The following is a 71,845-nucleotide window of genomic DNA, read 5'->3' as shown; positions in this document are numbered from 1 at the left end:
TTATATATCCAGAAAAGTGAAGAATGAGTATCGAATTAATTAAATAAATGTAACGCGTTGTAATTACATCGTAGATGTGAATAATTCAAAAGAAAAATCAAACAACAGGCTTCCTTCCTCTTTCCGATCATTCTCTCTCATATAGTATAATACTTCCTCGTTAGTTGGCAGTCAGAGTGTCTAGATTAATTCAACTCATGCATTATCATATACGAACTCTCCCACTATATTTTAATCGTGCCAAGTTTGGACTTTTTCAATTTATTTGTCAACATATTCGAGGCTGAACTGAATAGGCCTCACGTTGACAAATTCGATCGTGAAATTTACAGCTCCCTTTCCCTTCCCTTCCCTTGCTTGAAAAGAATAAAATAAATATATCCATCCATTTCTCTGCACATCTCCATTTTGTTCCAATGGGGCTGTGCGTGAGCAAGGAGAAGCATGCAAAGCCCAACGGCAACCATCACCACCAAACTCCCATACAGTACACGATGTCGCCGGGGTACGCGGCGCAGCTAGTGGCCGCGCCGCCGCCCCCGCCGGCGCCGGCGAAGACGATCCTAGGGAAGGCGTACGAGGACGTGACGGTGCAATATAGGCTGGGGAAGGAGCTGGGGCGAGGGCAGTTCGGCGTGACGTATCTGTGCACGGAGATAGCGACGGGGCAGCAGTTGGCGTGCAAGTCGATATCGAAGAAGAAGCTGGTGACGAGGAGCGACAAAGAGGACATGAGGAGGGAGATTCAGATCATGCAGCATCTCAGCGGCCAGCCCAACATCGTGGAGTTCAAGGGCGCCTACGAGGATAAGCACTCCGTGCATCTCGTCATGGAGCTCTGCGCCGGCGGGGAGCTCTTCGACCGGATCATCGCCAACGGTCACTACACCGAGAGTGCCGCCGCCGCGATCTGCCGGAGCATCGTCGGCGTTGTTCAGATTTGCCATTTTATGGGCGTCATGCATCGCGATCTCAAGCCCGAGAACTTCTTGCTCTCGGATAAGGGCGACAATGCTCTCTTGAAAGCCACCGATTTCGGCCTCTCCGTATTCATTGAAGAAGGTATATATATTACTCTCTCCGACTCAAAAAAATAGGGACACGGAAATTAAGAAAACATAGATAAAGTAAATGAGCATAGAAATAGAGAGAGTAGTGAAAAAGTAAAAGAGAGATAAAGTAAATGAGGAGAGAGATATAGAGATAGTAGATAAAGTAAATTATTTTTCTTTGTTGGGTTGAGACATTACAAATGGGAAGCCAAAAAAAAAAATTGGGATATTATTATTGGGACAAAGGGAGTAGCATATAATAATACTCTTCTATTCGTCCACGAAAAATATGCCTATTTTGCCATTTCAGTCTGTACACCAAAAATATGCATAATTGATTTTTTTGCAATATACCCCATAATTATTTTTAACTTTTTCACTCGCAAATGATGTGAGACTCATATTCCACTCACAATCCATTCAACAAACACTCAACGATTCTTAAAATTTGTGCTGATGCCATTTAGCTAGGCATATTTTTGGTGAATGGAGAGAGTAATAGTCATAGTTTGGGGTGCAGGAAAGACATACAAGGATGTAGTGGGCAGCGCTTATTATGTGGCTCCAGAAGTGCTGCGTCGCAAATATGGAAAGGAAGTTGATATCTGGAGTGCCGGAGTCATGCTTTACATATTACTCAGCGGTGTACCTCCCTTCTGGGGCGGTAATTAATTCATCTATCTACCACACTCACACCTATATATAATAAAAGTATATGATCAATATATATGAGTATGTGGTTAATTTGCAGACAGTGAGCGCGCCATATTTGATGCCGTCTTGAGAGGAAATGTGGATTTCGAAACAAAACCATGGCCATCAATATCACAGAGTGCCAAGGATCTTGTCCGTAGAATGCTCACGCACGACCCAAAGAAGCGAATTACTGCTGCCCAAGTTCTTGGTATTCTAACTTCTTACCTTAATTAATTATCACATTCCAATTGATATCTTACTATTAATTAATATTTCTTTTTTCAGAGCATCCATGGATTAAAGAAGGCGGGGAAGCATCTGATAAACCAATAGACAGCGCGGTTCTCTCTAGGATGAAGCAATTCAGAGCAATGAACAAACTTAAAAAGCTAGCACTCAAGGTATATATATCTACACGTATCATTGAGTATTTTTATTTTTATATATGAATAGTAATAATAAATGGGAAATTGATGTGCAGGTAATAGCAGAGAATCTATCTGCAGAGGAAATACATGGGCTGAAAGCAATGTTCACAAATATGGACACTGACAAAAGCGGCACCATCACTTATGAAGAACTTAAAGCCGGTTTAGCTAGACTCGGCTCTAAACTCACCGAGACTGAAGTTAGGCAGCTCATGGATGCCGTGAGACTCCCATTAAATTAAATCACCTTTTTTTTTTTTTTTAATATAAAGCTTAGGCTTAAGAAGCTTCCACAACATTTATGCAGGCTGATGTGGATGGAAATGGGACGATAGACTACATTGAGTTCATAACAGCCACAATGCACAGACACAGATTGGAAAGAGAGGAAAATCTTTATAAAGCATTCCAATACTTTGACAAAGATAATAGTGGGTAAGCATGCACCTCTTTCTATTTTTATTTTTATTTTTATTTTTAAATTTGAATTTGCATGATGATGGTTGTTTTTGGTGTTGATATAGGTTCATCACAAGAGATGAACTGGAAACAGGTATGCAAGAACACGGGATGGGAGATCCAGCAACAATAAAGGAGATAATTGCTGAAGTGGACTCAGATAATGTCAGATCATAATTAATGTTGCTTAATTTTCTCTGTTGATTATTAATTATAAATTAAAGATAAGCAGGCAATTTAAGCGTTTGAACGGGCCTTTTTGCAGGATGGAAGAATTAATTATGAAGAGTTCTGTACTATGATGAGAAGTGGAAACCAGAATCAAGCCAAGCTCTAGTAGTTGATGATAATCCCTCCCTCTATCATCTGCTGCAACTTATGCCAAATGTATCATACCTCCTACATTATACAAATCCTTATTAATCCTGTTTCAGAATATACTATTTTTTTGTCTTCCACTTATACACAAATAAGAGTATATATGCAACAAACATCATATGCAACTTTCTTAGTCGTAGCTGAATTCTGACAGGAGGCCCTGCACGTCGTAAGCCTCTTCTTCCCATTCCTCTGCTGTATGCGGATGTGCGCATACTCCTTCAATTCGCCTCTCAGAGTGGATCACAAGCACTTAGGATAGGAAACTTGTCCAACAGTGATTTAAAATTGTAGGATGAATTAATTGTCACCGCCGAATCCATATTATCAAAACTTCAATCAACCTTAATGGCCGGAGTTTCCTAAATATTACTTCATCCGTCCCAGTATAAGGGGAAACATGTAATTGGGTTGAAAATTTTAAGGGTTAAAATTTTCCATAAACATTGATGGAAACGTGTCATTTATAGTGGGACAACCCAAAATGAAATACAGGTATATATGATGAGCATAGGATGGAGAGAGTATTTATTATCTTGGAGATTTAGAATTGAATGTAGGACTCATCTCCACTTTTTATAGGTAAGTGGTAAGTCCTACAATTAAATACTCCCTCCAGTCCCGGCCAAGACGCTACATTTGCTTTTCGACACGGGATTTAAGGAGTTGTAGATTAATGTTTAAAGTGTGTAATAAAAAAGAAGGTAATAAAGTGATAAAGTAAGAGAAAGAAAGTAATAAAGTGATAAAGTAAGAAAAAGAATGTAATAAAGTGATAAAGTAGGAGAGAGAAGGTAATAAAGAAATACTTAATTAGTGTTAATTAAGTGTTTAAAATTCTTTATTTTTGCCAAATATAGAAATGTAACATCTTCGTTGGTACGACCCGAAAAGGAATATGTAGCATCTTGGGCGGGACGGAAGGAGTATGTTCCTTAAAACATTTGAGTATTTATGTAAAAGATATAATTGCACCTAAATACACCAACTTTCAACAAATTTTGATTTTGCATATGAACTAAACATTCTACTTCAAATACAGGAAACTTTCAGTTATTCTAATTTGTCACATTGTATGTTAAAATAAAAGGAATAAAACTACTGTTTACCAGTTCTTAGTATCCATTCTTGTCAGCGTGAAATGCATTACCTACTGTAGGTGTTCGGGATGGTCTTTCATTGTAGCTGGGCTGGCACTCTTTCGATGTCTACCCTTTTGTTCTTGGGATCTTATGATTTTTATGTCCTATCCAAGGGATTATGAGGCTCTTTATGATACTCTTTTTCCGTTGACAAGTTTTATCCATGTTGACTGTTTTACCCACAAGATTTTAACGAAGCTTAATACTTAAAAAAAATCAGTTGCTTCAGCTTACAGTAATTGAACAATCAAATTCTAGTTCTAAGTCCAAACATGCCATTACTGATTCATTGCCTCACAAGGTTGCCACAAAAGAGTAAAAACCATCACAAAAATTAAAAAACCCAAACATTGTAGTATCATTATTTACAGAGGTGAATGTCACTCTTACAGCAAATAGGTCAAGTACATACACTACACACAATCGAGAAGAAAGTAGAAATAGTTAGGTGCTGGGGTGATCAGGCAACCGTTTCAAGTCCATTTCCACCTGGTGAATGGTCCATTGCATATTTTCCAATTTCTGCAAAGGGAATTTTCCTTGAAAATTAAAGGGATTCTGCAGTGCAGTCTAGCATCTAAGTAAGAATTGAATTTACTCCAGATTTTACCTTCACTATGTCATGGTATTGCCTGGCAATGGTATCAAAGTGAGGATCAACACCTTGATACTCACGAAGTCGCGTGACCTGGTAAAGAAATTGAAAAACAAATTGATCTTATTCAGTTTTCCTACTTCTGATTGCTTGCAATGATCTCTCTACTTCTATATCCTCACATAATAATAAGTGAACTCTACAATTACTAATCAGATTCACACGTGTGTGGAGATAAACATACACAAACATACACTTAATTTTGAGCACAATGCCTGCATGTAGAGATATCAAATTTCACAATTAATAGAATAGTCGAAGCAAGGGGAATGGCGCAGCACTTCAACTCGGCAGTGGCATTCTCACATTACAATAGAAAAGCAAAGTATTTCTTTTAAACTTGTAGAACTTCACAAAGATTTAATTTTATACTCCTTCCGTCCCCCAAATAACTTGCTATACTTCCTTTTTGGGACGTCCCCCAAATAACTTCCTATCCATTTTGGGACATTACCGCACTATTAACAATACTTTATTTATTCTTACTTTTCAACCTTTCACCATTCCCAATACTAATTATAACACATTTTCATCACTTTCAATACTAATTATAACACTTTTTCTCCACTACCAATACATTTAACAATTTTTCCTTAAAACCTGTGCCGTCCCCTACTAGGAAGTTATTTCGGGGACGGAGGGAGTAGTATATATGTAACACTAGAGACTACAATATGTACTAATTCATTTCAGTCAAAGGAAAACTAATTCACTGTACCCCCAAGTAATATCTAGAATTTAGATTATAAGTTTGCAACTTGATAACTCCAAAAATCAATACTTTAGCTTGGAAGAGTGATGTGCATAGCAGGTCAGCAATAACAATGCACTATAACTTGCTTAGCTATTTCATACTTAAAGGACCATTAAAATAACCAGCACATGAATTCTATGTGCAATGCACACAAGAACTTAATTTGAGCAGAACTCAAAAACACACTACAAGAATAAGGAAGCTCACCGCTTTATTGTATGCAAGTGAAGCTTCTTCTGTTGATTCAACCAAATATTTCCTGGTGAAAGCAAAGTAAGTAAGCACAGCTAGCTGAATAGTAAACCAAATAGTATTTATATATATATTGGATCACCTAATTTTGTGGAGTGCAGGTATGGTTTCCCTAGTATAAGTTTCAAGCAAGAGAATATGCTCTAGAACTCTTCAATAACAAATCAAAACAATTTGTTAGCAAAACAATCCTTAAATGAGCCGTTTCATAAACAACTTCAATATGTTGAAATCCAATTCCAAGAAATATGTCAGCAGCAGGAAAGACAGACCTTAATTTAGCACTCATTGTCTCACATCTCTTGCATAGCCAAGTCTTTTGTAGTTCGTCCTATAAAAGGCAGAACAATTAGCATATTGCTTCCTGTTCCAGGAGTCTCTCAGAAAGTTATATGAATAGCCCAAAAGAAAGGCCAAGGTATATTTTGAGACAACTGTGACACAGAAACTTACATATTTATGTTGATGCCGGAGTTTTACATCTTTTACGAGTTTCATAAGCACCCCAAGAATCTGCTCCAAAACCTTCGATTGAAAATGTATTTGAAAGTGCCATGCAAAACACGACACCAACATTAATGATAATATATAGTCAGGTAAGAGAAGTTTTTTGGCATTTAGGGATATCATCAAGAAAGTACAACAGCCCTGCTTACATTGTAGTATTCTGCGAATTTTCTGTCAGAAGAATAAAGATCCTCCCTCCATGCTAATTCTTCTCTTTCTATCTCTTCAATGATCAACTTCACCCTATGATATGTGAATTTAGACAGTAAAGCAGGATTAACCAGAGGATTGAAAAAATATGTAAAAAAGGTTAAATAAGTATTGATCTTTGATTGCTAGAATCTAGAAAGAACGGCATGCATGGTATGTTGCAGATACTTGCAGGACATGTGTGTGTGTGTGTGTGTGAGAGAGAGAGAGGAGAGAGACCTTTCTGGAAGTCGAGAAGTCATGCTCTGGTGACCAGTTCGTGAATCTAGGGAACCAATGTCAAAATGATAGTCCAATTACAAGATAGATCCTTACAATATAAACGAAAAATTGAATATGAACAAAAACATTAAACAGTTCTGATGGAAACCAATATCAAGAGCATGAATGGTACTGACTAAAACACATTTACAATGTAGAGAATGGAGTGAAAATGTAGACTAACCAATATCATCTATCACAATGGCATCAGCTAACTTGTCACACTTAGCATCTAACCTGCTGGCAATCTCACGGGCAAGCAACACCTGGTATTCTGTAATGTCCTACATTTGCAATAAAGTAGAACCACTTTTAATTTTTAAACAATAAATGATAATGCTAAACAATAAGAAAAGTTCAGAATATGTAAAGTTTTGCAATTCTTGAAATGAAGTCAAGTGAATAATAACTTTCAGGCTGTCACAAATTGCATGTACACAGATGCTTGGTCGTCATTGTGCATGGCCACATACCATTGATAGCAGTGCCTGCTGAAGTTGGGTTTGCCATAAATAGGCTGGAGTTATCCCAAGGAACCTATTAGGGACACCACCAACCTCAGGTTCAGATGTGTCAGTTGCTCCGAGTGAAAAGGGACTGTTTGCGGAAGTCCCCGCTCCAACGGTAGATAAATTCGTATAATTAGTTGAATTTGTACTTGAGCTGATTGTGACACTGGTACTTGTACTATCAAGTGAGCTCCTCGATACTATACTCCATTTTTCAATCTCTTCCTCAAGAATCTCACCATCTTTGGAGATGAGAGGAAGCCTCAATTTTTGAGCAGCTTCAGCAACAACCATCCGATGCTCAAGGATCTCATAAACCTGTAAATAACCCTTTTTCAGCCATCTCCTTGACAGCTCAGAAATTAATTATAATATCCAAAGCCACTTCATTTCTTGGATCTGTGCATCCAATTTGTCTATATCATTCTACCTCAACTCAGCAATACATTGGACTAAACTAAACAGAAATAGACACATAAACACAACATCTGAATCTATAATGCTCTATGTTAATACTTAAGTTCAGACCCTAACTGAACAATTCTCCATACTAGACAGATTAACATAAGACTAGGTGTTAGGTTTGACATATTTTTGTGCACATATTTGCAGCAAATAACCTATTTTCTCTTTCAGAGGTCTACCAAACCTAAATATTACTTGCAATTTAACGTTAGCTAAAAGTTTGGAACCTGAGGCAAGCTCTTTAAGCCCAGCTGCGGATAGAGGCCCTGAACATCGTGAATGCCGCCTAAATTAGCCACCGAAACCGCTTGCTGGTACTCCTCCACCATCGCAATTGCCTCTATGTAAATCGCCTGCAAAATTGCATCGGAAACTGATCCTAATTAAACAAAGAAACCCTCCAAATCCGCAATTGAAATTAGAGGACAATTGAATCGCATAAATAGTACCATGGCTTCCAAATAGCGCTGCCTCTCCTTACACATCTCTTCTCTTGCCTGCATTGCCAAATCAGTCAGAAATTACACAAATTAAATTGATCACGAGAGAGAAAGAGACATTTGAAGCGGGAAAAAATGGATAGTACGAGTTGGAGATCGTAGTATGTGGATTTGGAAATGAGAGAACCGTCGGGGGCCAAACAATGGCGCTCCAGCTGATCCATAACTTGGGTGACGTCAGACGGAAGATTTTGCGCAGCGAATATTTTCGCCATTGATTAAGCTCGCAACTTCACTTTGAGTTCAATTTACTCATCATCCAACAAGTTCACCGCTTTCTTTATATCTCGCCGGCCTCCAATTTCAAATGGGGGATTAAGAATTAAGATGACCTTCATTCAAAAAAATAAATTAAGATGGCCGCCTAACGACATCGTTTTGAGAAAGCGGCAGTTTAAACTTGCTTTCGAGCTTCTTATGTTACCCCATGAAGTTTTCAAATGTTTCATCGAGATAATCCTACTTATTTTTCTCAAAATATGTCCAATATCCAATTATTTGGTTTTGGTAAAAGAATTTCCCAGAATAAGGGAATGGGATTGTGCTTAATACCATACTTTAATCACTTATTCAACAAAATAAATTAATATTATTGAATTATAATTTTTACTAGTATTTTTCAAATGTTTAATTGAAATGATTGTAATTTTTTTGATCCTGTGTGATGCATGAGTGACATTTTTTTTAACAATAAATATTACTTCCTCCGTCCCTGAAAATTGTGACCTTATTACCATATCGTGATGTCTATGAAAATTGTGATATTTCCTTATTTAGAAATGACCCTACAAACTTTTTCTCTCACTATTTGCACAAAGGTGTGGGATCTAATTTTCACTCAAACACAACTACTATATTTTTTCTTAAAACTCGTGTCACCTCCATTGGGTCACAATTTTTAGGGACGGAGGAAGTATTTTAGAGTATTTTTTATATTTAAAATTTAAATATATGAATGTTAAAATTTTATGGTGTACAATTTGAGTAGGAATAATTATTGCTCATTCTTTCAAATAAAATTTATCGTGAATGTTGTTAGAGACTGATAAGTGTTTGGAATGATGTCTCTTATTGGAACTTCAGATGATTTAAAACAATATATAACCAAAGAGATTTATATAGATGTATAACTATCATTATCATCATCATTTGTTACATCTTTAACCTACACTTACTACATATTTTATTTACATTTATTGAACATGTTTACAAAAATATATTATTACATATTTCATTCAAAAAAAATATATATGTAATATAACTATTATGTATAAAATATTTTAAGAGACTAAAAATTACTTATGATTATGTCATAATTTATTTGTTCGGATTATGATCGATATACAATCACAAATGGTTGATTAATTTTAAATTTGAAAATTTTTACATAATTAATTAAATATTCAAGAAAAAATAAATAAATATCTTAAAGTCTATTTTAATCATAAATCTTATCAATATAAATTTTTTAATAATATTATAAATATTTATTGAACAATTTATTGATATTTTATCTGTGTGACTAACGAGTATAAAATATTCAAAAGATAAAAAATTAACTAATACTCTCTTCGTCCTCCAAATAGCTTCCTAGCTAGGAGGGAGGGGCATAGATTTAATGATAAAGTTGTTCAGTGTATTGAAAGTAGTTTAAAAAGTGTTATACTCCCTCCGTCCGCCAAGATTATGTAAAAATTACTATATTTGGCGTCCGCCAAGATTATGTCACTTTCCTTTTATGGCAATGGTCCCACCATCTTCTTTAATATTTTATCCTTACTAACACTCTTTATTTACAAAAAACCCACTCAAAACTCAATCTCAACCACACATCTCATAAAGTGGTGGGACCCTTTCTCCACTACATCAAAATCATCACCAATTTTATTAAATCCCGTGCCCAAGCAATTTTACATAATTTTGGCGGACGGGGGGGTAATTAGTATTGAAAGTGATTAAAATGTGAAAAATAAGAATAAATGGAGTTTTTTTTTTTTTGGAATATAAATAGAGTAATATTAGTGGTGGGGTAGTATCCCAAAATGGATAGGAAGTTATTTAGGGAACAAATGGAGTATTTTAATTGGGGCAATATGAAAATTACAACAAAAAAAATATTTATATAATCTGAAGTAGACGAAATTAAGAACAAACAAAAAAAATTAAAAATATTTCTAAAAGTAGTAAGGTGGTTATGACAGAAAAGCATAACTTACTATACTATGTAAGTGGATGTGCTTTTTATATATATAGATTCTTGCAAAATAAATGAATATTATTGAATTATAAGTTTTACTAGTATATCATTCCTTGTGATTCACAAGAATTTTTATATTATAATATTATACTCCCTCCGTCCATCAATTAAAGCCCCATTTGAGGGTGGGCACAGAGACTAAGAAAGCTGAAAAGGTATTGTGGGTGCAATATAAGGTGATGTGATCTCCGCCGGTAATCACAAGAACTTCGCCGGACTGAACAATGAACACGCGCGGAAGAACAGAAAACGAGAACTGAACAAAATAAAGAATGGAATTTATCCCAAAACCCCTGACCTAATCTACGAAGTTATTTAGAGAACGGATCCCTAAACCCCAACGTATGATTGATGCAGCAACTCGGGGACGCTGAATGACACACGATGAGGGATGATGAACTCGCCGATACGCCGATAAGATGAATTCGTCTTGGCACAATCAAGAGGAATTCGAAGAACTCAAGAGAGATTAACTCACAATTTCATATATCAATAATAGTTAAACTTATGTCCAACAATAAACAGACATATATAGGCAACATTAAACCCTAATATAAAGAAGGAAACAGCATGAAACAAAGGAAACAACGAAACTTGCTCAGCAAGCTAAAACAACACTAGCGAGAAAGCCATCTCCGGAAAACGCCAGCTCTAAAAACTCCAACTCTGGACACTTCAGTTCTGAAGACTCCAGCTCTGAAAACGTAGCTCTGCTCTGAACTAGAGTCAACTCTGAAGCTCAGCTCAGCTCAGCTCTGTTCTGACTAGAGTCAGCTCTGAAGCTTAGCTCTGCTCTGCAGGTCTGCTCTGCTCTGCAGGTCTGCTCTGCTCTGTAGGTCTGCTCTGTAAGTTACAAGGTTTACCACACTTGAACTCTGCTCTGTCAGCCTGTCTCCAATCGGCTTTCTCAGCTCTTGCTTCCAGATTTCTTCCACTAAAGTCATTAAGTTAGCCTTGAACGTCTTGGATCTAGCTCTCGTCACCGGACCAATGGGAACATAAACCAGATCTCTGCTCTGCACTACATGCGGAGCTTTACTCTGGGCGGTATCCGGAGCTCTGCTCTGGGCTGCATCAACCTTTGCTGCCAAAGTAGATGAGTAGATTCCGCACGCACTTCCTCACGTGAATCCTTAAATTCCAGCAACTTAAGATTAGACTCCTCATCTTTGATAGCAACAACCTCTCTATCAATTTCCACTTCAACATCTTTGATAGCAACAACCTCTCTATGAATTTCCACTTCAACCTTCATCTCCTTTTTCTCCACCGGCTGCTCCATAGACTTTACCTTATTCGCCGCCTTTTGCAGTTGCACGTGATCCTCATAAACTTGTATAGGGCTAAGGGGAGCAAGTGCCACCTTCTTTTGCTTATACTCAAAGGAGTACTTGTTGGTGAATCCCTCATGAGTAGCTCGTCTATCAAACCGCCACAGTATACCCAACAAAATGTGGGTCGCCTGCATGGGAATAACATCGCACAAAACCTCATCTTCATACTTTCCAATGCGAAAAGGCACTTTCACTTGCTTGGTAACCTCGACGATGCCGGTCTCATTCAGCCATTGCAAACGATACGGCGTGGGGTGTTTCACGTCGGTCAGCCCCAATTTCTCCACCATGTACTTACTTGCCACATTCGTGCAACTTCCGCCATCAATGATCACACTGCACACCTTGTCTTGGACAAGACATCTCGTGTGAAAGAGATTCTCCCACTGCTCGCTCTCATTGGATCCGAATCCTTGACACTTAAAACACTTCTTATCTCGATTGCAACCATCAAAATCTATCGGAGTGCCCCGATTTACTGAACTCACACCCTCTGTCCGAGACTTAAAGCACTGCTTCTTGGCATCACTTGGCGGCACCTCCTTTTTCCATGGATTCCCTATTGACGAGGAACCACGAGACACTGGTTGAGACTGCTTCCAATGGCCCTGATTCTGGCATTGATTGTTGTTGTTGTTGGTGTCATAAAAGTGTCCACGAGCATTCTCAAAGTCTTCCTCGTAAGATTTTTCTTCTTTCATAAGACCCTTTCAAACATTTTGAGCCGGTCTCTGTTGAGAGTGCTTAATTCGGTCCATTCTCTGGTCCATCCGCTCCATCAGTCTCTCGAATTTGGAATCCATAAGCTTTCCAATTTCTGATCGCAAAGCCTCCATTATGAAGTTCGTGTTTGGATCCATGGCAGATGGATTCTCCACATGCGACCCCTGTTCATCGTTCTTTGACATTGTGACACCCTAAATGTCGTTTTCTTTCTCACAGGAAGGTATATGGAAACACGAAAAAAAAAAGATAAGGACTGAAACCCTAGAAACGTCTACCCGGACAAAAGATACCAAATGATGTGATTCTCGCCTGGCACCTTGGCGGATTGATATGATCCTTGCCGGATAGTTCAAACAAACACTCTAACGGAAGACTTGATAAACAAAATTAAAGAAACGATAAAGGATGGAATATCCCAAAACCTCTGAATCTAACCCACGAAATGATCTAGGCGAACGAATCCCTAAACCCCAACGTGTGATTGACGCAGCAACTCGGGGACGATGAATGACACCCGACGAGGGTTGGTTGAACTCACCGTTACGTCGATAAATTGAATTTGCCTTTAGCAAAATCAAGAGGAATTCGAGATTCCAAGAGAGAATAAACTCACCAATTTTATATATCAAAAGTTATGTTCCTTTGTTCCCATACAACAGTCATATATATAGGCAAAACAAAACCCTAATCTAATGAATGAAACAACGTAAAAACAAGGAAACTTAAACAAGGAAACAAAAGATGTTGGAAATTGGTTGTGAGTAACCAATGTTTGATAATTTTTCGAATACCGAAAACTGTTTAATTTAGCAGAATTAAATGGGACAGGATCGATCTTCGTTCCGAGTAGATGATCGTAGTATATTTATTTACTCAAAACCGATTTTCGGTGAGTGAGAAATATTTATTTAAGTTGGGTACTTGAAACATGGAGTTGTGGGAAAAGATAAGCATTAAAGAAGATTTAATGCTTATCCCACATTGATTTGTGGATAACATTTATTACAGTATAAAAGCTATTACATCAGAGCATGTAATAAAACTGTGTGCACACGTGACGGGTTGCAAAACCCACACGCTCGTGCCACCACCGCCGCCCGCCCGGCCCTGGCCCCGGCACCTGGTCCCGGTCCCGACGCCCGACGCGTGGCCGTGGACTTGGACTTGGACTTGGATCTTGGCAATTGGTCTTTGGGCTGGCCTTCGGGCCTACCTTAGCCCCCATCGGTTCTTATCCTTTTGGACCAACGAAAGGACCCTTGGTCTCCCAGGAAGCTTCCCCAACGTAACTGCTGTTGGAGAAGTCATGGCAGATTCAAACAGCCCTGCTGTTACGGCTGTTACTTCTGTAACCCCTGACAACATTTGAATTCCATCAATGGAATTAAACAATGCAGGCTCCCCCTATTGATGTGGTCTGTGCCTATAAATAGGACAGCCTCCATGCATCCAACACACACAACAAGCAATCTAGCAATCACTGAAACTCTGCTGCACTCTGCATCCCTTGTTAACGTTCTGTTCTCGCTTCATTCCAGTTCGCCGGAGCTCGTTGGTCTGCAGTGCTGCTACCTACGAGACGAAGCCGTTTCATCTTTGGGGACGACACGCCAAACCGAGTGCACTACCGGGGCATATCTGGTCTTGCGGAAAGAGGATCATCCTCGACTCGGCTATTTTCCTGGTTTCGTTACTATTATAATTTCAATACAGTTTTGTTTTGTAATCTCATCTCCTACTTTCTGTTTCATTGTAACTACGCCCGCAAGCTTGTATCTAACAATCGCAAGACAAGATATAACTTGCAAAGTGGGAGTTTTCGACCTGTAATTGAACTTAAGAATTTCGTAACCTAAATACCTTTGCTGGAGATGTCGACCGGTCCTACGAACTCCACCGAGGCTGCCAACGCCGTCGCCGCTGCCAACGCTGCTGCCGCTGCCTCTGCCGCCGCGGCCGCGTCAACCGTGGCATCCGCCACCACTGCCGCTGCTACCTCTACCTTTAATGGTGGTCCAACACCACTTGCTTTCATGTTTGGTGCTAACCAAACAACTCTTGGAGGAGAAAGTTCCATGCAAGGAACGGTTGGCCAAACTTCGTTTGGGTCAACGTTTGGTTCCACTTCGAGTAGTTCCATGGGATCCATGTTTGGACAAATGGTTGGGGCCTTCGAGACCAACATGATGAGCTATGGCCACATGGCGGGGTCGGTGACAACGAACCCCCAAGGGCGAACGCAACCGCCGACAAGCCACCGAAGTTCTGTGGCTCCGACTACAAGAGTTGGCGTCAAAAGATGTTCTTCTACCTCACGACATTGGGGTATGTGGGATACTTGACGGACAACGAGCCGCCTACACCGGTGGAGAACGAGACGAGCTTCACCGTTCGTGCAGCCTATGATGCTCGGTATAATGACGATTTTATTTGTAAAAATTTTCTTCTAGGTGGCTCTAGGGGATAGTTTGTACAAAGTATATGTTGATGTAAAGACCTCCAAAGTGTTGTGGGAGGCACTAGATAAAAAGTACAAACTAAATGATGCTAGCACTAAGAATACTTGTGTAATCAGGTACATGGAGTACAAGATGGTGGACTCAAGGCCCGTCATCGACCAAGTGCAAGAATTCCAACTTATCTTGCACGATGTACTCGTTGAGGGACATGTGGTCTCCGACTCATTCACCGTGGTGGAGGTGATTGACAAGTTGCCCCCAAGTTGGAAGGACTTCAAGACTTACCTCAAGCACAAACGAAAGGGGATGATGTTCAAGGACTTGATTGTTAGGCTCCGCATCGAATGCGAGGAAAGGAGGCTCGATAGCAAGGGAAAGGGCCAAGTTGAGGCCAAAGCTAACTTGTTGGAGCGTGGTGGCCCGTCCAACTCCAACAAATGTGGGCGTCCCAACCCCAAGGACAAAGGCAAAGGCAAAGGCAAAGCTCCTGCTCGCAAATTCGAAGGGGATTGCTACAACTGTGGCAAACCGGGCCACTTAGCGAAAGACTGCCGCAAGCCCAAGAAGAAGAAGGCAAAGAAATATGCCAACGTCATCGAGAAGGACTTCGACGAATGGAACAAGGATGGCTTGGCTGCGGTTATCACCGAGGAGGTCAACCTTGCTGAAAACCAAGGTGCTTGGTTTATTGACACGGGCGCAACTGTGCACGTGTGCTCCGACAAGAGGCGCTTCTCTACTTACAAGGCTGTTGAAGGGAGGAAGCTAAGCATGGGTAACCAAGTGTCGTCGAAAGTTGCCGGGATTGGTGATGTGGTACTCAAGCTTTCATTCGGCACGGAGATAACCTTGAAGGATGTGCTGCATGTCCCGGACATCCGCAAGAATCTCATCTCGGGGTCCATACTAGTTAATAAGGGCTTTAGACTAGTGTTTGAATCCGAGAAAGTTGTTGTAACTATGTTTGGAAAGTACCTTGGTAGGGGTTTTCTCACCAATGGACTTTTCAAGCTTAATGTTCAGCCTGTCAAGCGTGTAATTAGCAAACCTATCAATGAAAATGTTACTACTTCCTCTTACTTGGTTGAGTGTTGTGATTTATGGCATTGTAGATTAGGACATGTTAATCTAAATGCTATAAAAAGATTAGTAAATATGGATTTACTAAAAATAAACGAATTTAACACTCAAAACAAATGTCAAGTTTATGTTGAAGCAAAAATGACAAAGTCTCCGTTTCATTCTGTTGAAAGGAGCACTAAACCTTTAGAACTAATCCACACCGACGTATGTGATCTAAAGTTTGTGCAAACTCGAGGTGGTAAAAAGTACTTTATCACTTTTATTGATGACTGTACAAGGTATTGCTATCTTTATCTTTTAAGGAGTAAAGATGAGGCTATTGAAGCTTTCAAAAACTTCAAAACAGAAGCCGAGAATCAACTTGGTAGTCAAATTAAGATGGTTCGAAGTGATAGAGGAGGACAATATGTTGCTCCGTTTGAGGAATTATGCAACGCTAGTGGTATAATACATCAAACAACTGCTCCATATTCACCTCAATCTAATGCTGTCGCTGAACGCAAGAATCGAACTCTTAAGGAGATGATGAATGCCATGTTGATTAGTTCTGGGTTACCCCAGAACATGTGGGGGGAGGCTGTTCTATCAGCCAACTATATCCTCAATAAAATACCACTCAAGGGAAGGGACGTCACTCCCTATGAGTTGTGGAAAGGCAGAAAGTCCTCATACAAATACATTAAAGTGTGGGGGTGTTGGGAACCTTGTGGAATATCCTAATCCTTGTTTTGATGATACCAAAATCCATAGGTCTTAATTGTAATAGACTAGAACTGTTTGAACTCAAGTGTTAGAGTTCGTTTCTAGTTTAGCTTGCGGTTCTGAAGACTGAAGACTGAAGACTGAAGACTGAAGATACCAACTGAAGTATCAGTTGATGAATCAGTTCGGAACTGATTACTTAATGCGTGCCGCGTGGACTCAGCGGACTGATACTAAAGTCAAGTATCAGTTAAACATTCTTCCTCGGACTGAACTTCCAACGTTCAAAAGGAAGCCACGTACTCACATAGTACAGCCGCATTAAATGCAAAGATCTCAGGATCATCCCAATCTGCAGAGGTCATTCCTATTTGGTGGCTACTTTATCAGAGACGTCACATCTCCTGCTCTTCAACATAGCCTCAGCCCAAATTCGAAATGCTCTTCAACGGAAGAAATCTTGAAGACGTTCTCCGCCAACGGATCTATTCAAGACCTCTCCTATAAATAGCGCTCGAGGATCACTTCAATCTTCACCGATTCAACGACATAAGCTAAAACTCTGCCAAAATAGTTTCTCAGCCAAAAGCTTAACCTCCCCAAAGCTTGAATCGAAGAAGAGAATTCCAAAGCCAAAAATCAGTCACTGCTGATTACACACATTCTCTTAGACCTTAGGCAAACCTCTGTTTACCCAGAAACCTAGGTCAAACTTGCTCCAAAGAACTCGTTCTTTGAAGTATAGTTGGCAAGTTTTCAAACCTCCTTTCGAGAGATAGAATCGAGTGTTTGAGTGGTAAGGAGTTCAGGAAGGCACTCTGACTCCGTGAGATCCTAGCGCGGGTTGTGCTAGGAGTGAGAAATCCAATGCGAGTGAAGTGTTGGTACTGAAGAGTGGAATCTTCAGTGGTATGGTTGTGTGCATCCGGCAAGCACACGGTTCAGTTTGCAGTGCACCAGTTAAGCACTTGCGGAGTGGATTGTTGGTCTGATCAACCGACCGTGGATGTAGGAAGTGTTTTCCGAACCACGTAAAAGTATCTGTGTTATTTACAGCTTTCAGTTTTACATTCTTACTTGTGTTCTTTCGTTTGATAAACTGAATACTGAATAACTGCAAAGAGAAACCTAAGACTAACAACGTGCTCAACCGAGGCTATTACGAAACAAAGTTATTTCCGCTGCGTATGATGTCAGTCTGACTGATCTATCCTCTGATAGTCAGGAAGAGTGATATCATCTCTGTTTTAGCAAACTCGACTGAAGCCTTTACATGCATCAGTTAAGTTCCAGTAACTTAACTGATAACTCCTTATTGAAGAGTTTTTAGTATCAGTCGTCAACCCTGTTTGGTCAAAACTCCTTTTTGTTAACAAGTGTCATAGTTTTCTTGTAAAGTTTCGTTTTGATCTCTATCTTGAGATCCCTCTGTCTTAGAGGAGAAAAATAACCCATGGGTGTATTTCCCCCCCTCCCCATACACCTATTCGAGACCCTCCGGACCTAACAATTGGTATTAGAGCAGGTTGTTTACAAGAACACTCTGTTTCTGATTAGGTTCTAACTGAACTAGATCCTACTGAGGGTAATTTTTCTTTGATCAAATTTCTCTCAAGATTCTTCTTGAGACTGCATGTTCGGTGTTTCCTTCTTGTTCCCTGTGTGTTCTCTCTTTTTCTTATCATGAACAGGATCAAGAAAGACTCCTCCAGCGATTATGTCCATACATACTTTCGAGGAGTCAACGGACTTGAGATTGGGACATTGGATTCTGACCACGACGACAGACTCATCTTTCCAGAAGAAAATCAGAGTCCAACCCACTCACAGTCAGAAGGAACAATGTAACACCCCATACTTTTCCTTATGTTGAGAGATAGAGTTTTAACGCGATTGAGAATACTGCGATGTTGAGATGCGAGATTATTTTCTCTCATGACCAGATAAGATATGTTTTCTATTAAATAGAGTTATGAGTAGACGAACCAAGGATGGAGTTAGAGTGATGAGATTTGAGGAACGAGTCGGGATTTTATTTTACTTCCGACTACCGGGAATAGAATTACCGGATACCGAGTATCAGAGATTGACTATCCTATTAAGAAAAATAGGAACTTTGAGTTTGACATAGAGTCGAGGAAGAAAAGGAGAGAACCCTTTATGATATTACCTTGAAGTAGCATCGACACTATTGAGAACCTTGAGAGTTAAGGACTAGTTTACTAAGGTCGAGAGAAAGATATCGATGGATGGTAATATGAGTGAAATAGAGATGTTAAGAGAATTGAGAATGATGTTAGACTCAGATGAAGATGTTATTTGAGTGAGACGAAGTGCTAGAGATAGAGTCGAGGTAGTATTTGAGAATTTCTATAGAGAGGATTAATCTAAAGTGACGATTAGAGAAATGACGAGTGATGATCTGTTTTTAATGTGATAACTTTGTGAGTTATTTGTTTGACGTTATGTGATTTATATGATACGTGCGCACTTATATTATTTGAGTTAGTATAATTTTCGAAATTAGCACAAATGATTTGAATTACCGTCGCACACTTCTACACTCACAATCAATATTTTAATCCCTTTCTCACATGTGGATAATTAGCCGGATTAGGCTTGCTGCTAAGGGGGAGACAAGGTACTATTTGAGCATTTAATGCTACTTATCTTATGGAATAAGAATCTTGTTAAAACCGAAACGTCTCTCTCTCTCTCCGTCATTTCTCATCATTTTCGGCCCTTCAACTTCTCCTCTCTCCCTCACGACATTCTCTCTCCTCCATTGGAGACTAAGCTCGAAGCTTCACCAGTCATAACTGAGATAAAATACTCCACTAAATCTAGCCTTAAACACTTTCCACGCCTGTTTCAAGAAGATTTGTTGAGTTATAACCTGAAGAAATCGATAAAAGACGCCCTTTTTCTTGAAACTTTTTGAGTAAGTGTTCTGATTTTTTGAGTCTAGACTTGTTGTGAGAAGTATGTGGTGATTTGCGTGAGTAATAAGCTGTTTTAAGCATGAGAAACTTCTCCCCCTCTATTTTTCTTCATTTTCGAAAACTTGGGTTCATACCCTTTAAAAATCTTTCTTTTCTTAAACCGAGATGAGAAATGTGTTATATGTGATGTTTTGTATGTTATACGTGATGATTTGAGGTGATTATAATGTGTTTTACAAAACTTAGTCTTGAGCATGAGTTTTTGCAAAACTGAGTCTGGAGATATGAGTTTTTGCAAACCTGAGTCTGGAGATATGAGTTTTTACAAATTGAGTTGATATAGGTTTATGAGAAAAATCTGTAAAGTGATGTCTTGCATAATGTTTTAATGTTGAGTAAGAACTTGTGATAGGATTAACGTGTTTTTGATGATTTTTGAGTTTGTAGAGTTCGTGAGTGAGTTATGATGATGCATGATAAGTTTTGATGTTGAGAGTGTTTGATGATTTTTTTTTTAGAATGAAAAAGTTGACGAGTTTTTGAGTTGCTCTTGATTGCACCGTTCTGTCTTGAGTCTTGCTCTACTCGGAACCGAGAAGTCATTCCCCCGGGTATGCCAGGGAAATCGTTTCCCCGCTGGCATGCCAGAGAAATCGTTTCCCCGCTGGCATGCCAGAGAATTCAATTCCTCTGAATTCGATTCCTCTGACGATCAATTCCTCTGATGTTTGATTCCTCTGATGTCTGATTCCTCTGGCGACAGAGAGTTCGCCATTCCTCTGTCATTTCTCTGCTGCTATGCCAGAGAGTTCATGATTTCGCTGCCCGGGCAAGTTGATTCCTCTGCCCTGACGAGCATTTCTCCGCTGTTTCGCCGAGCTGCTCCGCTCTGCTCGGCTGAGTTTTTTTTCACTCCGACCACCGAGCATTCCTTTGCTCTGGTCTCCGAGTCAAACTTATGTTTCCTTACTTGTGATATGTTTTTAAGTGAGTTGTATGCTTAAGTGATTATGCATGCTTATGTGCTTGATTGCTCTTAATCTAGCCTTTTAAGCGTTAAGTTGAGAATAAGATTAGAGTTTATTGTCATAGAGTCGAGTGATTAGACGGAGATAAGCTGAGAATAATTATGATGAGTGTTATTATAAGATTAAGGTTAAGCTTTTCGTGAGGAAGTTTCTAACTAGTTCCTCACTTGTCGCATGCACTACTCCGATGTTACAACTACAGAAACCAGTCGAGGACGTAAGTGAAGATCTTTCTGAGGTACCACCTGCAATACGCCAAGTTTCTACAGGTGGGCAGTATGTTGAGAATAGTATGAAATTATACCGAGTTTTCTGAAATGATTTATTGATGTTATGAACTTATCAAATGTTGAGTTAAAATGATGTTTATGAACTGTTTGACTTGCCAATATTTCTGATGATGAACTTGTGTGTTACCCTCTACTGATGAGACGAATTCGGATCCTGCCACAAGCGGGGTTGTGTACACAGAGGTGACTGTGAGCCGTCTTCGGGTCGGCCGGTCACGGTGCTTGAGAAGGAGGCCTACTTCTCAGTACCTTGGTTATGATGATGAGTTGTAGATGCGGTACATACATGTTGATTATTTTTGTCTGCAGACACTTATTTATGATGTTTGATTATGACAACTGCATACACAGCTTCTTTGACGTTAACTTTATTTCTGTGTATTGCTGATGTTAAGGCAAGCTTCAAACATATAGCTCTAAGAGCATTTTTCTTGTCTTTCGACGTCTGCCCACTGAGAATTATGTACTCACGCCCTGCATATATTTCTAAATGTGCAGGTTAAGCATGGTCGGAGGATGGCGTGGTGTTGGCGGGGAGTGTTGTTTCGGATGATCACCTTTTGTCACACTTTCACCTCCGTGGCAGCTTTATGTTTGGAGTTGTGCTAGACTTGATTAAGGAATACACTCTCAGCTATATGTCTCCATACATATAGTCTGATCACCTTTTGTTGTGTAACTCTGTACATTTTTGGAATCCTTGTAAATATTAACTACGACCGTTGTAGTTGTTAACAAAACTTCGATGCTTTGGTTTATATAGAGATGCCGATGTTCATAATTTAGAAAGAATGTTATAACGTTAAAGTTGTTATGAGTTGTTTTCGCTTCCGCAAAATGATGAGATTAGTTTCAAGCCTTAGTTCCCTTCTTTTATTTTAAGTCGTATCGATACCCGGTCTACGCTATCACTGGCTAGGCGGCGGGCTGCGATAGAGTGGTATCAGAGCAGGTTGTCTACTTTGAGTATGTTTCTTAACTAAGTCGAACTTTGCTAGCACCTATCCCTAAAAGAAGTCCAAGTCTAAATTTGAATCTTAGACTAGTTGAGAGTTCCGCCTGCTTACCGAGGTAAGAGTTATTGATGTTCTTGATGTTCTTGATGTTATTAATGTTCTTTACCGCTTTTTATGATGAGTTTTCATGATGAGCTTTTATGATGAGTTTTAAGCTTGGTTTCACTAATGAATTAACGAATTGGTTTAATGATGGGACTGCTTGAGGAGATGGAGTATGACATGAGACAACAATTGCTCCTTTTATGGAGAGATTTTGAGGCTAGTATAGTCGTGGCACCACCGTACCAAATGAGAACGAGTATGTTGTTGATTGAGGAATATCAGGCAAGCGCTACGTCCACTTTTGATAAACACGATGTTACTATTACAGGATGCAGAGTCGAGAAGATACAACGATGCAAAGACGATATCGGGAAGCGATGCGCAATTGGTTCAGGACTACTGGACCGAGGGAGGGCGATACGCTCCGAGAATTCCTAGCGCGTTACCATAGTCGCTGGATGGAGGCTGCTTCTTGCGGTATCGACGAGGCTGAGGCTATTACGCACTTGATCCCGCAGCTCCCTTCGGAGTGGCAAGAATGGGCAACTTCGCTAGTATCACACTACATCTTTCGGACTGACTACGGACGCTACTTGGGCGCCGACTTCCGCGGGTTTATTGCGATGATTAGTTATCGCTATTTTGCTTTCGACGAGCCACCTTCACCGCCATATGGAAATCTGAATGGACCAGCGCCAGGAGGAGCAGAAGAGGCACCTCCACTGCCAACAGAGCCTTATCCAACTATTCCCCCACCTCCAGCTGATCCTATAACAGCCTTGTCTGAGCCTGTTGTCTCAGAGCCGATTGTTTTTGAGACTTACTCCCCTGAGAGAAATCATGATCCATTTTCATCTTTAACACTCATGCCATTTCCCAGTGCCAATTTCCCGTCATGGGATTTTACTTCGGTGACGGCGCCTTTGCCATTACCGCCCCCTGAAATAGCACCGTCTGTTGTGGTTGCTGAGCAGCCGATTGTTACTACCGAGCCGCCGATTGAGATTGTGCCTTTCAATCCATATCCAAGGGTTACCCCTTTACCTGAGCCGGGCACTTTGGCTTTTCAGACATATATGCACGCGATTCTTTATTCGCCATCCCGAGATGCCCAGGAGGGAGGATCACGGCCTGCCCGACTTGATAGCGATGAGGATGATTCTGAGGAGGAAACTCCCGCGATGACGGTTGGCTACGGACGGACCCGGCCACTGCAGCGTAAGACGGCCGCTAATGGCGAGGAGACATGGGTGCCGGTTCCCGAGGTGCCTGTCTATGGGCCAATGATGGATACTGATGTAGAGGATGAGACGGATGATGATAGCGTGTTTCGCTTAATTGATGAATACGAGGATGAGGAGATTGAACCGAGTGAGAACATGCAAGCTGATGAGGCGGAGGGAAGAGTGTCTGGAGCTGAAGATGGGAGATGACCGTGCTGATTAGCATAAGTGTTAGTATACCTTTTGTGATGCCTAACTGATGTACATAGTTGGAATACTATATTAGTGCGTATCTCTAGATGTTTAGTACTTATGATGCCTGTATAGATGGAGCATCATTATAGAATTAGGGATGGTTTTGATGTACATAGATCCCAACTTTTGTAGAAAGACCTCGAAGAGGCAATTTTCACTATTTATAATGATGACCAGAGGGTCTTTATATTTTTTTTACTTGATGTTGATGTTGCCTAACTTGATGTTGATGTTGCTTGACTTGATGTATGATGATAGAATTTAGTAACTGATGAACGAGAACTATAAGATGATGAGAATTACAATAGAGTAGAGGCAAAAAGAGAGCTTACGTTTTGGGTGAAACCTAAGTGAGTGAGTATAGATGTAATTGATGAATTACTATAGAACTATGGGTTATACCTAGTATTGCTTGATGATTGGGAGAGGAAAGTAAGATGAGATGAGAGTACTACGATATAAATGAGCATTTGAGTTACGCTTTTGATGAGACGAGATCACCGAGTTATATACATAAGTTTGTGACGAGATGAGATATCTGCGCCAGAGCGGAAGCCTTTTCTCTGATGACTCATTCCGCTGCTCTGGCTAGTGATTCCTCTGCTCTGACAGAGAAATCACCTTTTCCCTACTGATACTGCCGGCAGAGCTCGAGAGAAGATTTCTATAGTTTTAAGAATGGAGATAAAGTAAGTTTTACGAAAGAGTCCGTAGGGCATAATAGTAAAACTTTCCCTCACACGGGAGTTTTTTTTTCCGCGTTCGAAGTGAGTCCGCTGGCGAAGTGTTTCCACCAGAGAAGTGATTCCTCTGGAGAAGTGATTCCTCTGGAGAAGTGATTCCTCTGAAGAAGTGGTTCCTCTGGCTTTAGATTTCGCTCCGCTGATGAGTGATCCCGCTGACGAGTGATCCCGCTGATGAGCGATCCCGCTGACGAGCGATCCCGCTGACGAGCGTTCCTGTCACGGACCCTACTCGATTTAATTGAGGATAACTAAGCCGGGAAACCGCGACGAAGGGACACAGTTATCGATGGCGATAGAAAGGGAGTTTCTGTCATGACCGGACTTAATTAAGGATAAATAAGCCAGGAAAACGTAACTAAGGACACAGTTATCGACGGCGGTAAAAAGGGGGTGAACAAATAATAGAGGATCGAACTAAAATTTGTTTAAAGAAAGGAAAATTTATAGTACACCTGATGTTTAGTCACAAGACTCGAACAGACTTGTAGGTTCAGATAAAACTGGCTTAACTGAAAGAACATAAAACCTAAGAGTACGCAGCGGAATAACATAATCTGATTACATGTATGGAGACATGTATCCAAGAGTTCATTCATTTAACCTATGACAAAAGCTCCGCTCTTCACTTCATCTCCATCAGCCACTGCTCAACCTGCACATTTAGAAATATATGCAGGGCTGAGTACGAGAGTACTCAGTGGGCACGTGTGCCTAAATATAAAATACATGCATCATAAAACTGTAAATTGTCATGCCATCAATAACAGTACAGCAAGGGAGTTTTTGTGAAATAGGCCCAAGCTTACTAAATTTATTTGTGATTCTTAAAGTTCGTCTGATCAGACTAAGTTCTCTTGTATTCTATCATATCTGGAACTGTGTGTCGGAGAGGTGGCCACCTCTCACGAACACTTGACCGGCCAACCCGCTAGATGACTCACGGTCATTGGTGTACACTAGTCAAGGCAGGATAGCTATGAACTGCTCAAGACCCGAATTCGATTACATCATTGGCAAAGCCAAAGCAGATAGATATCATACTAAAACTGAAACATTTTATGGCAAGACAATACTTGAAATAACTTTAATTCAAAGATTTTGTAACGAAATTAAACTCGTTTGATAGACATATAAAACTGAAATTAACAGTTAATTCATCTCATGCATTTATCTGTATAAGAGGCCTACGCCACGCAGGGGATCTCTATATACGTATAGTGAAAGTAATGCCCACCTGATCCTCAGTGTGGAAGAGAGGTGATCTTAAGCGGTGGTACCGTCCTGTGAACCAATTCCTACAAGACGAGTTCTTAACTCTTAGCACATCTCATGGATAACAAAAACCGTTGTCTACTTGGGATCTCTAGGTCAACCTATTCCCGGACTTACAACGCAAAATCGAACTAGGGATTATGCATTTTACATACGTTAGCTTATCTTGATGCCTTATCTAGGTTAACTCACTCATTTTCATGAAAACTTTGCACAAAACATATCCCAAACTCGTCATGCACATATACATAATATTTCATGAAACATCCTTTAAAACCAACTTTCAAACTTAGAAAAATAATTCAACAACTTGAGCTCTTAAGGGGCTGTTTTGCAACAGACACCAATTCTGCCTCGGATCTCTAAATGAGGCTCCAAAGGACATTCTGGAAACTAGACATTTCAAGGATTATTCTCCAATTTGAATCGAATGAAACAGAGTTCAAACGAGCAAGATATGCCCACTCAAAGATGGGTACTTAACAAGCAAAAATCTGGAAACTTCAGATTTCCAGATTAGAACCAAGTCAATGGGCCTTCTTTAAAAATTCATATCTCCCATTACAAAAGGCCACTGGGAACTCCAAGGGTCAATATGAAAAGTAGGGAGAGAGTGTGACACTCTCCAGTTGAATTTACCCCAAGAAGATTCATGGTTTAGGAGATATTAACATCCAAAGTTCAGTGTACAAAAAGAGTTCAAGTTCGGCAGATTCAAAGTTTAATTCAGAAAAACCACTTTAGGCTTTACCAAAAATTCTACAAATGAACAAATAAGTTCCCAACATGTCAATGGATATTAAATATAAAAATGGGCTTGAGAATCAAAGATTTAGGTTGGCCTTTGCCACCTCAAAGTCGTAGGTTTGTAAAACCTACTGGGGATACACAGAATAAGAACTAGACTTCAAAGAATTATACCGGGCATTTCCCTCATCCAAAAATAGTGAGGCCAGTTTCAAACGAAAGATAAGGGAGTCTAGAGTATCATATTAATGTTTCAAAGGATTTTACCAATTGAAACGTGACTTATGGCCTCCCAAAGATTTTTTACCAGAAATGCATTCCAGACGGGCAGTGATGTTTAACAATTCATAAATAAATCATAAGAGCTCTAAAAATTCTGAAAATATACCATAGTGTAGAAAACATATAAAATATGATACATAATTAAGTTGGGAATTTTTGGGCACCGTTTGGATGGCTGAAATCGCCTTGCAAAATACTGCCGGAGCAGTGTGCTTATGGCAGATTCGCAGCTTTACCTCATGCACGATTTTTCACCCAATAAACTCTACCAAACTAAACATCCAAGACCATAAAACATATCCTCACACAATATAGCACACATATGTGTAAAAATCCGTGGTCTTAAAGTATTTTCAGTTGAGAAGACAAAAGAAAACTCACCCTCGAAGCACAACCTTCACTCTAACTTTACGCCCTAGTTTTCCCATGCTCTCCCTTGCTTTGATACTCCTCTTGGGGCTTCAAGGGCTTCTATGGAGTGTGATAATGGTGGGAGAAGAGTCTGGGGAGATGTGGAGGGACGAAAATGGAGAGGGGAGAAGAGAGTGAGAGCACTTTCTTGCCTTAGCACTTTCTTGGAGTGAAAATGAATGGAATGGGAGAAGTTTGCAGCCACTCTTGCTTTTGGGGAGGCTATGCACGAAAATTTGGGGTAGGATAGGGTGGGGGTGGCTGCCACCAATGGAAGGTACCTTGTGGCATGCAATTTGGTAGTTCCAATGCCAAGTCATGATGGTTCTTGTCCCCTTTTGAATTTAGAAAGGTGGCTGATGTGTAAGTGGGCTTTGGGGCTGAAATGGGCTGCATTTGGGCTCTAAAATAGGGCCTTAAAATCGGCCCACCCTTGGCCCTCTATACGGCCCGTAATCGCTCAAACCCGAACTAAAACAAACTCGTATTAGAAATAAATATGCACTTTGCTTTTCATACTTTGAAATGAAAATAAATATACCTATTTATTGAAAACAACAACACACGGAAAAAAATAAAAATAATCATCTTCTTATTTACCGACTTTCTTAAGAGAAAACCTAGGCATCAAGACTCATTAAATCATCGCTAGGATAATTATTCTTTTTAACCGGGAATCAGGGATCTATCATATCCTAGTAATATCAATAGGATCATGTGAAACCTAGGATCGAAAATCCGGGGTATTACAACCTTTGAATAATAATTATTCATCGACTCAAAGATTCTTATCGCGGTCTTAAACACGCGAAGATAAATAATTGCATGCTTGCTAGTGTAGTGACTCTATCTCCAAAATACGAAATTCATAAACATAGATGAAAACATAAAACGCTTCAATTACTGGCAGATAGAAAATTTAACACACAATACTGTAATTAAAATACTGATAAAAGAGCGGGTCACTACAGTTCCCGCTGATAAGTGATTCCGCTAAGGAGTGATTCCTCTGGCGAAGTAATTCCGCGGCACAATCGATTTCTCTGAGTTTTCCATTCCGCGAGTAAAGCCCATTCCTCTGATAGAGCATGCCCCTCTGTTTTATCTTGTTTCTCTACGCTACACACATACTCCTCATCAGTTATGTAACATGGAGAGATTAGTTCCGAGGTTAATATGAATTTTCTATTTCCTTATAGTATGCCTCTGAGAAGACAAAATCGGAATCGAGTAGAAGAAGAGGAGGAAGAACAGAAAGATCCCACACCACCACCTCCACCTCCTCCACAGCAAGAGAGGAGATTAGAAGAACTCTTCCTAAGACAAAACCCACCTACTTTCAGCGGAGCTGGAGACCCCGCTGAAACGGAAGAATGGATCAGAAGTATGGAAAGGATCTTTAGGTTCCTTAGATGTAATGATGCCGAGCGCCTTATGTGTATGTCATACCAGCTCAAGGGGTCCGCAGATTTTTGGTGGGAGGCCAAACAGAAGACTTTGACCCCAGAGCAAGTAGACGAACTTACCTGGGAACAATTCAAAACAGCTCTCTGTGAAAAATACATACCGCGTAGTTATCGCAAGAAGAAGGAGATGGAGTTCGTAAGTTTGAAACAAGGAAATAAGACGGTAGCTGATTATGATCGTTTGTTCTGTGATTTAGCTCGATATGCACCATATCGAGTAGATACGGATGAGAAGATGTCAGAGTTATTTTGTGCCGGATTAAAGCAAGAAATTCGAGTTGTCTTAGCAAGTCAGAGCACACTTACGTATGCCGAGGCACTGAACAGAGCACTAGATATGGAGCAGGCAATGCAGCCAGAGAAAACGAGTCAACCTTCTGTACCCCAAGTGAACCCGAATGCTCAATCGGGGAGTCAATCCTTCTTTGGACAAGGACAGAAGGGAAAAAGGAAGTGGGACGAGAGAAACCAAGGTCCCAAGAAGCCGTGGCAAGGCCAGAATGCGCCACCATATTTTCAAGGCAGAGATAAACGACCTTATGCAGCCCCAGCGGCAGCAGCACAAGGACCAAGAGGAATACCTCCCTGCCCAAAATGCAACAAGTTACATTTGGGAGAGTGCAGAATGGGAACAAATAGCTGTTTCACCTGTGGAAGAGTCGGACATTTTTCCAATCAATGCCCGAACCGACAGCAAAGTGGAACCGGTGGAAGACCGAAACCATTCCAGCCGCAGCTCAAGGCCATGGAAGGAGTCCTACCGCTACCACAGCCAGTACGCCAGCAGCCAATTCACCGACAACATCAGCCGGGGAGACAACCAGCTGGCCCACAGGCGAATCAACAACAACATCATCAAAGAATGTTTGCGATCGATCAGAAAGCCCAAGGCCAGAATCGGGGAAATCCAACAGGTATAGGCGAGATGAAAGGCGTATCCATAGTAGTTTTGTTCGACACTGGAGCGTCACATTCTTTTATCTCTCACACGTGTGTAGATACTTTAGAACTGAAAGTAGAGCCTGCTCCACAATGCCTAAAAGTGTTTACACCTATAGGCAGAACTACTACGGTGTCACACGTTTGTCCTAACGTAGAATTCGAGTTAGGAACGCTAAAGCTCGAGGCCAAAAATCTGAGGTTGATGCCTATGTGGCACTTGGATGTAATTTTGGGAATGGACTGGTTGGAAGAGAACCATGCGAAGATACAATGCAAGGAGAGACAGATATCTTTCCAGCCACCTGGCCAAGAGCCTACTGCCTTCGTTGGCATTGAAGAAAAATGGAAGAAGACGCCAATCATCTCGGCTTTGCGAGCCAAGAAGCTTTTGCAAAGGAAAGATACGACCGCGTATGTCGTATATTTAAACCAAAAGGAAGAATCCAAAGCGGATATCGATGACGTGCCAATTGTGCGAGAGTACAAAGACGTTTTCCCTGAAACTTTGCCAGGTTTACCACCTGATCGACAGCTCGAGTTTACGATAGACCTCGAACCTGGAGTCGCACCGATGTCGAAAGCGCCATACCGGATGGCCCCAGCAGAATTGCAAGAATTGAAGTTGCAACTCCAAGAACTCCTAGACTTGGGTTTTATTCGACCTAGTGTTTCCCCGTGGGGAGCGCCGGTCCTTTTCGTCAAGAAGAAAGATGGCAGCTTGAGGTTGTGCATCGACTACCGAGAGCTAAACAAAATGACGTTGAAGAATAAGTATCCGTTGCCCCGGATTGACGATTTATTCGACCAACTTCAAGGAGCATGTACGTTTTCAAAAATCGATTTGAGAATGGGATACCATCAATTGAAGGTACGAGCAGATGACATCCCGAAGACGGCTTTTCGCACAAGATATGGACACTATGAGTTCACAGTTATGCCTTTTGGACTGACGAATGCCCCCGCAGTATTTATGGATCTTATGAACCGAGTCTTTCACGAATACTTAGATAAGTTCGTGTTAGTGTTCATAGACGACATACTAATTTACTCAAAGGGTAAACAAGAGCATGAGGAGCATCTGAAGATTGTTTTGGAGAGACTGCGAGCTGAAAAGCTTTATGCTAAGTTCAGCAAATGCGAGTTTTGGCTCGAGAAAGTCCATTTTCTCGGCCATATCGTTTCGGCGAGAGGGATTGAGGTAGATCCGGTGAAAGTACAAGCAGTACAAGAGTGGAGATCGCCGACTACGCCACATGAAATCCGTAGTTTCCTAGGATTGGCAGGGTACTATCGGAGATTCATTGAGGGCTTTTCAAAAATTGCCAAGCCATTGATGCACCTGCTAAAGAAGGAAGTCAAGTTCGAGTGGACGGATGATTGTGAATGAAGTTTCCAAGAGCTGAAAAAGAGACTTACTACTGCCCCGGTGTTAGCCGTACCCAAGGCAGATAAGGAGTATGCCGTTTACACGGACGCGTCGAAGAATGGTCTAGGATGCGTGCTTATGCAAGAGGGAAAAGTGATAGCATACGCTTCACGACAACTGAGACCGCATGAGGTGAATTACCCGACGCACGATCTAGAGCTTGCAGCAGTAGTACACGCTTTGAAGATTTGGAGACACCACCTCTACGGAGTAAGGTGTGAGATTTACACAGATCACAAAAGTCTCAAATACTTCTTTGAGCAAAAGGATCTGAATATGCGACAAAGAAGATGGCTGGAGTTGGTAAAAGATTACGATTGTGGAATCAATTACCACCCGGGAAAAGCCAATGTCGTGGCCGACGTGTTGACCAGGAAGAATCAAGTGGAGTTAGGATTTCTCCTTACTCAAGAGAGGAGCTTGATCAGAGAATTCGAGAAGATGAAATTTGAGGTAGTACTACCACCCCAGACGGCAGAAAGCATGATTGCTACGCTGAGTATTACCCCGACCTATGATCGAGGATAGTCACAGCGCAGAGGGAGGATGAGAAGTTTGAGGAGCTACGATCAAAGATCCGAATTGAGAAGATGGATGGATATCATGAAGCGGCCGACAACGCCATCATGTTCGAAGGACGATTGTGTGTGCCTAATGTAGAAGAGTTAAAGAATGAAATCATGAGCGAAGCTCATGACACACCCTACGTTGCACACCCAGGAAGTACAAAAATGTACCAAGACTTGAAAACTAAGTTTTGGTGGGAGGGCATGAAGCGAGAGATTGCATCCTTTGTTGAGAAATGTTTAGCATGTCAACAGGTGAAAGCACTTCACCAACGACCCTATGGCAAGTTGCATCCACTAGAGATTCCTGAGTGGAAGTGGGACCATGTACCTATGGATTTCGTGACTGGATTGCCAAAGTCGAAAAGAGGGAATACATCCATTTGGGTGATCATTGATAGATTGACGAAGAGTGCACACTTTATACCGATCCCGATCACTTATGGATCTCACAAGCTAGCTCAGATCTATATTCGCGAGATAGTGCGATTGCATGGAGTACCGATGACGATCACATCGGATAGAGATTCGAAGTTCACATCGAGATTCTGGATGAGCATACAAAAAGAGTTGGGTACTAAATTGAATTTTAGTACGGCGTTTCATCCGCAAAAGGATGGACAATCCGAGAGAACCATACAAATCTTAGAGGATATGCTTCGAACTGCTGTGTTGGACCGAGGAGTCCAATGGGAGCAAGTTTTGCCCCTAATTGAGTTTGCATATAACAACAGCTTCCAATCAACTATCAACATGGCTCCATACGAAGCCCTTTATGGAAGAAAGTGTAGATCCCCGTTGTATTGGGATGAAGTTGGAGAAAGGAAGATACTTGGTCCCGAGGCCGTAGATGAGATGATCACCATTGTCCGACAGATTCGGCAGAGGATTAAAGAAGCACAAGACCGACAGAAGTCTTATGCGGACACCAGAAGAACGGAGATTCATTTCGATGTGGGTGATAAAGTTTTTCTCAAAGTTTCCCCATCTCGAGGAGTGCACCGTTTTGGAGTCAAGGGGAAACTGAAACCGAGATATATTGGACCGTATGATATACTAGAGAAAGTAGGCCCTGTAGCCTATAGACTTGCGTTACCGCCGAGTATCGCGAACGTCCACGACGTTTTTCACGTTTCACAATTGAGGAAGTACGTGTTTGATCCCAGACATGTCATTCACCAAGAAGAAGTATCTCTTGAACCAGACTTGAGCTATGAAGAGAGACCCGAAGCCATTCTGGATAAGAAGGTTCAACAACTACGAAGCAAAGCAATTTCCTTGGTGAAAGTACAATGGAGACATCACGACAAAGAAGAAGCAACATGGGAACTTGAGGAAAAGATGAAGGAGAAATACCCCGAGCTTTTTTTTCCGAAGGTGAGTAACACAAATTTCGGGATGAAATTTTTTCTTAAGGGGGTAGGATGTAACACCCCATACTTTTCCTTATGTTGAGAGATAGAGTTTTAACGCGATTGAGAATACTGCGATGTTGAGATGCGAGATTATTTTCTCTCATGACCAGATAAGATAGGTTTTCTATTAAATAGAGTTATGAGTAGACGAACCAAGGATGGAGTTAGAGTGATGAGATTTGAGGAACGAGTCAGGATTTTATTTTACTTCCGACTACCGGGAATAGAATTACCGGATACCGAGTATCAGAGATTGACTGTCCTATTAAGAAAAATAGGAACTTTGAGTTTGACATAGAGTCGAGGAAGAAAAGGAGAGAACCCTTGATGATATTACCTTGAAGTAGCATCGACACTATTGAGAACCTTGAGAGTTAAGGACTAGTTTACTAAGGTCGAGAGAAAGATATCGATGGATGGTAATATGAGTGAAATAGAGATGTTAAGAGAATTGAGAATGATGTTAGACTCAGATGAAGATGTTATTTGAGTGAGACGAAGTGCTAGAGATAGAGTCGAGGTAGTATTTGAGAATTTCTATAGAGAGGATTAATCTAAAGTGACGATTAGAGAAATGACGAGTGATGATCTGTTTTTAATGTGATAACTTTGTGAGTTATTTGTTTGACGTTATGTGATTTATATGATACGTGCGCACTTATATTATTTGAGTCAGTATAATTTTCGAAATTAGCACAAATGATTTGAATTACCGTCGCACACTCCTACACTCACAATCAATATTTTAATCCCTTTCTCACATGTGGATAATTAGCCGGATTAGGCTTGCTGCTAAGGGGGAGACAAGGTACTATTTGAGCATTTAATGCTACTTATCTTATGGAATAAGAATCTTGTTAAAACCGAAACGTCTCTCTCTCTCTCCGTCATTTCTCATCATTTTCGGCCCTTCAACTTCTCCTCTCTCCCTCACGACATTCTCTCTCCTCCATTGGAGACTAAGCTCGAAGCTTCACCAGTCATAACTGAGATAAAATACTCCACTAAATCTAGCCTTAAACACTTTCCACGCCTGTTTCAAGAAGATTTGTTGAGTTATAACCTGAAGAAATCGATAAAAGACGCCCTTTTTCTTGAAACTCTTTGAGTAAGTGTTCTGATTTTTTGAGTCTAGACTTGTTGTGAGAAGTATGTGGTGATTTGCATGAGTAATAAGATGTTTTAAGTATGAGAAACTTCTCCCCCTCCATTTTTCTTCATTTTCGAAAACTTGGGTTCATACCCTTTAAAAATCTTTCTTTTCTTAAACCGAGATGAGAAATGTGTTATATGTGATGTTTTGTATGTTATACGTGATGATTTGAGGTGATTATAATGTGTTTTACAAAACTTAGTCTTGAGCATGAGTTTTTGCAAAACTGAGTCTGGAGATATGAGTTTTTGCAAAACTGAGTCTGGAGATATGAGTTTTTGCAAAACTGAGTCTGGAGATATGAGTTTTTACAAATTGAGTTGATATAGGTTTATGAGAAAAATCTGTAAAGTGATGTCTTGCATAATGTTTTAATGTTGAGTAAGAACTTGTGATAGGATTAACGTGTTTTTGATGATTTTTGAGTTTGTAGAGTTCGTGAGTGAGTTATGATGATGCATGATAAGTTTTGATGTTGAGAGTGTTTGTTGATTTTTTTTTAGAATGAAAAAGTTGACGAGTTTTCGAGTTGCTCTTGATTGCACCGTTCTGTCTTGAGTCTTGCTCTACTCGGAACCGAGAAGTCATTCCCCCGGGTATGCCAGGGAAATTGTTTCCCCGCTGGCATGCCAGAGAAATCGTTTCCCCGCTGGCATGCCAGAGAATTCAATTCCTCTGAGTTCGATTCCTCTGAGTTCGATTCCTCTGACGATCGATTCCTCTGACGATCGATTCCTCTGATGTTTGATTCCTCTGATGTCTGATTCCTCTGACGTTTGATTCCTCTGGCGACAGAGAGTTCGCCATTCCTCTGACATTTCTCTGCTGCTATGCCAGAGAGTTCATGATTTCGCTGCCCGGGCAAGTTGATTCCTCTGCCCTGGCGAGCATTTCTCAGCTGTTTCGCCGAGTTGCTCCGCTCCGCTCGGCTGAGTTTTTTTTCACTCCGACCACCGAGCATTCCTTTGCTCTGGTCTCCGAGTCAAACTTATGTTTCCTTACTTGTGATATGTTTTTAAGTGAGTTGTATGCTTAAGTGTTTTGCATGCTTATGTGCTTGATTGCTCTTAATCTAGCCTTTTAAGCGTTAAGTTGAGAATAAGATTAGAGTTTATTGTCATAGAGTCGAGTGATTAGACGGAGATAAGCTCAGAATAATTATGATGAGTGTTATTATAAGATTAAGGTTAAGCTTTTCGTGAGGAAGTTTCTAACTAGTTCCTCACTTGTCGCATGCACTACTCCGATGTTACAACTACAGAAACCAGTCGAGGACGTAAGTGAAGATCTTTCTGAGGTACCACCTGCAATACGCCAAGTTTCTACAGGTGGGCAGTATGTTGAGAATATGTTGAGTATGAAATTATACCGAGTTTTCTGAAATGATTTATTGATGTTATGAACTTATCAAATGTTGAGTTAAAATGATGTTTATGAACTGTTTGACTTGCCAATATTTCTGATGATGAACTTGTGTGTTACCCTCTACTGATGAGACGAATTCGGATCCTGCCACAAGCGGGGTTGTGTACACAGAGGTGACTGTGAGCCGTCTTCGGGTCGGCCGGTCACGGTGCTTGAGAAGGAGGCCTACTTCTCAGTACCTTGGTTATGATGATGAGTTGTAGATGCGGTACATACATGTTGATTATTTTTGTCTGCAGACACTTATTTATGATGTTTGATTATGACAACTGCATACACAGCTTCTTTGACGTTAACTTTATTTCTGTGTATTGCTGATGTTAAGGCAAGCTTCAAACATATAGCTCTAAGAGCATTTTTCTTGTCTTTCGGCGTCTGCCCACTGAGAATTATGTACTCACGCCCTGCATATATTTCTAAATGTGCAGGTTAAGCATGGTCGGAGGATGGCGTGGTGTTGGCGGGGAGTGTTGTTTCGGATGATCACCTTTTGTCACACTTTCACCTCCGTGGTAGCTTTATGTTTGGAGTTGTGCTAGACTTGATTAAGGAATACACTCTCAGCTATATGTCTCCATACATATAGTCTGATCACCTTTTGTTGTGTAACTCTGTACATTTTTGGAATCCTTGTAAATATTAACTACGACCGTTGTAGTTGTTAACAAAACTTCGATGCTTTGCTTTATATAGAGATGCCGATGTTCATAATTTAGAAAGAATGTTATAACGTTAAAGTTGTTATGAGTTGTTTATGCTTCCGCAAAATGATGAGATTAGTTTCAAGCCTTAGTTCCCTTCTTTTATTTTAAGTCGTATCGATACCCGGTCTACGCTATCACTGGCTAGGCGGCGGGCTGCGACAAACAAGCAGATATGATCAAACTCGACAAGAGTATCAAGACATAAGAACGAGATTTGAAAATCTCCTTAGGGAGCGCAGACAGATCATCAGAGAGATCGATCATGTACAAGATGCTCGAAGGATCATCATGCGCTATATACCAGACGAAGGCGAAGCTGATAGAAGAAATATTCAAGAGCGCAGACTGATCAACAGACTGAAACTGCTTCAGTCTCAGAAACAAGAACTTCTGCCACCTCTTGAGGAAACAGAGATAGACTTCAAAAGGACGTCAGAAGTATTTGAAAAAGTGATTCATGAAGAAACACTTCAGTTCAGAAGAATGATGAAACAAGAGAAGAACGTGCAGCAACAGTCGACAAGTTTGCAATTGAAGGAGAACCAGTCATCCAGTTAAGGGGGAACTTCCACGACAGTTAACGACTAATCTAGTACTATTCACTGTGTAAGCTTCTCTCAACAAATTCATTTGTTTTAATGACTGAGTTTCTTTACTTATTTCGACTGAAAAATTGCTCTTAGCTAATGTGTCATTAAAATTTACTTTCTCATTTTCTTATTAAATGACACGTAGAAATTTCGTTTAAATATAGATGACACACGTTCACACGATCCCGCCCTTTTTACTAACAAGCGGATTGATCCACGTGCCACGTCTCCATTTGCACGGATTTCAAAAGTTTATTGAAACCGCCTTGTGCACGATCTTCCACATTCTCTTCAAAATCGTTTAATCTCCTGAAAAAGATTTACTCAATCTCAGAGAAATCTTTTGTGCCAAAATCATCGAGTGTGCTTTCTCTCCAAGACTAACAGTGAAATTCCACAGTTCAATCTCTGTGAGAACAAATTTGCAGATTTTTGCAGAAATCTTTCTTTTCAAAATCCACATGGCAAAATCCACCTCTCAACAAACAGTGTGTTACGAGTCCATCGTTACATCTGAGGCTCTTCAGAGTCTCACTGAATTTGACAAGATTAATGAAATCTTGGAACGCCATGGATGGACGAGGTTTCTTCAAAGCTCACCGGAATTCCTTCTCGACAAGCAGACCATCAGAGAATTCTACGACAATATCAAGACTGATGAGTCAACTGGTGACTTCACAACGGAAATCCATGCCTTCACCAATGAAGACTTATCAGAATCAATGAACGTCACCATCAACGTCTCTCGAGCGGCAAGAGAACTGTTCAATCTTCCAACAGAATTACCAGTGATGCGTCTTCGACTTTTGGGCCATTTGGCTCTATTTTTCTCTTTGTTTGTGTCAATTCAAGTCCATCCGGGGGAAAATCTTGTTGTTAAGAAAGGAGAATCCAGTGGAGCGGAAATGGAAGAAACGTGGTCGGAATGGGTATTACCAAAGCCCAGATTGCAACGTTATGTTTACCAGCATGGAGCCTAGGTGCAGTACCTCTGAAGTCTAACTTGGGGTATGGGAACCCGAAGAAACCCACCTGGTATGAGTCAAACTGAAAGAAGCAATCCGTCCGACCACTACAAGGAGAAGCATACAACCGAAGCCAAGTAAGGAAAGTGGATCCCGAAGATTTGATGGAAGAATGCTGAAAGATGGAGAAGGAGCTGGAAGAATCTGGAAAAGGGGAAGGTTGACTACAGCATGTAGCTGGAAGATATCTCCAATCGGATCAATCAAGGATTGAGCTAAAGAAGGAAAGAAGATCTCGATGAAGATATGAAGCCGGCGTAGCTAGGGTTAGCCCTCCACCGTTTTTTGCAGTATAAAAGTGTCAAGACGACCGGCGTGAAGAAGCTTTTGCCTGACTGAACTTTTATTTTATTTAGTTTATTACTCTAAATCTTGTCGAGTGTGGCAGTGAAAACAATTTACATTTCCAGTAATTTATCATTTCCCATTTTTCAATTCGAACAAGATTAAGGCTCGTGGCCTTAGGTACTATTTCCCTTATTCAAGTATTTCCCTTTTGTTATAAGATGTGTTTAATTCATTTTGCATTCATGATTTCTGCTATGTGTGAGTAGTTCCTTCGGTGAGGTTTTAGGGGAGGAAATAATTGTTGTCAACATGTAAACATTCGTGACGTATTTGTTCTTTCGGTTGAGTCTCGTGGTTCTGGAAGGATCTGTTCGAAACCATGGACAGTAGGGGCCTAACGGGTGATCTCCGTTCGGTAAAATGCTGTCTGTGTCAAGCAAAGGCCAGGGTATACCAGGGCGTGACAACCGGTATACCCAGGACCGAGTAGCTGAGTTGCGTCAACAAAAGGCGTTGTAGATCCGGAAGGTGGGGAAAGGATTGATGGGATACACTATCCTTCCTCAGTCTTGGGCTTCTTTAGAGACTATCCATCAACTGTGACGAGGCATCAAGCCATGGTTATCAAACGAGGAAGGTAACTTCTGCGCCGTAGCATGTCTATGACTGGTCGGCTAACAAGCCAAAAATGGTTGTGTCCAGGAGGCATGTGTCACTCAAAGTGCAGAGTTGGGGACCTCGGGAGAGAAGGTTGGTGAGGGTCATACTTGGTGAGTAACGGGTATGACTACCATCTAAGGAGAAGTGAAGCACTGCTTTGTGATCGGGGATTGTGTGACCTTCGGACCAAGTGATTACAATGGACTCAACGATCCTAAGTGTGAAGTGTAACCTCTTGAAATGCCCCAATGTCTTTGGGCCACGCCTTGAGTTTATATGGATCATTGACGGATCATCAGTATACCTATGACCGAAACAAATGTGACAGCAGTTATGACATAACCGAATAACCTCACCCCTTTGTTATTATTAATCTTTGTTTAGTTTCTAGTGCAGAGTATACAGATTGAGACCAGTGACACCTTAGTTTGTCGTCGGAGAACAAAGTGGTTCCTCACTCCCTGTGGGATTCGACCCTACACTTACCACTAAGACTTGTTTCTTATTGTGAGACGTAGGAGCGTGTATTGTCTGTTCTGGGCATACACAAGTATTTTGCTCGCACCGCATGACGGGTGCGTGTCAAAATTAGCGCCATTGCCGGGGAATGACGAGCAGCAATTTTGTTCTCTCCTCATTCCATTTTCCGCTGCTGGTGTATGCGTGGAACTCGTAGAGCTGCAAGAGCATTGGTGTTTGACCTTGATATTGATCGGACCGAAAGACGACTATGCGCAGGAGCACGGATAGCGAGACGCGAAGCTATGGCAGAAGCCGAGCAGGCGCAGACCCTCAGACTGTTGGCATACCCAACTAATCTTAACTTGAGGCCCAACGGGATCACCTTACCAGAAAACCCGTTCGCACCTCGTCGGTATGACCTGAAGCCCTCACTACTTCAGATCTTACCGAAGTTCAATGGATACTCAGGGGATGATCCTCACACTCATCTCCAAGATTTTGAGATGACAATCATGCATCAGTCAAGTGATGAGCAGCAAGAGTATGTCAAATTGATACTCTTTCCTTTTACCTTGGTGGACAATGCGAGAAGATGGCTGTATGACCTACCCGCAGGCAGTGTCACTACTTGGGCACAACTGCAACAGGCGTTCTTAGAAGAATTCTTCCCAGCATCAAGAGTGGAGCGGATGAAATGGGATATCCGCAGCATAAGGCAAGATGGGCTAGAATCCTTCTACGAATATTGGACGCGATTCAAGAGAATGTTGAGCAACTGTCCTCACCACCAAATTTCTCCAAAAGACCAAGTGGAGAGTTTCGTAAAGGGCATGCGGAGGAATGATCGCAGTTTGGTCTTAGCAGCCTGTAATGGATCATTACTGAGTAAGACTCCGTTGGAGATCTTTCAACTGTTGGGCACCATGGCAGAACAATCACGCGATGAGGGGCATGAAAGAAATCTGGAGATACCAAGAAAAAGTGAAGAGAAGGAAGAGATGTCCAAGCTGGAGAAAACTATGGAGAAAAGCATGAACGAACTCAAAGAACTTCTATCGGGCCTGACTATACCGAAGAAGATTCGTCAGTGTGGTCTTTGCGATGCTACAGGGCATCAGTCTGAAAACTGCCCTAACTTCGGCGAAGACATCGTTGATGTTAATGCTATCGGGGGGCATGATGGGAATCCACGCAAGTATGATCCCTTTTCAAACACTTACAATCCAGGATGGAGGGATCATCCTAATTTTCGGTGGAAGCAAGATGGTTAGGCCCAACAGCAGAACAACATGGGAGTACCAATGCAACGCCCTCTGTATAATCAGAACCAACATCAACAACAGTACCAGCTGGGACCACCATAACCAGAATCAACAACAGCCTCCTTACCAACCACCACATAGGAGGGCACCATGGGAAGAAGCCATCGAAAACATGGTTAAAGAAAGCGAGAAATTTCGCAATGAAATTCACGCCGGTATGAACCAAACCAACCAGCAGATTAGTCATTTGACTAAAGCTGTGGCCAAGCTGGAGGAAAATGCCGGTAAACTTCCAGCCGTGGGAATCAACCCAAGAGAACATGCCCAAGTTGTGCTAACTGAGTTTCCAGACGGAGATGAGAAGGAGGAAGAGTTGTTGGCTGAGGCTGAACTGATTCAAAGAAACTTGAGTAAAAGTGGTGGAGGCCTAACTGCTGAACAAGCTAGAGATAGCAATCTAACCGACGCACCCTACCCAGGACGCCTGAGACAGAAAGCTAAAGAGAAGGAAGCAAGTGAAATGATGAAGATGTTTTAGAAAGTGGAGTTAAGCATACCCTTACTCGATGCTATCAGGCAAATTCCCAAGTATGCTAAATTCTTGAAAGACCTTTGTTCGAGAAAAGTGAAGATGGAGGAAGAAGTCCGTTATGTGATGGGAGAAAGTGTCTCGGCGGTGATCCAACGGAAGTTGCCCACGAAGCGGAAGGACCCAGGAATGTTCACCATTTTGTGTAACATTGGCGGAACAAACATGGATAAGGCCATGATGGACTTGGGAGCTTCCATAAATGTGATGCCTTTGGCCGTCTACAAAAGATTGAATATTGGGGAGATGAGAAACACCCGTGTGGTCATATAGTTGGCCGACAGATCCAACGCCTATCCTGGGGGAGTGGTAGAGGACGTACTGATCAAGGTTGGGGATTTGATTTTTCCAGCTGACTTCTATGTTCTGGATACCGGACCTGAAACTAGAGAGAATGCTATACTATTGGGAAGACCATTCATGATGACCGATGGAACTAAGATCGATATGAAAACTGGAATTTTAACATGCGAGTTCGATGGAGTCCAGGAAGAGTTCAACATCTATGAAACCATGAAGAGGAAACAGACAATGGAAACGGTGGACATGATCGATGTGTTCGAACCCCTGGTACAAGAACAGGGAATTGCTTTTGGTTCGGGGGATACCACAGAGAAAGTGATTCAGTATGGTCTAACTGATCGAGATGCGGAACATATGGAGGGTGATGAGATGAAGGAAGCCATCATGGAACTTTACTCTCTCCGAGAAAGTACCCTGGAAGTCGGGGTGGAAGTAGATCAGAGGATCAAGGAGTTAATCCAGGAAGTCTATCTGGTTGGAGGAATAGAAGCAAGCAAACCAGAGTTATTGGCTCAGTATGGGCAGAACGAAAAGTTGTTGCCTTCAATACAGAAGGCACCCACACTGGAGCTCAAGAAGCTGCCTAAGCATTTGCAGTATGCTAATTTGGGTCCAGAAGAGACACTCCCAGTCATCATCAGTGCGGATCTGACCCTTGTGCAATAAGAACGTTTAGTCAGAGTCTTACGGGAGAACAGCGAAGCCATTGGTTGGACCTTAGCTGATATCAAGGGCATCAGTCCCACGGAGTGCATGCACCACATCTATCTTGAGGAAGGAGCCAAACCTGTTCGAGACTCACAAAGAAAGATGAATTCAGTCATGAAGGAAGTGGTGTTGAAGAAGATTCTCAAGCTGTTGGAATTAGGGATCATTTACCCCATATCCGATAGCCAATGGGTGAGTCCCGTCCATGTTGTACCGAAGAAGTCGGGGATACAAATTGTGGAGAATGATCAGGGCGAGCTAGTACCCACTCGTTTGTAGATAGGATGGAGAGTTTGCATCGACTACAGGAAGCTGAACGAGGCCACAAGGAAGGATCACTTTCCATTGCCCTTTATTAACCAGATGCTCGAAAGATTAGCTGGTAATGCCTATTACTGCTTTCTAGACGGATACTCCGGATACATGTAAATCTTTGTAGCACATGAAGACCAAGAGAAAACCACTTTCACCTGTGTGTTTGGAACATTTGCATATCGAAGAATGCCGTTTGGATTGTGCAACGCACCAGGAACCTTTCAACGGTGTATGATGAGCATTTTCTCCGACTTACTTGAGAACTGTATTGAAGTTTTCATGGATGACTTCACCGTCTATGGAGACTCGTTTGATACTTGCCTAAAGCATCTTGAGCTCGTGTTGAAGAGATGCGTGGAAAAGAGCTTGGTTTTGAACTATGAGAAATGTCATTTTATGGTAAAAGAAGGAATAGTACTGGGTCATGTGATCTCGGAGATGGGAATCGAAGTGGATAAGACGAAGGTCGATTCTATCGCCAAACTACCCTACCCGACGACAGTAAAGCACATACGGGCATTCCTTGGTCATGCAGGGTTCTACCAGCGATTCATCAAAGATTTCGCCAAGATTGCTCAGCCCATGACCAAACTTCTGCAACAAGATGTGTCGTTCGAGTTTGATGATGATTGCAAGGAGGCATTCACAGTTTTAAGAAACAAGTTGGTGTCAGCTCCCATTATTCAACCTCCGGTTTGGGACTTACCATTCGAAATCATGTGTGATACCAGCAACCATGCCGTTGGAGCAGTACTGGGGCAGAAGAAAGGAAAGGAGAGTTGTGTAATCTACTACGCATCCAAGACCTTGAATCCAACACAGTGCAATTATACCACTACCGAGAAGGAGCTCTTGGCAGTGGTGTTTGCCATAGAAAAGTTCTGTTCCTACCTTTTGGGAACAAAAGCGGTTGTTTACACGGACCATGCAGCTTTGAAATATTTAATGGCCAAAAAAGAGTCCAAACCTCGGCTTATCAGATGGATTCTACTTTTGCAAGAGTTCAACATTGAGATAAGAGACAAGAAGGGAGCAGCTAATCTGGTGGCGGACCATTTGAGCCGGTTGCAACTGGAAGAGGATGATGGTATGCCTATTACCGATACCTTTCCAGACGAAAAGTTATACTCTGTATGCACCCGAACAGAAAGAGAAAAACTTTATGCCCTAACCAACTAGGAGACATGGTACGCTGATATAGCTAACTATCTGATTACTAAGGAGTTACCCCCAGGGTTGACAAGGTTCGAGCAGAGGAAGCTACTTGTACAAGCCCAATTTTACTATTGGGAAGACCCATACCTATGGAGGATTGGAGCAGATCAGGTCATACGGAGGTGTATACCGGAGGATGAGCATTCCCGAATCTTAGACATGTGTCATGGAACAGCAAGCAGTGGGCATTTTGGAGGGAAGCGCACGGCTCACAGGATTCTAGAAAGTGGATTCTACTGGCTTACTATATTTGCCGACGCAAGGAAGTGGGTACAGAGCTGCTCGAAGTGCCAAATGACTGGAGGTATTACCGCAAGGGACGAAATGCCACAAGTCCCAATCATGCCTGTTGAGATCTTTGATGTGTGGGGAATTGACTTTATGGGACCCTTCCCAAAGTCAAAGAACTATGAATATTGTCGCAGCCCGATTCCCGACGCTAGTGATAGCGGGGTACGAGTATCGATACGACTACTTTTAAAAGAATAATAGATTGAACATCATGCGGAAGCTCGCATCAAAGCATGCTAAGGAAAAATCATCATAAATTAACCCAAGGGTAAAAACATCAACATCGTCATAACTTCATAAATATCAGGAATTTCACGATCAAAAACAAAACGGGTATAGCTCATTTTTCATAAGGAAGAATAATATGCAGAGTATCGCAGCAAAAGGCGAATCGATTATATGTATGAAGACATATAACCGTGAGTATATTGCTTAAATTCAAAAGAAAATCAAAGTATATCAATCATCAAGACTTTATCGTCAAAACGGAAATGCGATAAAGTAAATACATCCTCTAGCAATTCCCCACCAGCACCAGACCAATCTCGCTCCTCGCTTAGTCTGCACATTTAGAAATATATGCAGGGCGTGAGTACATAATACTCAGTGGGAAAATGCCGAAAAACAAGAAAGGTGCTCTTAGAGCTATATGTTTGAAACTTGTCACATCTCAGCAATACACATAAATAAGTTAGCGTAAATGAATCTGTGCATGCAGTTTTAATAATCATAACATCATAAAGAAACGACTGCAGTCAAAGATCTTAACATGTATGTACCACATCTACAACTCATCATCATCAAAGGTACTGAGAAGTAGGCCTCCCTCTCAAGTACCGTGACCGGCCGACCCGAAGACGGCTCACAGTCACCTCTGTGCACAAAATCCCACTTGTGGCAGGACCGAATTCGTCTCATCTCATCAGTAGAGGGTAACATACAAGCTCAACATCAAAAATTGGCAAGTCAAACAGTTCTTAAACATCATTTAGCTCAATATTTGATAATCTCATAAATACCATCATCAATCATTTTAGAAAGCTCATATGATATACGTATACTCAAAATATTGCCCACCTGAAGTCCTTCGCTTAGTTTTGGAAAGAAAACAGGCGACTTACTTCTTCGTGTCGCTCGGGTCTACATATATCATCATCATCGTCATTGAAGGTTCATGTGATAAAACAAACCTTAGTTAGAACTCATTACTAAACTCAATCTTGTCTCAACGATAATTTCTCACTCAACGTCTATTTTCCCAATAAAACTCAATCCCTAGGTATACTTAACTTCTAAGGATTCACACGTCCTTCTCTCGACTTAATACTCAACTCGGATCATACTTATGGCAATCAAGCACATAAACCAGCATAAACACTTAAGCATATAAAGACACACATTGACAAGTCACAAACAAGTTTCACTCTGCACTGACTCGAATTAAAAACATCATCAGACTCGGCACAGAACTCCTCTGAATTTATAACCTATGCCATTTGAAACTTCTTTGAGTCTAGTTTCATTAAAAAAAAAGTAGGATTAAAAACTCCAAGTAGTTTAGGAGATATGACTGTTTTACTACAGTCTACCATATTCGGCAGTTTTGATCAATCGAAAACTTTGATTTTTGAAAAATGGTAAACGTTGCTGAAAAGGTCTGAACTTTGGTAGACACTTATTTAAGACATTCATGTCTCAAAAATAAATATTTGGGCTCCAAAACCCTATGGAAAGATACTGGAACAGATGAATCTATTGACTACTCATCGAACATTTCGGCAGAACGTAGCAGTTTTGGTTTTCTATTTTATAAAACTAGTAAACGAAGTCCAAATGACTTCAAATTTTACCAGTATGCTCAATACTCTCATAATAACGTTTCATAAAATTTTCATGGGGTTTGGGTAACAATAACCCCTCGAAAACAGTAGGTCAGTGCGTCGTGAAAAATAACTCCGAACTCAACCACACAAGTAAACATGCTCAACTCAACATTCCTTCAAAGAAAGCTCATTAAAGCTCATTTTAAACACATATCTCACTCAAAAACATTCAAGCATATTATAATACTCATCATACTCAATCTCGACTCTCCTCTTACATCATAAACTCAAATCTCAAGGAAAACGTTTCAACGAACGCATCAATTCAATTCTCTTTTCATTTTCATGCTCAAAATTACTCAATCATTCATAAATGACCTCATACATCATATAACTCATTATACACACATATATCCTCTTTAATCATGCAAACTAAACTCTAACACAACTCACGTATCAACGTGGATTCTTATTAAAAGCATGACAAACGTTCACATAATGGTCATAAGGCAATTAGACCTCATTTAATCAATCATCGACCTCTCAAATTATGAAAACTCAAAAACTCATGCAAACTAAACTAAGTCAAAATTTTACTTAGCCAACAAAAGACCTAATCAAACATACTTAGACACTAATATCATGCCCAAAAACATATATCTTAAACCAAATCACTTAATAGACACATAGGCAAGAAAGTCCTAATTTTCATTAAACTAAACTCTTTGAAATTTTATAAACACTCATGAATCTTTAATCTAATCATAGATCTATCAATTTTAACCATTTAAACTCACATATAAACCATCAATTTACAATTTAGGGCATAGATACACATATCCCTAATTTTATTAAACTAACTCACATCAAAATCATCAATTAACATCATATACTCAATCTACTCCATCAATCATCATCATAATCATCTCATAGACTCATCCTCATCATCAATTCATCATTTTAATCATCAACTCAAAAATTCCCAAATTGGAGTAAACTAAACTCATCCGATTTTTACATCTCAAAGCATAGCTTTTCAAAACACACATCAATCATCACCAAACATCACATAGACCTCATTTTTCACCCCAAATCAAGGAAAGAAAAAGAAAATTTTTTGAAGGGTTGAAGACCCAAATTTTCGAAAATTTTAAAAAATGAAGGGGGTGATTTTCTTGCTTCAATCTTTCAAGAATACTCACATACAACATCATTCAAGCTATATCTAAGGATTACATGATCACTTACCCAAACTTACACCAAGTATCAAACTTTCTCTCTCTCTAGCTTTGAAGCCAATCTTCAAGGATCTCCTTGGATTCAAGTTGATAGGAGGTGTTTAGGTAAGATTTTGATGGTGATTTATGTGTTTGGCATAATTTTGTGAAGCTTCGGAGCTCTCATCTATGGTTGACAATGGTGGAAAGTGAGAGATGAGGGAGAAAGAGTGAGTGCCGAAAATGGGGTGGAGGGAGAGAGAAAATTGCCTTGCAAGATTTGTGAAGATTTGGAAATCTTAAGGAAAGATTTGTAATCTTAAGGAATATTTGGCATTAAATGCCTTAGTCTCTCTCTCTAATCTCTACACTCTCAATCTCTACATCCACTTGGCAAATGGGTATTTAGGCACATGCTCAAAGGATTAAAATAATAATGTGTGAGGGTAGTAATTGAATAATGATATTAATAATCATGGAAATGTTACTCAATAATAAAATACCATAGCATAATTATTCACGTGACCAAATAAAATAATTATAGCACTAATATTAGTGCACTCACTCAATTATAATATTCCTCATCGTAGGAAAAATAATTTAAAAATATTATGCTAGGAAAAATTTCCATAAACCGGCATCATTCGATTTCTCGGTAAAAATAAACCGCACTTGCTTTGGAAACTTAATTAAAATTCCAAGTGCTAAAGTCCTCAAATAAAAATCATAGTAACTTGGTCATAATGACACACGTAACAAAAATCACATAATCACTCAGTCACGTAAATTCACATAACATCACATCAAAACAGTCGGCAAACACAAACAAACTAGACGTCTCTCAGACTGACTCTTTTCATCAAGGTTTCTCACTCTTTCTTTCTCGACTCTATTTCCAACTCATTATTCCTATTTTCTTAATAGGACAGTCAAACTCTGATAATTCGGTATCCGGTAACTCTATTCCCGGTAGTTGGAAATAAAATAAAATCTCAGCTCAATTCAATCAGCATTTCTATCTCAACTCATTTCTCAAATCTCTTCACTCTAACTCCATCATTGGTTTGTTCACTCGTAACTCTATTAAAAAGACAATCTGTCTTTGTCACACCCCAATTCTTGAAATAATTACTATAACTGGGGTACGACTAATCATCTAAATGAACAAGGGAAAATCCTTGTGAAATCCGAATTAATGGGATAACAATCGGGCTTAGCCCCTTTGGATGAAGAAAGACAGGTATTCAAATGATACAAATCAATCAACAACATAACAACTTCAGGATCACAAGTTTAGTGTCATGCTTCAGATAACCAACATTCACTAATCGAAATACTTGAGAGTCAATAGTTTAGGCTCAACAAAAGATAGATACTGGCTAGTTCTACAGCGGAAGTCAAAATAAGGAGTTGAACTCTAGCCTCAGCTCTGCCCTGTCATCACCTGCCGCTAACCTGAAAAACATTTGAAGATATTTGGGCTAAGTACTAATGTACTTAGTGGGCTAGCAACTTTTGAAACATTTCATAATCTGAAGGGCAGTTTATCCAATCATACTTGACATGACTTAGAAGGTTTTTAAAGTGAAAGAACTTCTAAGCATGTTAAAACATTTCATTTATATAGATATATGTATATACTTAATTTGCGCGCAGATGTCACACTCATTTCTGTTACTCGCTGTGATCCCGGACCTCTAGCCACCGACGGATCCGTTTCTCCCATTTACTTGAACTGAGGGCGTAACCCAGACAAGTTTACTTTTGACCTCGGGACGCTACCCAGGCAGGCCCTTACATTACATGCTTCGGAACACATCCAGCAAGCACCCTTATAACGCCTCTTAGTTAGTGCCCGAATGGAGATCAACCCACCGAGTCAACTAACGGTGTACACAATTCTCAAATAACGTGTTAGGCTATAAGAGAACCTCAATTGATTCGTTGTGGCGAGCATTAAACAGAGCAGAGTGCACATAAACATTTTATTGGATAAACAATTTATATTTCACGATCATTTAAGCTCAATAGCTAAATCATACATTTGAAAAAAAAATAAGCCCACCTGTATAGGCAATGCCTGTCGTTTAACGTTATCTCTGAATCGGAATAGCAGTGCTAATCCTCCTGACGTTCAAAGCCTACAAGAAATCTATTCTTAATAGGTCTCCTTGAATCTAATCTTAAGTCATGGTGAAGTGCTTAACATTCTATGATTCACTTAGCCGGGTTTTCAAAATTTAATAAATAAATAATTGAAAACAAATCTCTTGAGTTAAGAACACCAACAATATTCTTACTCGTCTTTCTTTAATAATTGGAATTATAATTAAAACCAATTAAATCATAAATACTTTTATTGTAAATTAAATGCAATTTCATGTCATGCTTAGCATATAATAAGTAATTTACTTAAAATATGCACATAATAATAAATAAATATTATTATGAAAATTAAAATAATTAATCAAACTTAATAAGTCTAATTAATTAAAATAGTGCAGTCTATTTAAAATGTAGAAGCTGCACAGCCCAAATGAATAAGTTAAGGGCCCAAAGAATTAAAATCAAAAGAAATCGGCCCAAAACAAAAGCCCAACAGTCCAACCCTCAAGCCCTAGCCCAACACTCCCTCCCCCCTTTCCTTATCAGTCACGCCCCTCCCCCCTATCAGCCGCACACACACGCACACATCAGTTACTCATCCTCTCGACTGCTCCTCTCTCTCCCTCTCAACGCGGTTGCTCGCCTGAGCTACTCCATCGTGCCCGGCGACGAGCGCCGCTCCGGAACACTTCCCGTCGAACCCCCTGTTCTTTCTCTCCTCCTCGGCGACGACGAAAACGCCGCCGCCTCCCTCGGCCTCTCTCTCTCTCTCTGCTCGTTTCCGGCGACTGCAGCAGCAAGGCTGCCGCCGACCGCGACTCCCTCTCTCTCCCTCCGTCCGTGGCCGAGCAACAGCAGCCATGGCCGCCGCGCTCTGGCCTCCCTCTGCTAAACCCAGCTCCGACCAGCCCCAGTTCCCGATGGTCGACGACCCCCAGGCCGCCGCCGCCCTCTCCTTCCCCGTTCTTCACCGTGGCAAGGCAGCAACGGCAGAGCCGCAGTGCCTGGCCTCCCTCTCTGACTCGACTCAACACAGCAAGACCAACCCATCTCTTTCTCTCCAACCGTGGCTGGGCAGCAACGGCACAGCCGTCGTGCCCTGCCTCCCTCGACTCTCGACTCGACAGCAAACACACAAACAAGTTCAAGACTCAACCTTTCTTCCTTTTCTTTTAAAACAATCATGCTTCATATATATATAAATATGTACACAGATTGAAAGCATTTATGTAAATAATTTGTCATGCTTGTGATTTGGGAATATTGATATAAAAACTGAAGTTAAAGAAGTTGAGGAACCTCTTGTATGTATTCTGTTCAATGATTTCTGTTTTCTGCAAAAGATGCTTGATGAGCTAGGCTTGGTGATTTTTCTGTTTGAATTTCGTTGCTGGGGTGAGGAATTAGATGAATAAGGGAGATACATATATTGAAGAGGAAGAGAACAGGAAGGCGGTGGTGGCAGACGAAAATATCAAGGAAGAATGTAGGTTGGGCTTATGAAGGGTTGGGCTTATGAAGGGTTGGGCTTTCATTTGGTTAATCAAGTACTTTTAACTTAAGGGTTCAATATAAAAATAAAGCCCAAACATAAAATAATTAAAGTCCATCATAGACTTTAATTTAAATCTTGTAAAAATAAATATTAATTATATGTAAAATATTTCACATATACACATGCTCATATTTAAATTAATATGCAATGCACAAAAATTTAAATAGCTAAAATATTTACAACGTTTTTGTAAATCATTTGTTGGAATTAAATAAATTCTTTTTCTCAATCCGGCGTGAATCATCTTAAATCTAAGTTCAAAAATTATTCTAAACTTAGCTCGAGGAAACGGGGTATTACAGTCTTATCTGGTCATAAAAAAAATAGTCTCGCATCTCGATATCTCAGTACTCTCAATAGTGTTAAGACACTATCTCTCAACATTAGGAAAAGTACGGGGTGTTACAAATATTTTCTGGTAGCAGTGGACTACGTGTCAAAGTGGGTTGAAGCTAAGGCAGCCGCAAGTAATGATGCTCACACCGTGGCAGATTATCTGAAGGATCAAGTGTTCGAGAGGTATGGTATACCCAAGATTCTAATCAGTGATCAAGGATCTCACTTCTGTAATGCCACCATTAGAACACTAACCAAGAAGGTGGGGGTGACACACAAAGTCACTACAGCATATCACCCCCAAGCAAATGGCCAAGTTGAGATTTCCAATAGAGAGATAAAGAGCATTTTGAAAAAGGTGGTACACCAAAACCGTAAGGATTGGAGCAACCATTTGGGAGATGCGTTATGGGCATACCGAACTGCTTTTAAAACGCCAATTGGAATGTCCCCTTTCAGACTGCTTTATGGAAAAAGATGCCATCTACCTGTGGAAATTGAACATAAGCCGTACTGGGCAATCAAGCAAATTAACCTCAGTATGAACCTAGCTGGAGAAATGCGAAAGTTGCAGCTGAGTGAGTTGGAAGAGCTTCGGTTGGAGGCTTATGACAATGTTGTGCTCTATAAGGAGCGAACCAGGAGAATCCATGATGCCAAGATCAGAAAGAAGGAATTCTGGGTAGGACAAAAAGTCCTACTTTTCAATTCTCGTTTCAAAATGATGGTCGGGAAGCTTCGTTCCAAATGGTCAGGACCGTTTGTCATCAAAGGGATTTTTTCAAATGGAAGCATAGAGGTGTATGATCACAATGGAGCTGATACATTCGTAGTGAATGGGCATCGTTTGAAGCCCTACCATGAACTTACTGAAGTAGAGAAAGAGAAGGAGGAATGCCACATTCTCGATCCTGTGTACGAGTGAAGGATGGAGGAAGAGTCGAGCTCAAGACGGGAAACAAGAGCGCTTGCTGGGAGGCAACCCAGTGTTGTTCTTCGGTATGGTCTTTACCGAAGTTTCTTTTCTTTTAAGTTTGTTTTATTTTGTTTATATGTACTAACCCTGCAGGAATTCGGGCCAAAATAAGTTTAGGTTGGAGGCCCAGATGAGAATCCGAGCCCACTTTGCGTTGCAAAGTGTGTAGGTGGAGAGTTGGGGTTCGAATATTCTGGATGAGGGCTTACGAAGGAGGCTGACGTAGGCGTGTCAGCGGCAGGCGGCGATGTGACAGGAACCCTTCGGTTTCCGCAGAAAATTTGAAATTCAAATTTTTGCCATGATTTATTTCCTTAGGAATCAACTTACTGCCATAACCGCCACTCTTACCTTCTTTAAACCCCTCAACCCACGATTTTCACCCACAAACCCTAACCTTCGAAACTGCTATAGACGCATTGAAAGTGCGACTTTATTTACTTGATGTCGCGTGAAATGGTGCATGCAGGCCGTTGCGCGTTCTACTTGGTGGGGATGGAGCCCCAATGCATGGCTCCCATTTGTCATCTCCTTTGACATAGTCGCATGTTGCCTCAGCGTACAAACGACATACGAGTGTCGTCTCGGCTGGAGTGTATCAACCTCTTTGTTTGGTGGTCGGCGACATCGCCGCTATCTCCTCCATCTCGGGCTCTACCACCGTTGCCATGAAATCGGCGTTTAAAATTATTCCCTGAAGACCCGACGTTGGAGCGGCGGTAGATTCTTGCGAGAATGCTCCCCCGAAGGAATTGCCTGGATTGAGATTTTTCTGGGTGGGTGTTCCACCAATTCTCCCCAATTTTCATCCATTATTCTAGCACAACTTGAATTGAAGTGAAAGAAAAATTAAAGGAAGAATAGGAAGAAAGTGTAGAGATTGGTGTGAAAATGAAATAGAAGAATGAATTATTTATAGAGGTAAAAGTGAAATTAAAAAAAAAAAAAAAAAAGGAAATGGAATACTGTCGTTCAACAGCTGTGAAAAACAAAAAAATAGAAAAATAGAAAAATGGTTAATTCAAATTTGAACGTTTCAATTTAAAAAAAAAAATTAGATGTCTTTTTTTTAATTAGGCCGTGCTCTGCGCACGCCCAACCAAAAACCCCTGCGTACTGGGAGCGGAGAAGCGGGGGGGGGGGGGATGCGGACCGGCCTCCGCGCCCCCAAGTACAAATGCTCTTAGTGGCAAGCTCATCTCGTCCTGGGGTAAATCCAACAAGAGGCTGTCGCCTCTTCCAATGCACCACCACGTTGCTCTTCTCAACTATGGATCGATGAGGTTATCATATTATAAACTCACCAACAATGAAGAAAAAAGAAAAAAAAAACGGTGAAATTGTAAACTTGATACACCCACTAGTCTACAACAAGAGGAAAACAAGGCTGACTGTCAATTTTCGACACATGTTATTTATGTTTCATCTAGAGCGGATATTTTATTCGTTTCAAACAAAATGTGATTACATACCGTATAAAGAATCCTCTTTAAAATTCAATAAGAAAATCATGTAACAAAATATATTTAAGAGGAAACTAATAAATAAAAATTCAGTACCAATAATGATACTGTCACATTTAAATTTTACTACAGCTACTAATGTGTATTGATATAAAATTTAAATATACAAAACTAAGAGGTCAAAGAAAATAAATTAAAAAAAAATAAATTTATGACTGTAACATAATTGCAATTGCAAAGTAATTGTATAATCTATATAATATATAATAACAAAGTCGGCTTACCGTAAATAATAACTTCTGTTTTTCTACTTTTTTATCTTTTTATTTTTAAAAATTTGTTAACACATTCATTAATTACGTTGATATAAATGCATTAATTTCAATTGTACAAATATAAATGCATTTAGGTAGTTAATTAAGTCAATTAAAAGTAATTACCTTTTTTAAATATAATTAAAATGAGTTACTTAAACTCATATAAAAATGAATTGACTTTTTCCTCAAAAAAAAATTGAATTGACTTAATTTATGTTTTGAAGGTGTTGATTAGAAAAAAAAAATTGAGGCTAAAGTTATATATATAGGAAAAATCAATTATCAATTATAAGATTAGATATAGAAATAAATTGACTTAATTTATGTTTTGAAGCTGTTGATTATAAAAGGGTTGAGGCTAAAAATATTCAAAGTTATATATGTACGCCAAATCAATTATCAGTTATAGAATTAAATTTGTCAATCAAGCAATTATTGATTCGCCACCTTAAATCACAATATAAATATCTTAAAATCAACAATATTATCACTCTATTTTGTACTCCCTCCGGCCCGGTCCAAATGTCCCATTACTTTTGGGCACAGAGATTAAAAAATGTGTATAAAGTAGATAAAGTATGTATAAAGTAGATAAAGTGAGTTGGTGGAAATTGTTTAAATATTAAGTAAAGAGAGATAGTGTATTGCCAAAAAAGATATGGGACATTTGGAGTGGGACGTCCCATTATGGAAAGTGGGACATTTGGAGCAGGACGGAGGGAGTATGTCTCTCAAAATCTCTGCAAAATTCTTAATCCTCTTTGCAAATTTCCCCAGCTGATGAATGTCTTCCCCGTCGCCGATTATATTTTTCTTGAGACAACATCTTTGACGCTACGACTTATATGCGTCTGCTGAAATTGAAGAAGCAAATGCAGAGACAATGAAAATGAATGAAGAGCTGCAAATTTTATGCCTAAACTGCAAAGTAATTTATGTACGTCTCAAATGTAAAAATTATATCAAATAATCAATTGTTCATATTTGTTTTATCCAACTGTTAATGTGGAATAAATATATCATACATTGTTGTTCTTCTTATATAACCGTAGACCGTAGTATTTATTGGCACAACTTCATACTTCTTCACAACATCGACTTTGTTTTTAACGAACAACCTCTATCATATCATAATTAATAAATTTCTTACAAATCTAAGATCCACTTCTTTCTCATGCGTTAGATGAAATGTTGATCATGTACATAATAAATTACGGGTATGATAATTTAACTCTTATCACTTGGTTCTGTACCCTATTACATCGTTCATTTCATCATCTCTTCTCATGCATTTTTTTTATTGTTAAACAAATAAATTTAAAGATTAGGTGATGTTTGACTCGAAATTGAAACCTTTTGCCTCAGGTTCATAAGTTTATATTTTATATTTATGTTAGCAACTTCAGGTTTGAAGGTAACTTGGTGTTTTAAGGTAGTGCTTGATATGACTCCTAAAATCTATCTCTTTGTGTATTTGTGTGTGATATTTTTGAATATCTTTAAAATCTTAGAATGAAATTAAAATCTCCCATAATCAATCGTGAAATTAAAATCTGTACAAGCAACAATATTATAGTATGAATGTGGTGTTGCAATTGGAGGCAATTATATTATATGGAATGAAATTGAGTGCAACAACTCTATTGCTTTTCTTGAATTTGTGTAAGAGACAATATTTTGGGATGTAAGAAATTACATATATAATACGAGAAATGATTATTATATTTGTGTTAGCACAAATATGTATTGCTTTGTTAGTGATTGAGGTAGAATTTGTTCGATCACTAGAGAAATATTTGCGGCTATGAGTCTTTTTGTTCATTGTTTCCATTATGGAAACTAATTTGATTTATTTTTATGCTAATCAGTAAATTATAGTAATAAATAAATTTACAACTTATTGTATCAATTACATGATGTCTATGTTTGAGTTTGAGTTCAACTAATTGAAATAGAAGCAAGGATCTTGAATACTACTAATTGAAAATTTTGATTCGATCGTCCAAACTTGAACCATTCAACAAGCCTAATCATGACCTAGATTGTAGATAATTATGTTTTTAAAACATAAAAATAAGTAAGTGTTAAAATATATAATAAACATTTATATGGACTTCATTGTTGTTTTAATCCACAAAATTCCAAAAACGAGATAAATTTGATGGTCATAACTCCGATCATGCTATTAAGGAACATTGACCATTCTCAAGGAGTGTGTAATAGAACACGTTTGGTGATTACAAGACTTAATAACCACATGTTGGAGGCTAAAACATTAACCGATACTAATTCTGGCTAAAAAGTGTTGATTTCTAGAATGTCTCTGACTCCATCAGATTCACTACTTCCATTCAAGTTCGAATAGAGACAATTTCCTCTTATTATTTTGTATGTCATAACAATCAACAAGAGTCGAGAATAATCTATGCCACACGTGATGTTTTTTCTAAAGAAATCAGTATTCACTCATGGTCAACTTTACGTTGTTGTTTCAAGAGTAAAGAGTCGGGGTGGCTTGGAGATTTCAACATGTGATAAATATACTAATATCATATCAAGTACAATGAATATTGTCTACAAAAAAGTTTTTCAAAACTTATAAATTTACTAATTTGTATTACCATGCTTTATTTGATAATACAATTGTCATTTTTACATAAATTATTATTATTATTATTATTATTATTGATGATGATGATGATATAATTACGTTCACCTACTTGGGTCAAGTACAATGGGTGAAAAATATAAATAAGAGCAAAGAATCAGCCGTGACAACATAGCCTTGGCAGACCACCGTTGGCAGTCCACCCGTGGAAATGCCACCTGTAACAGCTATGTCAACCTACACCCGTGGCAACCATGTCAACGTCACTCGTGGCGCTTCCAACTATGTTAACCTCCATTTATGGTAGTCGTGTCAACGTCACCTTTGGCATTTCCAGCTATGTCAATGCCACTTTTGGCACCTTCAGCCATGTCAATAATTTAGGCCTAATTGCACTGTTTAATGGGCTTTAGGGCTAGGTCCACTTAATAAATATGATTCTTTTTTTTTTTTACTTGGGGGAGTTGGGGAGGGAGAGCAGTGGGGTTTGAACCCGGGACCTCACTGTTCACACACAGGAGGTCGCACCGCTTGGTGTCTCCTTGGGGACTATAAATACGATTCTTATGTATAGAATTAGGGGCTGATTCATTATAATTATTCAACTCTATAATTGTATAACTCCACAAATAATAAATTCTCTTGGATTTCTCTCCGTGGATGTAGATCTTAACGATCAAACCACGTTAAATACTTGTGTTATTTTTATATTTTTATATTATTTATGTTGAGATTAATTCCACACTCATCAATTATATTATTATTATTATTATTAGGGGTGTCTAAACGGGACGGGTCGGGTACCCTACCCGATTTTTGCGGGTACCCGATCCCGCAAATTTCATTTTTTTCCTACCCGGTCCCGACCCCAACCACACTGTCGGGAACCCGACTTGGGTATTAGGGTACCCGCATACCCGCAATTCAACTAATTTTTCAAATTTCTCTTTTTTTTGGCTAATTAATAAATCAAATTTTAATTCATTTATATTTGGGTTAATCTACCTAAATTCGATCCAAGAACTACATAATACTATATGTCCATTCTAATGCATTTTTTAAAATAATTTATTCATATGTATGTGTTACTGTGTATAATGTATTAGCGTACATATAGTCTCACTCCTACCATCCTACCAAAAATTCATCCTATAAAATAGTGCACAAACATCCTGAAAGTTGATTTAATTTCCTATACAGATCGACCCCTTATCTCTCAAACACAAACCTTTTTTTTTTGATAGAAAAGCTTATTTGGTGTAAATTGTAATTGTAAACTGTAAAACCACAAGTTCCCACCAAAGTCAAAATATTTTGCCTAATTAAAATCGTGAGTAGAGTAGATAATCTATATATTCATCAACAATTATAAATTATACCTTACATTCTATTCGCAAATCACAAGGCAGGGAGAAGAGAAGTTCTTTTTGTTCCAGTTCTTCAATTAGGAATTAGGATTTTCAATTTTGAATTTTTGATATTAAAATATTATTAACTTATATAAAATATTAAAAATATATATTAATTAAATATTTAGGCGGGTATTCGGGTATACTCGATACCCGACGGGTATACCTGATACCCGCATATTTTGAAATATCAATACCCGATCCCGACCCGCACCCCATAAAAAGCAGGTATCGGGTACCCGAAACCCGCACGGGTATCGGGGTCGGGGTCGGGTCGGATATACCCGATACCCGCATCCCGATTTGACACCCCTAATTATTATTATTATTATTATTGCACCCATATTTGTAATAGTATAATTAAAAAATAAATTATTTGCTTAGTTAAAGGTTATGTGTTTTTTTTCAATTTAACACAATAATTTTTATTTATTATTTTAACACAATACAATATTAATTAATATATAATTAATTAACCTTATAAAAAAAACTACAATAATTTACCCCGTGCATATGCACGATGCACGGGTGGAATACTAGTTATATCTATAATAGTGTGACCTAATAACATAATTGACTACCGAAATAGAAAAAGTTGAGTACAATTCTATTCCACGATCTATTGTGGATCATGATGGAGATGCCCTAACAAAGGCAAAGGCAAATAAAGCTCGAACATGAAACCAACTCACGAGTAAATCACATCCCATTCACATTGCTAAACATATATGGCTTCAAATTGGGCAAACCATCCAAACTTAAGGCTGACTTTTGAGCAAAACAAACTGCAATTTTTACCCGGGGAATTTTTCTTACAAATTCCGGTGGTTCATCGATCTGTTAGCCTTGGAAGCAAGCACTAATGCTTTTGCCTTCATATCCATCGTCACCCATTCCCTCTCAGCACGTCGTTGATGTTGCCTCGTATTTTTTGCTCTCTTTGGTGCTAACCGAGTATCTCTATCCAGGAATGCTAGCCTAAATTTTTCAGCAATAGATAGTTCATTAGGAGATGCAACTGGTAGAAGTGCAGTCCTAGATAGATTGCATCCAGAAACAGCCCAAGTTTTTGGATCGACATCTTTAACAATAAGGTCATCTAATACAAGCTGCATTAATGCTTCTTGTGGAACTTCAGTTCCCCTGTAACCCAAAAGGGATGGCTTCGGATTTACTACAATCCGCGGACATTCAAAAGTTAAGGTCTCCTGGGAATCCTTGTCGATTGTTGGCTGCAAAATAGTGATTGGCAAATTAGCAAGATTAGAGTTGATGAACTACCATCACCTCCTATTTACACATGGTATGCGCACCTTGATGCAATAATGACCTAAACAGTGAGGCCACGTGTCTTAAACAAGAATTTCAAATGAAAAGAACCAGCATACCCAGACAAGCCAACGAAGTGAGGCACCTTGAATCAGCTCCACTGCATCAAGATCCTCCCACGAGTCTCCAGCCACGTCATTGAGGTTAGGCTCTAAGAGACTCAAACATCTGCGAACGACAGAGTCGCTCCTCGCGCAACCTCTGCAACACTAACTTTGGTTCATTTCCTGTTAGGAGGTTTATCCCCCGAGTCAAAACCCAATAAAATGGGCCACACCCATGTAATAATTACAACACAAATGTTTCTTTTGTAAATCCAAGATAATGCAGAGCAATGAACAATCAAAATATTAGCATATGATATATGATAACAAATTCTACTTGGAAGTAGCTTTCAGCAGACAACATGAAATAATTTTGATATCCATGTTTATGACTGTTTCAGCATGCAAGTAGAAGATAAACATCATATTGAACAACAAGGAAGATTTCAACTGCGTTATCAGATGTATTGATGAGATAAGCCAAACAAGTGACAGAAGGTCACACGAAAAGGTCCGAGTGAGGTTCAACAAGAAATGCCAAAGCTTATGTTAAGCCATTTGGTGGTTCATATTAAACCTACATGCAAAGTTTTGCTATATAATGAGACCAAAGTACTTTACATGCAAATTTTTCTAGATAATGAAACCAAAGTACTTTCCAAGTCCAAGTTAATCAAAGCCCAAAGGGGACAGCCCAGGTAACAATTTCCAATGGTGCTCAAAGAAAGTCAGCATGGTATTTAATAGGGGGGAAACTTAAGAATAAAGTTTAATAGATAACTCTTCATGTTGGGTTGGTTAACGGAAAACAGCTCATGCCAAAATTTCTCTTATCTTGAGCATGAGGCCACTTTTTATGAAGAATGTTCCCTTACTTGGTCAATCAGTCCACAGCCTATGACATTATTGAAAACCATCAGAAACTACCTACATTTGCTTCCTTTCTAATACAGACTTATTTAACCCTTCTGACAGAATGGAATAAACAAATTCAAACTCCCATAACCATCTAGAATGCAAATCATCTAGAATCACGTGTTTACAAAGCAGAAGATTTATTTATCAAAATTTCTTAAAAATTGAAACGTATTTAAATTTTGATCTTCTTTCAGGGAATACAGACAAGTGGGAATGACCAAGGACCTCAGCCTTAATGATTCATTGTACTTTCCACCAACAACCTAAACTCTAGGCAACAGGAAAAGCATTGAGACAATAAAAGCAAAATGCAAGAACTCTGTTGCAAGATTAAAGGGAATTAGCTACGAAAGTTCAGGTGTTTTAGATGAGCACATACCCCCATCTCAATATCTCTAGTGAACGACAACGCTGGAGAAGTTCGGAAACTCCTGTTGGTGTCAGTCTTGTGCAAAGCCTGAAACAGAACCAGGTCTAGTTAGAACTAAAATGTAGAATTTGCAAACAGAGCTTCAACTATAGAATGAAAGAGACATAGCATGCCAGTTTGTGAGGATATCCTGGGGCACAAATTTAAGCAACTAATAGAAAATTAAACAGAAATTTGTCGAATTTAAGTTTCAAAATGACTAAAATATTATTTGAAGAACAAAAGTTTCTTTTAGAGCCATTTACTCTGAAACCATACTATATGTAAGTAAATATGCACAAGTAGAAGCATGAAACTAAGATTCTAATAGAGGTACCTTATATCGATTGCTTTTAGGTTATGGCAGATGTTTACAACATGAGAAAGCCCAGAATCCGAAACATCTGAACCAGACATATCTAATATCTCCCATGAACTATCGACTAAGGCAACCAAGAAATCATCATTCAGCAGCTTTCTTCTTCTCGCAATAGCCACCAATACCATCTACAAATTACAAATCAAAAATCAATACAAGAGCATACAAAGAAATTCAGTTGATTGAAAAGTATAAAACCTAATATGCTGGAATCCCCAACCTTAATATCGGAAGGGAACGCGATGGCAATCTCGGCAAAGTCATCAATGATGTCTTCAAGATTGCAACCTACGACTCCCAGACACAAACTCAATAAGGTTGGCGCCTTTCTCTTATTGGTACTAAACGATTCTGCAAAACCCAAAAATCCCAGAAAAGGAAAAGGAAACAATGCGATCGATAACCTCTCGGGGAGCAGGGTCCAAATAGTTTTAGCAAGAAAATTAAGAAAAGGAAAAGGCGCACGTACGAGATTGAAGAGGGAAAGCAACCGAATTTGGGGTTGATTTTGAATTATTATCCAAGTGGAGAACCCGCAAAGAAGTGGTCACTGTTCCTGCAGAATATTTGGATTTCCCCTTTTCCATGAAAGACTGCTAACGAATTTCACAGGCAAAAATCTTGGAATTTGGTTTGTTTTGTTATAAGCGATCTTTGTCTCCGCCGTCCCATTTTCGCCGACGTAAATTCATGTCTGTGGTTATTTTATTTTAATTGCTTTAACAAATACTCGTTCTAATTGTCATTCATTCATTCAATTCTCCATTCTTCATTATATTTTTTGAGCACAGAAGTACATAAATGTTGAGCTTTTGACATTTTTAAGGATAAAAATGTGTTATTCTAATATGAAGTTGAGCGGAATTTGAAAATGGTTACTTTCAAATAAAAATAAAAATTATTAATTAAAATATAAAATTTTAATTTTTTTTTTGAAAGGTATAAAATTTTAAAATTAATCATACTTACCATTTTATTTTTTATATTAAAAAAATTAAATATTACTCCCTCCGTCCCTAAAATAAGTTCATCTTTGGGGACGGCACCGGTTTTAAGGAAAAATGGTAAAGTGTATTGATAGTGGAGAAAAAGTATGTTATAATTAGTATTGGGAGTGGTGAAAATGTGAAAAAGTGTTATAATTAAATTAGTATTGGGAGTGGTGAAAAAGTGAAAAGTAAGAATAAACAAAATATTATTAGTGGTGGGTAATTGTCCAAAAATGAAAAGAAAGAAAGTGAAACTTATTTAAGGAACGTCCTAAAAAGGAAAAATATGAACTTATTTTAGGGACGGGGGAGTATTCACTAAATTTTTAATTGTGAATTCAAAATTTTGAAGTACAATTCACAACCAATAATATTTCTAATCATGAATTCGAATTTTAAAATTTGAATTCACAACTAAAATGTGAATTCACACTACTGTAAAACTTGAATTCACAGCCAACACTAGCTATTCAGTTTCACTAAAAAAAACACTAGCTATTCAGTTGTAAATTTAAGTTTCAAAGTTTGATTTCACAACTAGAACACTGCTAGTTATGATTTTAAACTTTAAAATTCGGATTCACAATTAATATTATTGCTAGTTGTGAATTCAAGGTTTAAAACTCGAATTCACGACTATCACTATTTCTAGTTCTAAATTCAAGCTTCGAAACTTGAATTCACAACCAACACTTGCTATTCAGTTGTGAATTTGAGTTTTAAAACTTGATTTCATAGCTAGATATACTGTTGGTTGTGAGTTCAAGCTTTAAAACTCTCGAATTCACAACCAATATTAGTGATTCAGTTGTGAATTCATCAAATTGGTTATGAATTGAAGAACATTAACAACACAAACCTACCTTCACAATAATTGACAGCATTGAACCTCACATATTTGATTAAAATCAAACAGTGTTTTACACGTTCACAACAATTCAAAAGAAATTGATCCACAATGGAAGCCATCAAAAATCAAGAACTATTCCAACATCACCAAACATTCCCAGCTTCTGACATGTCTCCCGATTTTGGATCTATGCATCATCGCGTGAGAAATTGGATAAGAAAATTGTATCTGAACCTGAGAAAACTCCGACGCAGCAGTTTGAGACGAAGAATCGACATTCTGCAGAAGATGGAATTATCCGATTTGAATTTCAAGAAACTAACGACACTTAATGATGGCGAGTTTTTGAATTATCTCGCTGAATTTCTATCTGTTTGGGTTGTGAGTGAGAGAGAGAGAGAGTGATGCAGCCCGAACAGAGCCAAACTCGCTCCAGAACAGAGCTAAACTCACCAGAGCTGAACGCGCCAGAACAGAGCCAAGCTCGCCAGAGCTGAAGTCGTTGTGCCAGAGCAGGTCTTCAGAGCAGAGCAAACATGCCAGAGCAGAGCAGAATGGAATGTCAGAGCAGAGCAAACTTCCAAGATGACAGAGCAGAGCAAACGGTCCAGAGCAGAGCGGACTTACAGAGCAGAGCGGGCGTCCAGAGCAGAGCGGACTTCCTGATCAGCCAGAGCAGACTATACTTTCCAGAGTTGAAGTCCAGAGCAGAGTATACTTTCCAGAGCTGAAGTCCAGAGCAGAGTATACTTTCCAGAGCAGAGCTAAGTCCCAGAGCTGGCTGAAGTCCATAGTAGAGCTAAGTTCCAGAGCTGGCGTTTTCTAGAGTGGCGTTTTCCAGAGCGGGCATTTTCCAGAGCTGGCATCCTCGCCAGAATTGTTAGAGCTTGCTGAACAAGTTTATTTTGTTTCCTTGTTTTTAAGTTTCCTTGTTTTTAAGTTTCCTTGTTTTATGTTGTTTCCTTCTTTAAATTAGGGTTCTTGCCTATATATATGGCTGCATGTGAACGAAAACATATCTTATATCTTATCTTTTATCAATCAAATTTGTGAGTTTATTGTCTCTTGAGGACTTCGAGTTCTTCCTGAATTTTGCTCAAGCAAATTCAATTTATCGATGTAACGGCGGGTTCACCAACCCTCGTCGCATGTCATTCATCGTCCCCGAGTGGCTGCGTCAACTGTACGTTGGGGTTTAGGGATTCGTTCACCTAGATCATTTCGTGGGTTAGATTCAGATATTTTGCGATCTTCCATCTTTTATCTTTGTTACTTCGTTTATTTATCCAGTTTCGTTCATATCAAGTCTTCCGTGCATATTTGTTTGATCGGTCCGGCAAGGTTCATACCAATACCGGCGAGGATCACATCATTTGGTATCATCATCCAGGTTTCGTTTCTGTCTTCGTCAAGGGTAGATGTTGCTAGGGTTTTGTTTTCCATATACACCTACTCCATACTCCATATTTCCATCATTCACACTTATTCCATTATTCCATCTTTCCATACTCATCCACACCTATTCCACCAATCCATCTGCCATAAATCCAAACACGAACTTCACAATGGAGGCTTTGCAATCGGCAATTGGAAAGGTAGATTCCAAACTCGAGGGACTGACTGAGGGAATGGATCTGTTTGAGCAATATCATTCCACTTTGCGTCGAGACGGCCGTGGTGGTCGAAGAGAACGAGGAGATCTAGGAGGATGTAGTAGCGGAGGATTGCGCATGCCACTCCGACACATTCATCATCGCGAGGAGTATGTAGAGGAGTCAGAGTATGAAGAAGAAAACGAGGGGCATTGGCATAGTAGAGATGGTGGTTGCAACCGAGACAAGAAGTGTTTTAAGTGTCAGGGATTCGGATCCAATGAGAGCGAGCAGTGGGAGAATCTCTTTCATACGAGGTGTCTTGTCCAAGACAAGTTGTGTTGTGTGATCATCGATGGAGAAAGTTGCACGAATGTGGAAAGTAAGTACATGGTGAAGAAATTGGGGCTGATCGAGATGCAAACACCCCACGCCGTATCGTTTGCAATGGCTGAATGAGACCGGCGTCGTCGAGGTTACCACGCAAGTGAAAGTGCCTTTTCGCATTGGGAAGTATGAAGACGAGGTTTTGTGCGATGTTATTCCCATGCAAGCGACCCACATTTTGTTGGGTAGACCATGGCAGGTTGATAGACGAGCTACTCATGATGAAATCACCAACAAGTACTCCTTCGTGTATAAGCAAATGAAGGTGGCATTTGTTTCCCTTAGTCCTACACAAATTTATGAGGATCAGGTGCAACTGCAGCAACGGCACAAGGAGGCGGATACGGTGAAGTTTAAGGAGCAACTGGTAGAGACAACGGAGATGCAGGTTGAAGTGGAAATCGATCGAGAGGTTGTTGCTATCAAAGATGAGGAATGTCTGAATCCAAAGGAGACGAAGGTTGAAGTGGAAGTCGTGGTGGATATCAAGGATGAGGATTCACGTGAGGAAGTGCTTGAGAAGTCTACTTCATCTATTTTGGAAGCAAAGGCTTTGACGCAAGCTAAGAGTGTTGAAAAGGAGCAACGCTGTGATGGTGCAAATCAGTTCGAACTGATCTTGTTCAAGCAACCTAAGTTGTCATGGAAGATTGATATTGGAGATACCAAGCTGTTGAAGTTGGTAAGGGTTCCGTTCCACATCGGCAAGTATGACAGGGAAATTGAAGGAATATTAAATTGAATTAACGTTCCACTTTGCCCGATGATCGTTTCTTGGATTATTATTAATTCATCATACAACGATTAATTCCTAACATGCTCCTATGAATTTAACAGCTGCACATAGGTGTTAGGAAATACTTACTTGAAAATTGGATGCACAGATGATTGATGATCGCGTCGAATGATTCAGACTCCAGCTCTGATCTTCTCGACTGTATCCCGCTCAATTCCCAACGTTGGATGGACAACGAGCTATGAGAACTCCCAAGACAGAAAGCCAATCACGTTTCTGCGCCTCCCTCTGCTCTCAAAACCCTAATTTTTATCAGTGTGTTTTCCTGAGAGCTGACAGCTGTATTTAAAAATACAGAAAAGAGGGAGGAGGCGCCACATTAGTGAGAGGGCCGAAAATTACTGTCTTCTAGGGCTTGGAGACATTGGGCCAGCCCAGGGACCAGATACAAGGAATAAAGATGGGCCTCAAATAAATTAATTTATCCATGGTCAGCCCAGACCATAATTAATTTATAAATATCAGTTCATTCCACTAGAGAACCGATACTGACTTACCCCTTTATTGCCGGTGATGAGTCGGGGCTTGTATTTAGACTTATTAAATCTCCGTATTTAAAATATCCGACATCCATTAATTAATTAGAGCTCTGACAGCTTAAATTAATTAATCTCTTAATAATTCCTTAAGCAGTACCACTCAAACTTTATTATTACGCCTGAACTTAATCAACCTGCAGGGTTTAGCGTAATAAACCTTATTGAGCTCCTTAAGGGGATGTCATTATCCTATACCGGATACGGATACTAATACAGATAATCAAATATCATATATTAACCGCTATCACCCAAGATACAGAGTACTCGAGTTAGTATATAACTTTCACCCATAGTAAGTCAAAGTGATATACGAGTTAACATATATATTTGAATACTTATTAGTATTAAGATTTATAAGTCACCGAGATCTTGATTCTTCACTTAAGTCAGATAGAAGAATACATCTCAAACTGTGGTCCTATCAATACGTAATGACGTACCAGTATAGACAAGTAGCCAAGACAAACTACTTCCATCTATACTGCAGCCTAAACCAATAACTTGTCCTAGAGTTATTTCGGCTGTGATCATATTATATCTCTTAAGGTTATTCCAATTATATGGTCTCCTGTGATCTACAACACACCATATAACCTACTTATACAGAGATAAAGAACATACATATGCAATCATGAACACAATCAGATAGGAGATAAGAATAGTGAAAACAGGAATCATTGTATACAAGCATAAAGTTCTTGCTTTCAGTATACAAATCCAACAATCTCCCACTTATACTAAAGCAAAACTTTTAGTATACAATGTGTCTAAATACTAGCTATTACAAAAACTTCACTTCATCTCTCCCACTTATACTGAAAGTTTTTCTCTAAGTGGGTGGCATCAACCACAATCCCATCCCTCGAGCATGCTTCTCATAGGTCTTTTGCGGTAAGCTTTTCGTGAAAGGATCAGCTAGGTTCTCCAATGTGTCAATCTTTTCTACTAGCACATCTCCTCTGTTTACGATTTCTCGTATGATGTGGTACTTTCTCTCTATGTGCTTTGACGCCTTGTGGCTCCTGGGTTCCTTAGAATTTGCCACTGCACCCGAGTTATCACAATAAATTATGATACTCTTAGGCAAATTAGGGACCACTCCTAGATCCAAGAGGTAGTTCCGGAACCATACAGCCTCTTTAGCAGCTTCCGAAGCAGCTACATACTCGGCTTCCATGGTGGAGTCTGCAATGCACTTCTGCTTTGCACTCCGCCATGATACGGCTCCACCTCCCAAGGTAAACACATAACCAGAGGTAGATCTCTTCTCATCCCGGTCAGCCTGGAAATCCGAATCGGTGTAACCCAAAGGAAATAGACTGTCTGACTGGTAAACTAGCCTATAATCTCGAGTCCGTTTCAGGTACTTGAGAATATGCTTTACCGCAGTCCAGTGTCCTGGTCCAGGGTTCGACTGATATCTTGCAACCATGCCAACGACATAGCAAATATCAGGTCTCGTGCATAGCATCGCATACATGAGGCTACCTACGGCGGAAGCATAGGGTATCTTCCTCATCTCCTCAACCTCACTAGGCGTCTTAGGACACATGTCCTTAGACAGAGGAATGCCATGTCTAAAAGGTAGCAAGCCTTTCTTGGCATTTTGCATGCTAAAACGAGCAATCACAGTATCAATGTAAGACGCTTGAGATAAGCTCAACATCCTTTTCTGGCGATCACGAACGACCTTGATCCCCAGGATGTACGCTGCATCTCCTAAGTCTTTCATTTGAAACTGTTCGGATAACCACTTCTTTATGTCCGATAATAGCTCAACATTGTTGCCAATGAGGAGGATATCATCTACATAAAGTGCAAGGAAAACCACGTCACCATTGGCATCTAAACGGTACACGCAACTTTCGTTCTCACAACGAGTAAATCCATAGGATTTAATGACCTCGTCAAAACGTTTGTTCCATGACCTCGAAGCTTGCTTAAGTCCATAAATGGACTTCTTAAGCTTCCATACAAGATGCTCTTCGCCCTTCTTCACAAAACCTTCAGGTTGCTGCATATAGATGTCCCTTCCTTCTTCAAGGAAACCGTTTAAGAAAGCGGTCTTGACATCCATTTGCCAAATCTCAAGGTTCATGTGGGCTGCTATGGCAAGGAGTATTCGGATAGACTTGAGCATGGCAACCGGCGAGAAGGTCTCATCATAATCTATACCCTGTTCCTGGGTATAACCTTTCGCCACCAGTCTAGCTTTAAAAGCTGCGACTTCGCCATCCGAATCTCTCTTTCTCTTGTATACCCACCTACTACCTATAGCTACAAAGCCATCTGGTAGTTCGGTCTTCTCGTATACATCCATAGCACCCATGGATTCTATCTCAGAAACCATGGCCTCGTACCAAGAATCTGCATCTTGATCTTTCATCGCTTGTCTATAGTTATCAGGGTCGACATCCTTTTGTTCATCAACAGGGAGTAGATCCGAAGATTCTCCCAAGAACATAAATCGATCGGGTTGAACTACAACCCTCCCACTACGACGAAGCGGTGGTGGTACAGCTGTGACAATGGTTTGTGCAGTGTCCTGTGGTGCATTCACTTGCACACTTGGCTGGGGTGATGGATTCGCCTGTCCATTGCCTTCGATTTCTTGAAGGACAATCTCGGACCTAGACTTGTGATTATCTATATAATCCTGTTCCAAGAATCGTGCGTTGGTGCTAACAACCACTTTCTGATCCTTAGGATTATAAAAATAACCACCTTTCGTTTCCCTGGGATATCCTACAAACAACATTACTTCGCATCTAGGATCCAATTTCCTTGCCTCTTTGTCAAGCACGTATGCAGGACAACCCCATATCCTCACATGATTTAGACTGGGCTTACGCCCTGACCATAATTCAGTGGGAGTCTTGGGTACAGACTTGGATGGTACTAGATTCAGCAAGTAAGCCGCTGTTTCCAAGGCATATCCCCAAAACGAAATGGGCAACGATGCATAGCTCATCATCGATCGTACCATTTCCAAAAGAGTTCTATTTCTTCTCTCTGCTACACCATTCTGTTGGGGAGTACCCGGTGCAGTCAATTGGGATGTAATCCCTGAATCTGACAAGTACTGCAAGAACTCGTTCCCGAGGTATTCGCCACCGCGATCAGACCGCAATGACTTGATAGATTTACCCAATCTCTTCTCCACTTCCGCCTTGAATTCTTTGAATTTCTCAAAGCATTCAGACTTGCGTTGAAGTAGGTAAATATACCCATACCTTGAGTAATCGTCAATGAAAGTGACAAAATACTCATACCCTCCACGAGCTTTTGTGGACATCGGTCCACACAAGTCAGAGTGAATCAATTCTAACACATGCGAGGCCCTATTCCCCTTGGCCTTAAAAGGCCTTGCCGTCATCTTTCCCTCTATACAGGATTCGCAGGTTCTAAATGGAACAGCTTGAAAGTCTTTCAAGACTCCATTTGAAACGAGCCTTTGGATCCTATTTAGATTGATGTGGCCTAACCTTAGGTGCCACGCATGTGTATATTGTTCATGAGAATAATACTTCCTCTTATTCGGATTTGGAAGGATTTGTGATGTAGATGCAACATGGACAGAGTTGTTAATTGGACATGTAATAGTATAGAGAGAATTGTTCAAAATTCCAGAACAAATAGTCTTGTTATCTCTCATGATAGAAACACCTCTATCAAAAACAACAGAATATCCATTCAAAAACAATTTTGAAACAGAAATTATGTTCCGCCGAAACCGGCACATAAAGAATATCTCTCAAAACTAAAATGTCATCACCAAAACATAAAGATAAATCTCCAATAGCAACAGCTGCGACCTTCGACGCATTGCCCATGGAGATGGTGATCTCATCACTTGCCAGTTCCCTTGTTGGCTTGAAGCCCTGCAAGGTGTAACAAACATGGTCAGTTGCCCCCGTATCCACTACCCACGAATGAGTAGAAAACGAAGCTAAACATGTTTTTGTTACCAAAACTTGTGACGTACCTTGTCCCTTTGCCTTGAGCACTGGACAATCTTTCTTCCAATGCCCAACCTTGCCGCACTTGAAGCACTTTCCCTTGGCCGTTGGCTTGTTCACGCCGCAGGTAGGGCCATCAACTTTGGCTTTACCGCTCCCACTAGCCTCATGGTCATGCTTGCCCTTTGGACCTTTCCACCTCTTTTTCCCGCCTTTCGACGAAGAAGTAGATCCCTTGGCAGCAACAAGGACCTCTTTCCCATTGCGCGAGCCCATGACTCCCTCTGCCGCAACTAGAGCATTCAACAACTCATTAAGAGTATAGTTGACCTTGCTCATAACGACATTGAGACGGAAGTTCTCAAAGGTCTTGGGGAGAGTATTGAGGATGATATCGACCTTGGCTTCGCCCTCGATACCCCCTCCTAGCAGATCAAGCCTGTCAAACAGATTTGTCATATGCATGACATGATCGTGCACAGAACTGCCTTCGCTCATCTTACAAGATAAGATTTCTCTCATCAAGTTAAAACGAGCAGACCTCTCTGACTCCCCAAAAACCTCCAAGAGGTTTAACATGATGGTCGCTGCATCATCCATGCCCTGATGCTGGAGTTGCAAAGTTTGCGACATAGTCATCATAATATAGCACTTGGCCATATTATTAGACTTGTGCCACCTTTTATGCGCCTCCCGTTCCGCATCAGTCGACTCATCAGTTAAGGCCGCGGGACGTGGAGTAGTAAGCACAAAACTGTGCTCATCAGCGTCAAGTATATACATTATGTGGCGTTTCCATTCAGTGTAATTAGGACCGATGAGAGGATTGTTTGCTAGAATGTTAATAATTGGAGACATAGACATATCTGAAAGTAAACAAATAAACATGTAAGAACATGAAACACATATAGTTCGTAACAATAATATTGTAACCTTTTGATAAAACAATATTAATGAAACCTCCAACTGCCCAAGAAAACTCATGAGTAAGCCACGATAGGGTGAACGTTTACCATGATTTCCTCAACCAGACTATTTGCCTAGTCCTTTAATTTCCATCCATGTCAACATAACATTTTGACAAAGGAAATTAATAGTTGGATTTTAACTAGACCATATCAAATTCAAGAAGGGACTCCGATGGGGAGTTGTACATTGTACTTGAATTGATATCTAAGCAATGACCACAATTTAACCTTGAGCATTAAATTCTTGAAATTAGCATACTCACTAGGACCATGCCGCTTTCAATTTAACCTCTTGGTTATCTTATTTAAAATCCATCATCTAAAGTACTTATGAAAATCATACGAGTAAGCCACGATAGTGTGGACGTTTACCGCATAACTCCCACTACTTAAATGGATTTAAATATTTTTAATAGAAATCCCAACTTAACAAACTTGTGAAATTAAATATGGAGTAAGCCACGATAGGGTGGACGTTTACCCATACTCTCAATCACTTTGTCTTGGGACCGCATGTGGAGGTCTAAAATAATTTTTAATCACTATAAAAATTATTAAACAGCTTAGTCATTTTTCTTTCAAAAGGTTTGTTCATGCTCAAGCACATAAATCTAAACATGCTTCTCTAGAACGCAACATGTAAATCATGCTCGCAGAATTCTAAAACATGCTTAAGAAAACGGCAAACCTACTATCATGCTCGTCTAAGCGCAATTAATAAACAAATATTAACAAGCAAAGACATGCAAAAGCAGGTAAAGAGCATAAGGGATTAACAACCACGACATGCAAAGAACAGTAATAAAAGAATTAAAATTCTTCGTGACCCATTCGTGGAAACCCAACATCTATTCTATTACAAAAAAAATAGAAATAAATAAAAATGGACAAAAAAGCCCAAAAAAACGCCTAAAAAAGGCTGAAAAACGGACCAGCCCTTGCTTGGGCCCAACAGACGCGGCCCAGCCGCCCAGGCCCGTCCAGC

General features: G+C 40.0%; 4 protein-coding genes and 3 long non-coding RNA genes across 8 annotated transcripts; 2 read left to right on the top strand and 5 right to left on the bottom strand.

Moving 5' to 3' along the window:
* Positions 1-183: 183 nt before the first annotated feature.
* Positions 184-3,131, top strand: LOC131024319 (calcium-dependent protein kinase 2). The gene is made up of 8 exons (XM_057953824.1): positions 184-1,062; positions 1,573-1,716; positions 1,804-1,956; positions 2,034-2,149; positions 2,230-2,397; positions 2,484-2,611; positions 2,701-2,800; positions 2,901-3,131. Exons 1-8 carry the CDS (start codon positions 417-419, stop codon positions 2,970-2,972), a joined length of 1,527 nt encoding a protein of 508 aa, XP_057809807.1. The 5' UTR covers positions 184-416; the 3' UTR covers positions 2,973-3,131.
* Positions 3,132-4,457: 1,326 nt separating this feature from the next.
* Positions 4,458-8,727, bottom strand: LOC131024321 (AUGMIN subunit 4). Its single transcript, XM_057953825.1, has 13 exons — positions 8,355-8,727; positions 8,218-8,265; positions 7,996-8,121; positions 7,268-7,621; positions 6,979-7,078; positions 6,753-6,798; positions 6,473-6,566; positions 6,270-6,341; positions 6,089-6,147; positions 5,899-5,967; positions 5,772-5,823; positions 4,766-4,843; positions 4,458-4,677 (listed from the first exon to the last, which is right to left on the bottom strand). Exons 1-13 carry the CDS (start codon positions 8,481-8,483, stop codon positions 4,600-4,602), a joined length of 1,305 nt encoding a protein of 434 aa, XP_057809808.1. The 5' UTR covers positions 8,484-8,727; the 3' UTR covers positions 4,458-4,599.
* Positions 8,728-24,771: 16,044 nt separating this feature from the next.
* LOC131024318 (uncharacterized) lies at positions 24,772-27,395 on the bottom strand. The gene is made up of 3 exons (XR_009101760.1): positions 27,057-27,395; positions 25,609-25,669; positions 24,772-25,026 (listed from the first exon to the last, which is right to left on the bottom strand). It is a non-coding gene; the product is annotated as an uncharacterized LOC131024318 (long non-coding RNA).
* A 16,765-nt stretch (positions 27,396-44,160) lies between these two features.
* LOC131024317 (uncharacterized) lies at positions 44,161-45,076 on the bottom strand. The gene is made up of 2 exons (XR_009101759.1): positions 44,671-45,076; positions 44,161-44,452 (listed from the first exon to the last, which is right to left on the bottom strand). It is a non-coding gene; the product is annotated as an uncharacterized LOC131024317 (long non-coding RNA).
* Positions 45,077-48,213: 3,137 nt separating this feature from the next.
* On the bottom strand, positions 48,214-49,514 carry LOC131024316 (uncharacterized). The gene is made up of 2 exons (XR_009101758.1): positions 48,997-49,514; positions 48,214-48,386 (listed from the first exon to the last, which is right to left on the bottom strand). It is a non-coding gene; the product is annotated as an uncharacterized LOC131024316 (long non-coding RNA).
* Positions 49,515-49,897: 383 nt separating this feature from the next.
* LOC131025882 (uncharacterized) lies at positions 49,898-51,853 on the top strand. Its single transcript, XM_057955663.1, has 2 exons — positions 49,898-50,037; positions 50,980-51,853. The coding sequence occupies exons 1-2, from the start codon at positions 49,898-49,900 to the stop codon at positions 51,851-51,853; spliced, it is 1,014 nt and encodes a 337-aa protein (XP_057811646.1).
* Positions 51,854-58,154: 6,301 nt separating this feature from the next.
* Positions 58,155-61,564, bottom strand: LOC131024315 (uncharacterized). 2 transcript variants are annotated; one of them, XM_057953822.1, is made up of 6 exons: positions 61,250-61,564; positions 61,001-61,131; positions 60,739-60,908; positions 60,372-60,449; positions 59,090-59,231; positions 58,155-58,933 (listed from the first exon to the last, which is right to left on the bottom strand). In XM_057953822.1, the coding sequence occupies exons 1-6, from the start codon at positions 61,365-61,367 to the stop codon at positions 58,514-58,516; spliced, it is 1,059 nt and encodes a 352-aa protein (XP_057809805.1). In that variant the 5' UTR covers positions 61,368-61,564; the 3' UTR covers positions 58,155-58,513. The 2 variants fall into 2 exon arrangements, with proteins under 2 accessions (XP_057809805.1, XP_057809806.1); XM_057953823.1 differs by having other exon boundaries at positions 61,001-61,068; positions 61,250-61,523.
* Positions 61,565-71,845: the final 10,281 nt, after the last annotated feature.

The sequence above is a fragment of the Salvia miltiorrhiza genome, chromosome 5 (genome assembly GCF_028751815.1).
Source record: "Salvia miltiorrhiza cultivar Shanhuang (shh) chromosome 5, IMPLAD_Smil_shh, whole genome shotgun sequence".
NCBI classification, from domain to species: Eukaryota; Viridiplantae; Streptophyta; class Magnoliopsida; order Lamiales; family Lamiaceae; genus Salvia; species Salvia miltiorrhiza.
The sequence above is the reverse complement of the archived record's forward strand: the minus strand, read 5'-3'. Positions and strand labels throughout refer to the sequence as shown.

Coding starts and splice junctions, on each gene's coding strand:
- LOC131025882 (XM_057955663.1), top strand. CDS start 49,898: ATGGCCGCCGCGCTCTGGCCTCCCTCTGCTAAACCCAGCTCCGACCAG. Junction 50,038..50,979: donor GCAGCAACGGCAGAGCCGCA/GTGCCTGGCCTC, acceptor TCTCAACATTAG/GAAAAGTACGGGGTGTTACA.
- LOC131024315 (XM_057953822.1), bottom strand. CDS start 61,367: ATGGAAAAGGGGAAATCCAAATATTCTGCAGGAACAGTGACCACTTCT. Junction 60,450..60,738: donor CTAAAAGCAATCGATATAAG/GTACCTCTATTA, acceptor GTTCTGTTTCAG/GCTTTGCACAAGACTGACAC. Junction 58,934..59,089: donor CACTTCGTTGGCTTGTCTGG/GTATGCTGGTTC, acceptor ACTATTTTGCAG/CCAACAATCGACAAGGATTC.
- LOC131024319 (XM_057953824.1), top strand. CDS start 417: ATGGGGCTGTGCGTGAGCAAGGAGAAGCATGCAAAGCCCAACGGCAAC. Junction 1,063..1,572: donor CTCCGTATTCATTGAAGAAG/GTATATATATTA, acceptor TTTGGGGTGCAG/GAAAGACATACAAGGATGTA. Junction 2,612..2,700: donor TTTGACAAAGATAATAGTGG/GTAAGCATGCAC, acceptor GTGTTGATATAG/GTTCATCACAAGAGATGAAC.
- LOC131024321 (XM_057953825.1), bottom strand. CDS start 8,483: ATGGCGAAAATATTCGCTGCGCAAAATCTTCCGTCTGACGTCACCCAA. Junction 6,567..6,752: donor ACTTCTCGACTTCCAGAAAG/GTCTCTCTCCTC, acceptor CACATATCATAG/GGTGAAGTTGATCATTGAAG. Junction 5,968..6,088: donor ACAATGAGTGCTAAATTAAG/GTCTGTCTTTCC, acceptor TTGTTATTGAAG/AGTTCTAGAGCATATTCTCT.